A 72,089-nucleotide genomic window follows, 5' to 3' on the forward strand; every position below is an offset into this window, starting at 1 on the left:
TCGTAAAGGTAAATTAAGTCCGAGATTCATTGAGCCGTATGAGATTATCGAGCGTATTGGGCCGGTTGCTTACAGATTGTTGTTGCCACCTGAGCTAGAAAAGATTCATAATGTATTTCACGTATCGATGCTTCGACGATACCAATCTGATCCATCGCATTCTATTTCTCCGTCTGATATTAAAATCAAGCCTGATATGACATAGGAAGAAGTACCAATCAGGATTTTAGATTGCGAGGTTAAAGAATTGAAAAATAAAAAAAAAATTCATAAGTGAAAGTCTTATGGCATCGACAAGGGGTCGAAGAAGCTACATGGGAGCCTGAGGAAGCTATGAAAGAGCAATATCTAAATCTATTCACTGGTAAGATTTTCGGGGATGAAAATCCCTACGGGGAGAGAGTTGTAACAGCTCGATTTTAGCTAAATAGGAACAGTGGATTCATAACCACAAATTTGAGGTTAGAAAATTATTTTTAATATCATTTTTGGTGTTTACAACATGTGATTATATACGTGTGAAAGTTTCGTGATATAATTTTATCGTTTGGATCTTAATTTGAAAAAAGGACTAAATCGCGTAAAATGCAAAATTTGCATTCTATTTGATAAAAGTGTCTATTTGCTATGGTTTATTAAATGAGAAGTCCTTATGTTGTAAATAGACCATTGATAGTGGAGATGGACATAAATGGTCTTATATTAGGTGATTTATATTTTTATTATTAAGGTTAAAATTGGAATTTGATAATTAAGTTATTATTAGTTAAATATAAAACAAAAGGTTCATTAATTCATGCATTCTTCAACCCAATTATCTAAGAAAAAGAAAAACACTTAGGGCTTGAATTTTTGGCAACTTTAATCCTTGATTGAGGTATGTTTTGAGCTTGGTTTTTGATGATTTCTACGTTTTTATGATCGGTGCTTTGAGTACTAGCTAGCCCGTACCATTATGTATGAATTTGTTGGTGATTTTAAAAGTTTCCATTAATGAGTTCATGTGCTTTTGAATGTTTGATGATGAATTATTAAAGCTTGATGATAGATATCTATGTTTTGTAAAGTGATTTTTAGTGAAAATGCTTAAATAGGATTAAATTGTAAAAAGTGTAAATTGAGGGGTTAAATTGTGAAATAAATAAAAAATATGGGTTGCTAGAGACTTATAGAGGATTCGACTAAGCATGAGTTTTGTCAAATTTTGTGAATTTTGTGTATTTATGAAACAGGGGCTAAATTGAATAAATGTGTGATTTTAGGGGCTAAAGTGCAAAAATTCCAAAATATGTGTTTGAGGATGAAATTGAATGTGTTGATGAATAAAAGGGTTAATTTTGAATGTAAATAGATCAAGAACGAAAGAAATCGCATTTAGATCGAGGGAAAACAAAAGTTATCGAATAGTCGACCCGTCTATTTATTCCGACTACAAGGTAAGTTCATATACAAATGAATGCTTTTAAATTGAATTATATGTGTTTACTTTCCATTAAATTGTAAATGTTGAATGAACACTTACGAGCAAGAATCGACAGAGTTTCGACATCCGAAAGTCCCGTACGAACCTTAGGAATAGTATAAGATACAGACGTCATGACATTATGTTATCGAGATGTGATTACATGTAAGACCATGTCTGAGACATTGGCATTGTATTGAGATTACGTGTAAGACCATGTATAAGACATTGGCATCGTTAATCAATTTCGTGTAAGATCCTATATGGGATAGTGGCATCGATATGTGTTAACATATAAGACCATATCTGGGATATGGCATTGTATGAGCTTATGTGATTTCTGAGTATCCTTAAAGATTCTAAATGGTTCAACAGACAAAGTCAAGTTTAGAAAGAATATGTGAATGAGCTAAGTGATTCAGGTATGTACAAAATTCATATGAGCCTTGAGAAGAGAAGGTAATTGATGAATTGGTATATCTGAGAAGTATAAATTGATTAATAGAAAGGTTTGTGATCCTTAATGTGTATTTTGTTGTGCTTATTCAAATCTTGCTTAATTAATGGTAATGATATTGATTCATAAAATTATTTAATTATGTATGACTTACTAACCTTTTAAAGCTTACTTTGTGTGTTCTTTCCATGCTTTTATAGATCATCGAAGCTAGCTTGGACTTGGGGATCGTCGAGAAACATCATCGCACTATCGATCATCTTGTTAGTATTTTTAGAAGCTTTGAATATATGGTATTTGTCATGTATAGGCTGGTGTCATTTTGGTATATTTTGAGTTGTGATTTTAGCTATGTGATTTGGCTTGTAAATGTTAGTATATGGCCATTTAAGTTGGCTTGAATTATATGCTTGATAAATGATATATGAGATGTATAATCTGTTCTAAGTGTTGGCTTGTTTGGAATTGTTGTTCTTTTGATTGGTTATTAATTGTGGTAATAATAGTGGGAAGTTGGCATATTGTGGCTTGATTTTAAGATGACCATATAGTATATTAAGTGACTTGAAAAGGATAATAGGTTGATGAATTAATGTATTTGGAAATGAGATAGAGTGTGATGATTATGGTACATTGTTTTGGTATGTTTTGAATATAGAATTGAGAGGCTGAATGGTTATGAATATATGGCATGATATGAGTATGATTTGGCATGTTTTTGGTTGCTTAAAGATGTACTAAAATGGTATCATTTGGGTTGCTTTGTGTACTTGAGAGTAGGGTGGCAAATTGGTTTTTCAAATGGCCTATTTTTGTCCACACAGGCAAAGACACGGGCGCGTGTCTTAGCCGTGTGCGACACAAAGTCATGTTACAGAGCCGTGTGTCCCCTGGGTACACTTCAAATTAAAGCCAGTATACCCTACAGTTTTGACACGGGCTAGACACACAGGCTGGCACATGGGCTTGTGGTCGGCCGTCTGACCCAAGTCAGTAACCCCTCTTAGATTTCACAAGGCCTGGCACAAGGGCGTGTCCTCGACTGTATGGTGCAAGTCAGTATCTATGCCCTGTTTTCACATGGTCTGTGACACGAGTGTGTCTGGTAGCCGTGTGCCCATTCACACGGGCGTGTGACCCTTATATCTTTGAAAATTTTCTATGTTTCCCAAAGTTTGTGAATGTTATCAATTTAGTTTCGAACCCCTTCTAAGCATGTTTTAAGGTCTCGTAGAACCTTACAAGGGACAATGTGATTGATATGAATAGATTTTTGTTATAAATGTATGAATGTATGTGAATTGTATGTGATTTTCGATAATTGCTCGTAACCTTTTTCCAACGTTGGATATGGGTTAGGGATGTTACATGATGCAAAGATTAGAAAGTGTGATTTTTACTGGGACAGAAAGTACTACTCTTCAACTCAAGGTTAAAATTATTCCCTAGAAAGCTTAAATCAAGATGGACAAGTCCATATACAATACAATAGGTAACTCCTCATGGGGCAATAGAGTTAAGTGAAAAAGGGGCTAAACCCTTCCTTGTTAATGGCCAACGAGTAAAATATTATTTTGGAGGAACTATTAACACCGTAGTGGAAGAACAAACCTTGTAGTGCAGTGCTCTTTGGGATTTCCAAGAAATTAATAGAAAACCAACAAATATGAGGAATAATAAGGAAAAAGGTAACCCAGGTGTTAATTTCACAAAAAATAGAGGAATCTAGTCGTCATGTCACAAAACCACTCCAGAATACGAAAAAAAGCAAAATTTTGATTCTGAAATCAGCCCTCGACGTCGAGATATCACCTAGGGATGTCGCGACACCACTGAGCGTAACTCTATTTTTCGAACTAACCTAAGTATTGACCTTTTTTTTAGCTTAATTATATTAGGATTCTTGCTCTTTAACTACTTATTTAATAGAACTAGATTATAACTCTTGAATAATTTATTTTTTCTTTCTAATCTATAAATAGGTCACATGGCAAACTTATGTTATCATTAACAAGGATTAAATTGCAAACAACCTCTTTTATCAACAAAAAAGGTTAAATTGCAGGCATAACAAGAACATATTATCAAATGGACAGTTTCAGCGCAAGCGCTTCAAGCCCAGCTATTGAGTTCAAGAACGCGGCATGTATCCACAATAACTGAAGTTGTATACTTTTATTAAAGAACAGGGATTTGGCCCTTTAATGAGGAATTACAAAGGAATATGGGAAAACACAACTGAAAAGGAATGGACAAAATTCTATCTGCTAGCAGAAGAACCCTTAGTAATTCCTGTGGTGCAAGAATTTTATCTAACATGAAAACAAAGGGAAATAGCCAGACCGTTCTATAAGATACACTCCTTTGTGAAGGCCAGAGGGGTTAATGTTCCGGTAACTGAGATGAGTATTTGCCAAGTTTATGATGCACTATATTATTATTGCGATTATCGCTAAAAAAGATATTTGAAGGAATTCAAAAACATTGATATAGAGGAAATATTGAGATTCCTAATTGAAAGGAAAAATTTGTGGAAATATCGAACGAGGATAGCAATATCTAAAACATTTAATCTAAAGCTAATGACACCAAAAACCAATATGTGGATGAAATTTGTATGTTCAAGAATATTGCCTATAACAGAGATGTCCAAGATTAGTCCAATTCAAGCAATCATAACTTATGAGATTCTCTAAAAGAAGTAAATATGTATTAGAACATGGATATGCCTGTGCAAGGAATTTAGGAAAGGGAATATTTTTCGTTTATCTAATTACGAAATTATGTAAAAGGGTAGGAGTACCCATTGAACGGATGGCTAAAACCATGAATCCCCCAAGAAAATTGCTCAGTGATGATTTATTCAAACAATTTGTTCTTCTACAGATGAAACAAAAAGAGGAAAGAAGAAAAGAGGATTTCATGAGGATAATGACTAATATTCAAGAGTAATCTAATAGGATTAGGAGTAGAAGAATTTAGGAAAATTGAATGCTTATTTCTTTATTTTAGGTATCATATTAAATTTTAGGGTAATGTAAATTTGTTTTTAGGATTAGGGATACATACATACATAATTCTTTATTTTAAAGTTTGTTTAATATTTAAAAAAAACCCTAACACGAAGGAGACACAAACAATTCGAGCTTAACACGATCAAAGGAGGAAGCACCCACCATTAGCAGTTGGAGCAACCATGATTAATCGGGTAACTTCTTTCTTTATCTTTTTATGGGCCCCACATTGAGGACAATGTGTCAACTAAATTGTGTGTATGGGGGGTAACATAGAAAATTTGCTTCAAATTTTTACATTTTATTTGATTTTTCTTGTCTTTTGTGTGCTTGAGCTTGTAGAAATACAAGTGATTGGTTAAGAGCATGTACATAGGTTGCTTGTGGTTATGAATAAGTTTGGCATGATGATAGGAGATTTTCAATTTCTGATTAGTAGACTACTAAAGTTCTATATGTTACATTATAAATAGGTAATAAGTCATCATTTGTACCAAGTGATATAGAAAATACAAGGAAATAAGCATGCTAGTATTATTGATAAATGGTTGAATTTGTGTTTGTTTGGTTGATTAAATTTGTGCATGATGAGATATTCAGGTATGACCTAAGGCATTGTTTGAAACACATCCAAAGCCAAAAAGTTGTCCTATTTATATTTCACCTTTAGTACTAATTCTTGAGCCTGTTGGCACTTCTTGGTGAACCTCATTACAGGCCCTGAGCTTGAAAATGTTAATTTGTATCTGCCCTTTTTCTTTAGTCCTTTACTGCATGGCTATAGACGTCAAGCCATACGTATTGAGGGTTAAATAAATACATCATTGAAGAGTTTGTAAAAAATAGAGTGAAATAGGAAAGATTAATGTGATATGGGAATTATAGGTTAGCATGAAAGTGCAAAACAAAAAGAAAAATCCAAAAAGAAAATCAATACGAGTAAAAATAGTACCTGAAAAACCAAAAAGCATTCTTGAGTGAGAAAAATTGAAAAATAAAAGCGATAAAGTCACAAAATAGAAAAAAATCGTTTATTAGTGCACAAAAAACCCGTAGGCTAGCTGTAGTTACTATGTCATGCTATGATTTCCTATGTGGAGAGATAAGGAATGTGAGAGAAGGAGAAATAAGGTGGTGAGCGGGTAAGGGATACTAAGGGGGGAAGAATAGTGACCAATACAATGTGCCAAACTATTTTCGTGTTTGTAACCATTTTTTATGCTTACTATTTTTGAATTTCTTACCTGTCCTAAGTCTAAAAACGTTACAAGCCAAAAAGTCCTATGTGACCTAAAATGTCCTTATACATGAATGGACATCATACTGAACATATGCATAAAAGACTGTTTGTATTCTACTCGAATAATCAAAGTACTTGTATGATTTATTGATAGATTCCTACAAGTGAGACCCTTCATACTTATATATTTTGTAACATACTAAATTTAGACGTTTGTGGTCAAAAGTGGTAAGGCGATAGCTCATCATGATAAAATTATTCATAAGTATGAAATGCCTAAGTCATATGCTCCGAAGTCAATACTTGTATCATATTTGCTCAAGGTCATCATTTTATTGTCTTTGTTTATATTGTTTAAGCACAAGCAATGACTTAAGTGTTGGGGAGTTTGATATTTCATAATTCTGTGTAGTTGATTAAACTAGTTTTCGCACTTAAAGAGCCTAAATACAAGCATTTCCATTACATTTTAGTTAAGTTTCTTTAGTTTTAATTACATATAATAAAATGTGTGACTTGAGTCTTTTATTGACCTTAAGGGCCAAATGAGGCCTAAGGGAGAGCTAACGTGCTTCATGAGTGTGCAGGAGACCATTAAAAGGCATTTTAGGTCGATATCGGACGCTATGGAGCAACATGGGAGGTCTGATGTCGCAACATGTAGAGCAGAATGGAGAAAGTACAAAACTACCTCCGATGTTGTGACACTGACTAAGGATTCCGCGACATGCCTTTAAAGACATCCTAAGGAGGAGCATATTGAATTCTATGTCATGATACAACATGAAGAAGGGGCATTTTGGTTCACACAATCGAACTTAGATCTCAGGAACGTCAACTGACCTAGGGCTAAGGATGACGACGACCTGAAGGCTATAAATAGGCTTGTTTGGCATATGCTATAGGTAGTATTCCATTTTTTTACCTATATTCTCTCTTTAGATTTAGTTTGGTTTTCTTTCTTTCTTTGGTTTTTTAAAGTTTAGTTTATTTGTTCGTTGCTTTCTTTCAAGAGATCTGATTTGTAAAGATGATCAGCTTTTAGGGATTCGTGTTATTACTTATATAAATCAAGTTTTTCTTAAACTTTACACTTCAATTCATTCAACATGTTTTATTCTTCCATCTATTCCATGTTGTTTATGAAAGCCATGAGAAACTAATCCTTCTATATGGGATTAGTGAGTGGAGGCATGATCTATTAATTGTTTTGTAGGGTTACTCACCAGATCAATTGTTTGGGAAAAGAAGAGCGTGAAACAAACCCTAGGCCTAACAACCCTGGGAAGTCATCAAGGTGGGAATTAACCCAAAATTGGTATAGGCCATCCTTGAACACTTTCACCCCAAGCTAGTCTGGATTGTGAGGTCGGAAGATAAGTAGTCCTTGTTGACTCATTATGTTAGTGGAAGATCGGAAGATCATGCTAGGGCAATGACTAGTTGGTTAACAAGGAACCCGAAACGACAGTTGATTGGGATTATCAAAGCAAGCATCACTCATTATCAAATTTGATTCTTCTACTATTTCTATCTCTTGAAATTTAGTTTTCTTTTATGTAATTTTATTATTATTATTATTATTATTATAAAAATCTCAAAAATCTCTTATTGACATTTTTGTTTTATGACTTGATTAAAGTATTAATTAGATCTTTTAGTGTGTAGGTTAAAATTGATCTAGCCTTCACCTCTCTTGGGTACGATCCTTAGAATATTCACTTACTTCGTTGTAACACTATATTACAACTCGACATGTATACTTGCGGATACTGCCTTGTCATTCCAGATTTTATTGCAATATTCACACTCTGGGCTTTAATACGTTAGGAGGGCGGTCAGGTATTTTGCAGGAAAAACTAGTGATAAAAGGTGGTAAATACTTGGGAGTGGAGCTAGACATGCTTTATAAAAAAACTGGATTTTTCCAAGCTACTACAAACAAATTACCATTTAGTGACGACTAAAAAGTTGTCGCTAAAATAAAAAATACATCTATATAAATAAAAAAAACTCTATATCGATGGTCAAAAATGCTACTCCAACGAAAAATTAATTATTGGCACATATAGCATCGGTACACCCTTTTACCCTTAGAAAACGTGACCGTCGAAATAAGTATAAAGGTTTATATCGACGGTTTGAGCATCAATAAAGTAATACTTGTTGGTCTAGGTATTATTTATATTGAAGGATTTAACATTTGATATAGTTTTCAAGTGTCAAGATATGTATTAAACAAATAACAACATTAGTGATTGTTGCAAGATGATTACTCCTTAAACTTCTAGCAACAATATAGATCATTGCTAAAACGTTTAGTATCCAATTGCTAAAATTTTAGTTTGTTTATAACATTATTTTAACGATAATATTAATTCTATATACTTTATTTATAGTAAAAAAATTATAAATCGAACATAATCAATCATGATAAAATATCCAAACTAATATACATTACAACTATACAGAAGCAACGATTTTTTTTATTACAAAAACAAAGATCTAAATAGCAACATAAATTAAGAGAACATTGTCACACTTTTAGCCTTGTACTCGCACCCAATCTCAAAATCATACTCTTTCCCTTTCATTTTCCTTAGCTTTAGCTTCTTCGAAGTGGACAAATTCATGAAGCATATGATTATTTAGCCTCTCTTGAATGTGTGGGGTGTGCCTCACATTTATCGGACATTTTGCAAGCACTTAGGAAGACGTTTTGAGGGTTTTTTGTTTTCGGGTTTTTGGGGTTTAGTTTTTATCTCCATCTTTTATACTCTTCGTTCTTTTGTCATTGTAGTAAAATTATCTTTATCCGTGGTTTTTATCCTCTTTGGAGGAGTTTTTCCACGGTAAATTGTTTGTTCAATTTCTCAATTTATTATGTTATTTTTACTTGTCTGTTGCTTAAATCGGGTCGATTTTTAACAAGTGGTATCAGAGCTAGTTCAATTTTTTATAGATCAACCCGTTCAAAGATGGCAGTAACAAGGTTTCAAATTGAGAAGTTCGATGGTGAGACAAATTTCAATCTATGACAAGTTCGGATGATGGCAATTCTAGTTTAAACAGGCTTGAAAAAGGTTGTTACTGGGAAAAAGCCTGAAAATCTAAATTAAACAAAATGGGAAAAACTTGATGAAAAGGTATTGTCTGCAATCCAGTTGTGCCTCGCAATACGGTATTGCAGGAGGTATTGATGGAGAAGACCTCATCCGCATTGTGAAAAAGGTTAGAAACTCTTTATGTGACTAAGCCTCTAGCTAACCGTTTTGTGTTGAAACAACGTCTATTTACGTTTCGCATGAACGAAGGTGAGCTTCTTAGAGATCACATTAGTTAATTCATTACTCTTTTAAATGATTTAAAGAATGTTGAGGTTCATATTGACGATAAAGATCAGGCTATGCTATTATTGTGCACTTTACCACTTTCATACAAGTCTTTCAAGGAAACACTGATTTATGGTAGAGACAAACTCTCGTTCGAAGATGTGAAGGGTCACTTGTTGAGTAGAGACAAACTCGACAATGAGTTTGGTTTGGATAGCAAGGTAGGTAGGCAACCTTCCGTTTTGGTAGCATCAAAGAAACAAGACAAAAGGTATCGCTATTGTAAAAAGTTAGGTCACATCAAAGTAGATTGTTATAAACTGCGAAATAAAAGAGCTGCTAAGAGTAACGAGGAAGATGTAGCTGGTGCTAATTTGGCCGATAAAGGTGGTGATAATTTCTTGTTAGTGTCAACGAGTGATAACTCCAAGCTCACATCCGAGTAGATCCTAGATTCTGGATGCTCTTTCCATATGTGTTCCAATAGATAATGGTTCTCCACATATAGTTCAGTTGAAGGTGGAGTTGTGCGCATAGGAAACGATTCATCCAGTAAGGTAATTGGTATTGGTATTTTTAAAATTAGGATACACGATAGGACGATTAGGACACTCTCAGATGTCAGGTATGTGCCTGATTTACGAAAGAATCCCATCTCCTTGAGTATTTTAGACTTGAAAGGATGCAGAATCAACATCGATTCGAGCGGTATTAAAGTATCTCGTGGAGCTCTCGTTTTGTTAAAAGGTAAAAGAACCGATAGTCTTTATATTCTGGAAGGATCTACAGTTATCGGTGAAATTGGACGTCCCTCATTCGTTACGGAGTTAAAGTCAACTCATTTGGAGCGGAGGCAACTTCTTCATAGGGGGGAAAAGGGTATGACCGTTTCGTTGAAGAGAGGTTCTCTTTGGATGCAGGTTTTGAAAAGTTAGGGCATTGTGTTCGTCAAAATCAGACCCAAGTTAGTTTTGATTTGGCAGTGCACAAGTCGAAGGCTAGAAGCCTTCCAGCTTCTAAGCACAGATTTGACTCGGTTAATTCCTTGCATAGTTCAAGATAGGCCCGTGGCAGGCTTTGGCAAAGATGGCGTTGAAAGAATTCGTGTCAAGGTGGAGATTGTTAGAGTTGTGTGACCCAAATTCTAAGAGATTGCTTGTAAGTCAAGTTAAACAAAAATATATTTTCTTTCTAGAAGATTTAGTATTTAATAGTATAATATATTTAGCATTTATTAGCTTAGCTTATTTGACTTGCTAATTTAGCCTATAAATAGGCTCTTTTACAACATTAGAAAATACACCCATTAGATATTAGAACTCATAACACATTTAGAGAATTTTGTGTTTACGTTTTGAGGGTTCTTTTTTTTCGGGTTTTCGAGGTTTAGTTTTTATCTCTATCTTTTGTACTCTTCGTTCTTTTGCCATTATAGTAAAATTATCTTTGCCCGTGGATTTTATCCTCTTTGGAGGAGTTTTTCCACGTTAAATTTGTGTGTTCAATTTCTCAATTTATGCTGTTATTTTTACTTGTTCGTTGCTTAAATCGGGTCGATTTCTAACACTTTTCTTATTCATCGTTTATATGGGTCGATTCCCAATAGAAGGAAAAATTAGAGAGGTAAATAAACGCTTTCAGTTATCTATGAACAAAAATAGGAAACATACTCTAAGGTGTGCACACTATTTGGGAATAGAATAGTCATTAAAATGGCAACAGTTGGTACTTGTTGATTTACTTGATAATCATCAAACAATAGAATAATGCCATGTAGAACATAATATGAGATGAACGCTCTCTTTTGGCCATTGCCTCCTGGCTTCTTAACAATTTGGCTTCAATTTCTTGTTTAGAAAGCACACTATCATTCCAACTCTTTTGACTACTACAAGTATATTGGACATGACAAAATGTTGAGTGATTGAACAAAGGTTCCCAATTAAGACCACCAAAAACATTCATGTGAATTAACTATGCATATAATTTGTTAAAGACAATTTAATCCAGTTTCTATGCATATTTTCGATAACACTAAAGAGTTACGATTAGTTTTGATGTATTACAATCACACAAAAAATCTTGAAATTTTATGGATACCATTAAAATTTCAATTAGTTGGGTAAAACAGTACAATATGGCGCACAGTTTAGAATCGTCCAAAGGAAACCCTTTAGAGTCGAAGGATATTTTAGGAAAATGTGGAACAGTAAGGTAGTTGATTTTTTTATTTGAGTAGGTAGTGTAATTAGGTTTTTTTTTTCTTTAAATCACACAACAAATCTGCTCGTAACATGAGCAACATCGAACAAAATTATATGTAAAAAAAAATTGTGAGGAGCATCTAATGAAATACAAACAAATAAACACCAAGAAAGTTAAAGATAAATTCAACCATCTAAATTATATATGTAAAAAAAGATTATGGTGTTTGCTCTTTTGGATGCATGATTTTCCTCCGGGAAACATGGCTTATATGTTTGATAACATAATTCCTGAATTGATGATGTCTTTATTTATTTTTCATGTAAATAATTTTGGGTTGAAAATATTAGTAGGTTTTTTTTTAAAAAAAATTGTAATCATTGACAATTGCCATTGAATATAAAGGAATTAGTTCAATTTCAATGATATGAGACAGATAATATTCATAGCTAAGAATATATCAATTAGGCAAAAAAGTATAATTTTAATGTGTGATTTTAGTGACATGGGGTAAATTGAGCTGTTTAAATTTTCAAACAAAAAAAATTAGTGAGTTGAATAGGGGATTAAGATAAGGAATTAATTAAAAATTAAATGGATTAGATTATCATATAAATAATATAGGAATTAAATTGCAAAGTGATTAACTAATTTGATTTAATCAAGAATAAAACTAGTTCTTAATGAATAATTGGGCCATGGACTTATTGGCTAATTTACCATCATTATATATATAGCTTAGCGGATGAGTATGGTTTTAACAGTAGATTTCCACTAAATCATGATTAAAGTGATCATAACCATTGATTTAATTTTGATTTCATTAGATAATTAAGATTAAATGGAAAAAACATAGTTTCAACTTTATTCTTTTTTTCATCATTCTTCACCGTCCAAAACAAAAGAAAAGTTTGGTCTTTTATTCTTCCATTGCTGTAAGCTTCCAAGCCTAAATTGGTCAGATTTTTTCTCTTCTTTCTTTTAATTTAAATTGGATTATTAGCTAGTGGTCTCAGATATAAAAAACTAAGTGCTCGATTTTCAAATTAAAGTGAATTTGTCCTTTAGAGGTTTGATGAAAATTGAAGCTTGAAAATAATGGATTCATGAATGATATGTTTATTATATGTTAAGATCATATTAAAAAGTAGTACAAATAATTGGATTAAGTTAGAAATTAAGCTAACTCTTATAATTAATTTTATGAAATTAGGGACTAAATTGAATAGATTAAAATTTATTAAAAAAATTTACTATAAAATGGAAGTACGAGATCTCTAGTGATTAAATTCAAAGTTGGATTTCAATTCGATAATAAATATTGAAAGATATGAGCATTTCAGATAATAAGAGTTTATAGAGACTAAATTGAATATATGCATAACATGCTTAAATTGAATGTATGATTAGTTGAATGTGTAATTTTAACTTTGTATTTGTATTTTAAATTATTAAACGTAGCTAAAGACGAAACTGGACCGTCAAGAGATAAAGAGAAGGTGAAAACGGTCAAAGATTAGCGATTTTATTTTATACTAATATAATTAGCTTTTCTTTCTTGAATTCAATTAACTAATCTTGTTGAATTGCTAGTGATACATGATTAAAAACTATGTTAGATATATCATGTTAAATGTTGGCTTAATTGGTAAGTTGACAGGTATTGATACGAGTCTTAAGGCCCAATTTTAGGCCTATGGATGTGATGGGCTTACACTACCTCAAGGCCCAACAACAATCTCAAAGGTCAAGCAAATCAAACCAAAATTCGGTCAAAGCCAGTATGTGAGGATGAATCTTTTCGAGGAAATGAGGAAGATACATGCACAGAATGGGTGAAATGTATTAAAGTCAATTCAACCAAGTTATCAATTTTCAACTTGAAAAGATTAGTCAACTTGCAAAAAATATTTGGATGGGATCTAGGCATTTCTAGAATAAGATGTCTCATAGAAGTTGAAGATCTATCTCTTTTTTTCGAAACTCACTTTGAATCACTCAATTTCGAGTCCAGGAACTCAAGTTATGATTGTTTTAGTGAAGACTGCTTGAGTAGAATTTCTTGATGGGATTATGATGAAAATTACGAGTTTCGGGCTTTTGATTCGAGTTTAAATCATATTGGGTTCGAGTTTTAGGCTTAGTTTTTATTATATATGAGCTCAATATTGTATTTAACATCTCTTATTATTTTTTATTTTTTTATTCCAAGTTTTTTTTATAGTTATTAAGTATTTTAAGTTATTTAGGAGTTTTATATCAATAAGAAAGTTTAGTTTAAAACTACTTCTTGTTTAGGTTAATTAGAGTTCTAGTATACTTAAAAGCTTTATTTAGGTTTATTTAGATAGCCTATATAAAGGCCTTTTCATGGTACAAAAATCAATTCATTATTATTCAACAACTTCTCTTGTGAGTTAATAAATTCTCTTTGAGTTTTTCTTTTCAAGAATTTTTCTTGAGTTTTCTTTTAGAAGAGTTTTAACAAATTTTTCAGATTGTGGGGGATCATCTTCAAACTTTTTCTTGCCAAGTTTTCTTTCTTGGATGGGAAACTAGAGCCGCTTGAAGGGGATTGTGGATTCTTCTTGTTTTCAAGGCTCCTTAGAACTTCTACACATCACGTTCCATCTTTTCCATCTGTCTTCTTTATTGTTCTAATTTTTGATTTATTGTTCTGTTTTATTTATCTTAGTTAATTAATTTTGACTTGAATTCATTTGTGTTTCAGGTTGTGTCAAAATCCAAGTTTCTTTTCGAACATCTAGAGCCTTAAGTCAAATCTATGACTTGGACAAACTTACGATCCTCTTTCACACTCATCCCTATCAAGTATGTTTATGTTTACGAATTTCATTATGGTATTAAAATGATTAGTAACTTGGTTTTTATATTGAGAAGTACATGGTAATATATACATTTTGGTATTGCAAAGTATGAGATTGCCCTATTAAATGATGCTAGACATAGTCAAGGTATAGTTGACATACTATAGGATTCATATATGTATTGGTGGGAGCATTCTAGTACTACAGTGCAACTCATTCTGACACTATGATACAATTGATTTTGTCACTTTAGTACATTAAATTTTGTGGAGTGTTAGGGGGATCAATGCATTTATGTATGATTGGCCTTTCGGTGCTTATTGTTGTGAGTTAGGGGTTAAATATGTACCTATACTTATGTTTGCATTTAGTTAATAGAGGCTATAAATAAATGTTTATTATCTCATCTTAATTCTGAAAATGACATGTTAATTTTGATTTGTGAATTAATGTCATCCTGATTATGATAAATGATCATCATTCTGATTCTGATTATAGTAAGTTATTATGAAAATGATTTATTTAAATGTGATAATTATATTCTTGTTATTTTAATTGCTTTCATGTTTAACATTAAATTGTGTTAGTACCATTGAGTAATCAATACTTAGTGTATAGATTTGTTTGCTTCCGTGTAAAAGTCTCATAGGTTTTTGGAGTGATCGTGAGTCGCCATCATCCAAGCGATCAATACTCAGCTCATCTATTGTAATGTTTTTACTATGTTTAATACGTGTGGAACGTACCTAAGTTATTAGGAAGTATTCTAGAAGTCCTTATGGTATTTTGATTTTTGTAATTATGTTAAAGTTGCATACCTTATTAAATGGTTAAAGTATGAACCTAGGTTGTTGACTTGGTGTTGGTTTTGATATTTTGGTATAGTTTATGGTTGACCTATAATGTTCTTAAAGTTTAATTTTATCCTCTAAACTAGAAGTTAATTATGTTTGTTCTTATAGGTTAGGATATGAAAAAAATAATGAAATGTGATATGGTACATTGAATGCTATGCTTTAATATAGCTTGGTGGTGTTTACGAGTGTGAAATTGATGTAATGGGTGAAATGTTTGAGTATATTTTAGGTACAATTAGGGATGGTTTGTATGTTTGAAAATGGTGCATTTTTTGTTACTTACCATTTAGTTTTGAGACATGATGAACAAGTCTTGAGACTCTAAGAAAAAAAAATTGTCATTTGAGACATTGTTTTAAGCTTGGTCTTAAGACTAATTTGGTAGGTCTCGAGACAACTTCTTAAGTCTCAAGACAGAGTGGTCTTTGTATCAAGACATAGGAACATCGAAGCTAAAGACATTTAGCCTTGCTCCAGGACTCGAGACAGGAACCTCTTTTCTCGAGACATTCAAACATCAAAGTTAAAATAGTGAAACGTGTTGAGAAGTCATGTCTTGAGACATGGATTTCAATGTCTTGAGATGTGTCATCATAAAAGTAAAAATTCTAAAAATAAATTGTAACTTGTCTCGAGATATGGAAACCCCTGTTTTAAGACATAATGCTGAAATTTGATAAAAATAGTTTGGATTTGAATATTAACTTTGTTTTTTGATTGAACACAAACTTGAAACCAAATGTATAGAATCATATAATATTGAATCATCATGTTTATGCTAATAATTGTGATTGTTTGTGATTATTATGATTTAATTCAAATTGTTTGATCAAAATATTTGAAATATTCTGAGTTGTTTTGACAACATAATGTGATGTTACACATTTAGATCTAGTGATTGAATCGGGTGTGGGGCGTCACAAATAGGATCTGTTGGGATAGGTTCATCATATACTAATGAATAAGTAATCCATTGATATAAACCTACTTAACTTACAGAATTGGATCGTCAATAAAAGTAAGCATTGGTATATGATGAACTATTTGTAGTGAGAAATCCTAAATAGAATGGAGTAAAAAATTTCCTCATGAAAATCCAAGCTACTCAGAAGGAGGTAAGTTGACTCTAATAAAATCTTATCTGAAAAGTTTGTTGATTTACCAAATCTTTTGCTTTCAAGATCCAAAAACCATTTATAATAAGATGGATCATGTTGTGAGATGGCCATCCATGCAACAGCTTGCACTTTTGGTGAACAGGTTAAACTCCAAAATGGCAAACTATCATTTGGCGAACAAGATAAATGCCAGAAGAATGACAAAGTATTTGGTAAACAATCTAAACTACAAGCTAAAGTGGTGGGCAGTCCAAAGTGTAAGTCAAAGTGACAGGCATTCCAAAGTGTAAGCTAAAGTGATGGACAGTCCAAAGTACAAGCCAAAGTGGTGAACAATCCAAGTACAAGCCAAAGTGGTAGACAATCTAACTACAAACTATCCCAAAAATTTTGATACAAGCTAACAAGTTGTCAACTTGTTTAGAAAAACTGTCAAGTTATTTTATTTATCTTTAATTTGATAGGTTAATGTAATCAGTGCTAATTAGTTGAAAATCAGTCAATGAATGATCCCATGTACCTAGACATGCCAACTTGTCAAGTTGCAATTGGTAAAATTTTTCCTATTTAAGTGTGTACTTTCTATGTAAACCTAGGAATTTGAATGAAAAAAAACAGCAAGTCAATTAGATTGCTAAAATCTGATCTATCCATTTTTCTTTCTTAGACAAAAAACCAACAATTGGTATCAAAACCAGTTATCTTTAAGGGCTTTTCTTTTTCAGAAGAAAGAAAAACCTTTGTTTCCTTGTTGTTTTGTAAAAATTCCTTCAGCCAACTTTACACCACCTCCACTAACAGTTTTTAATGGTGAAAACTACCATATTTGGGTACTAAAAATGAGAGCTACCTACAAGATTATAACTTATGGAAGGTTGTGAATGCAGATGTAGAGCCACCACTGTTGAGAACCAATCTGACGATAGCACAAATCAAGCAACATAATGATGATCGTGCTAAAAATTCAAGATGATGTCATGTTTTCGGAATGGTGTTTCTGATGTAATTTTCACTAGAATTATGGCCTATGAGACTCTAAAGCAAGCTTGGGATAAGCTAAATGAAGAGTTTCACGGTATAGATAAGACAAGGTAGCAACAAATTATCAACTTGAGGAGGGATTTTGAGAACCTGAAGATGAAGGTGTCTGAAATTGTGAAACAATATTATGACAGAATCATGGTTATTGGAAACAACATAATATTACTTGGAGATAAGTTTCCTGATATCAGGGTAGTCGAGAAGGTGATCACTGCACTTCCTAAGAGGTACAAATAAAAAATATCCGCTCTTGAAGACTCAATAGGCCTGTCCACGATATCTCTATTAGAGTTGATAAATGCCCTATACGCTCAAGATCAGAGAAGAGCTGCAAGGCAGAAGGAACATGTTGAATGAGCTTTTCAAGCTAAAAATAAGGAATGCTTGAGCTCTTCAAATAACAGAGGAAAGAAAATATGGTCAAATAAGATAGAGAAGTTAAGGAGATAGGGTAGAAAAAAGAAATATCCACATCACTCTCACTGCAAAAAGACTACTCATTTGGAGAAGCATTGCTAGTTCAAACCAGACTACATGCAGGCTCTGTAAGCAGTTTGGACACATGGAGAGGGTTTGCAAAAATAAGGTGCGAATTCAGCAGCCATAGCCGCATTAGAATATCCAGGCTCATGCAGCTAAGGGAAATCATTCTCAGAAGGAGCAAGAGTTCATAGCCTCTTGTTTTGCATCTAGAAGTAGAGCCGAAAAAGGTTGATTGATCGAAAGTGAATGCACCAACCATATGACCTCAAATGAAAGCATTTTCAAAAGGATTAATAGAAGCTGCATTTCAAAAGTGAGGGTTGGAAATGGAGAACTCATACAAGCTAAAAGCAAAGGCGATGTGTTGATTAGTATGCCATCAGTTACTAAAGTAATTTTAGATGTTCTTTTAGTGCTTGAAATAGATCATAATATCCTTAGTATTGGTCAACAACTTGAGAAAAAGTATAGTGTTATTTTCAAAGATAGTAGTTGCACTATATTAGACTTGTTAGGAGAGTAAGATATTACAGTCTTGATGAAAGGCAGAAGCTTTGTATTGGACTGAAACATGGCGATCTCAAGAGCTTATACTAGTTCAGTTGATAAAACAAAACTTTGGCATAAATGATGGGCGTTAAAACCACCAAATATAATTCCTACAAAATAACTCTAATTAGTAGTAAAGTGGTAGTAGGGTCGAGTCCACAATGATTGGATGCTATAATCAACTTCTGTGTATAGCTTATGATCAGATTGTTTATCGTGTCGAAAATCGTGGAAATAGTCGTGCCCACGACTCCAATCGTACCTGCAAAAATTAGAAATAAAAGTAAATAGGGGATTTTTGAAATGATTAGAAATTAGGTAATTGAAACGGCATAAATTAAATAAATTAGAAAATAAATTCAGAATTTTGCAACAGATAAAATAAGCCTTAGCCTTAGACTTGGTAAATTTCGTATCAAGAATCGATCCTCGAAAATTAATCTTCTCTCCAAACGATAAGCTAGTTATAGCAGTTAAGAACATCCTAACCACCAGCTCCTCCTCTAGTAGCTAGTTTCGGTACGACCTCTAAACCAACCCTTATCGATTATCTAACCGAGATACACGTGTTCCCGATTTAAGATTCGGCAGCCTTGCGTTCTGAAGAACCCAACTCGAATTAATGACCTCAGCCGCATGGGTCGTTTAAATCCAATCACTTCTTCCTTGATTTGTTCTCGGAGATCCGAATACAGCACGGTCGACTCGTTTCTCCAACTGTCAGCTAACACGACTCCAACTCAACGTGCACTTTTTGACTTGTAACCGAGTTAACCTTAAGGGATGAGTTGTCAATCCTGATACTTAGGAAAAGAATGAATACCAATTAGACGGATTTTAGCATGGATAGGAATCTCACGATTCCCGACCGGAAAGAACACCGGCCTAAAGCTAGGATGAGATTTAGTTAAGCATGAAATTATTCATGCTTGTAAGTTGTGGAAGGTGATTGAATTTGTATGATAATGGAAGAAATTGAGGGATAAAAGGGCTTGGAAAGCAATTGGATGAATTTAGGAAAAAAAAGAAATTAAAATGAAATGGACAAACTTCTCATGTCAAATTGAAAGAGAAAAGAAACTAATTCAATTCCAAATGGAAATAAGAAAACAAAAGTGATGGATGATTTTCAAAGAACAAAATATCCCTATTTATATACATGGGGTTTATTAAAAATAGCCTAACTAATTGAATAAAATAAAATAAAATAATATCTTCCTATTTTTGGCTTTTTAAAAAGTCAACAAAATTTGATAACTCATTGGCTTAACAAAATTTGATAACTCATTGGCTTTCTCCATCTTTTTGATTTGGCCCCAATTTAATGATTGTCTTTCAATTTGGCCCTTTTTTCGACCGATTGCATCTCTAACAATATTAGATCATAAAAGCACTTAATTAGCAGGGTTCAATTCAACAATAAACCAAATTAAACAAAAAATAATATGCAAATTAATATGTTTATCAATAAAAGATTGGGACATGTGAACTATAAGTCCTTTAGTCAAATGAGCAGGACAAATTTGGTTGTGAATACGGCCAAAATCGAAGAACAAAATGGCATTTGCAAAGTTTGTCAACTTGGGAAGTAGGTGAGGCTTCCATGTCCAGCAAATACAGCTTGGCATGCTAATGAAAAGCTTCATTTGGTTTATATCGATATATGCGGACCCATGAAGTCACCTTCCTTGAATGGTAGTAGATACTTCATCTTGTTTATTGATGATTAAACAACGTATTGCTAGGTTTATTTTTTGAAACAAAAAACTGATGTAGCTGAAGTTTTTTGGAAGTTTAAAGCACAAGTCAAAAATCATATTGACAACAAGCTGAAGATGATCAAATCTAATAATGGAACCAAGTACACTTCAGACAAGTTCGCAAGCTACTATGAATAAGATCCATCACCAGCTTACCAACATTTACACTTCGCAACAAAATGAAATGTGCAAGAGGAAAAATAGGACTGTGATGGACATGGCGAGCTCCTGTTGTTCGAAAGTAAGTTGCCAAAAGAATTTTGGGCTAAAATAGTAAACAATTCAATCTATTTGTTGAACAGCATGCCAACCAATGTTGTGAAGGAAAAGACTCCATTTGAAGCTTGGTATGGATACAAACCTTCTGTTTCGCACCTAAAATTATTTGGCTATATTTTTTTTGTTCATGTATAATAGGTGAAAAGTAGCAAATTAGAGAATATATCGCAGGCTAAAACTTTCCTTGGTTATAGTAACAAAAAGGGATACCAAATTTATGATCCAATCTCCAAGAAGATCAATGTAAGCAGGGATGTTGTGTTTGATGAAGAAAGAACATGAAAATGGGATGCTACTGAAGCTGAGACGCTTGAGCAAGGAGAGCTTGAGCTGGGGTCACAACCTGGTCATAATGAAGTTGAAGAAGAAGACTTCGATGATATACCACTAAAGGGCACACGACCAATTGTTGAAATTTATCAGAGAGCGTAGGTAGCAATTCTTGAACCTATGAACTTCGAAGAAGCTGAAGCAACAAAAGGCTAGAAAGAAGCTATGAAAGTTGAATTGAATATGATTCGCAAGAACCAAAAGTGGGAACTTGTTGATAGACCATCACACAAAAAGGTTATTGGCATCAAGTGTTGTTCAGAACCAAATTCAACCTCGATGATTCACTTAACAGACTAAAGGCAAAGTTGGTTGTAAAGGGTTTCAGTCAACAATATGGGATTGATTACATGAAGACATTTGCACCAGTAGCAAGACTGGATATGATTAGACTGCTGATAGCTTTGGTGGCACACATGGGATGGAGAATCCATCAACTTGATGTTAAGTAAGCTTTTTTGAATGACTACTTGCAAAAACAAAATTATGTGGATCAGCCTCCTAACTTCACCGTTAAAGGAAAATAAGATAAGGTATACAAGAATTGATGATTACTTGCAAATTTTAAAATTTGAGAAAAGCCTCAGCGAGCTAACTCTCTATGTAAAGAAGCTTGAGAAAGTCACAACATTGATAGTCTATTTGTATGTTGATGACCTACTAGTAGTTGGGAATTGTGATGATTTGGTAAAAGAATTCAAGCTACAGGTGGAGAAAATGTTTATGATGTCAAACCTCAGAGAAATGAGATACTTTCTAGGCATGGAAGTGGAACAATTTTAGGAAGGGATATACATTAGTTAGTGAAGCTTTACCTCAAAGATCTTGAAAAGGTTTTGTATGGAAAGGTGAAAATCAGCAAGCACACCCGTGGCACTTGGTGACAAGATTAACATCAATGAAGATTTTTGAGAGGGACGATGATAGGAATTACAAAAGTCTCATTAGTTTCTTGTTGCATTTGACAACAACACGACCTGATATTATGTATGTAATTGGTTTACTAATTTGCCACAAGTCGACATGGAGAATTACTCTTTTCCAACATACTTAAGGAGCTTTATCTCGAGAAAAATAAAGTTTTTAGCATATTTTTTCATTAATTTCATTATTTCATATTTTTGGATAATCAGTGAAAATGTCTCAATTTTGTCTAATTTTTTACCCAAATTGGCCGCTAGTGCCATTTTGAGGCCTAACATGTGCTTGAGTGTTGTAGGGACGTGTCAGAGGCCAAAAATGAGTGAGAGCGACACCTAGCGTAAGGTATCATGATATCCAACCCTTGGGATAGCGACACCCTTGACAGTATAAAAGACCAAGGACTACGTTTAGTGGTATCATGATATCCCCTTGGGTATAGCGATATCCACCTCCCAAGGAAGGCCTCAGGTTTCAGCGCTACTTAAGATGTCACGATATCCTCTTCTGGGTATCACAGTATCACTTTTGTTAGGGGATAAACTTGGACAAAAAGGTCAACCTTTGTTTACTCAGCCCACCAATCACACAAGGCCTGTGTAAGGGCATTTCTGGCATAAAAAATTCATCAGAATACACTTCAAAATAGCCAAACATTAGCTTAGATTAGGTTTAGTTTTCTCTAGGTTTTCTTTAGTTTTTCTTTGCACTTTTTTTAGGGTTTTTGTTTTTCTCTTCTTCTACCTTAGATTAGATTTTATTTTTTCTGCATTTACTTCTTATTTTTGTTGTTCTCTATGTTAGTTAAGTTGGTTAACACTATAGCTAAGGTTTATTTACATTTCTAGTCCTTGTACTTTACTTTCAAGACTCTCTAAGCTTTAGTTTAATGTATTTCAGTTTATTTTACTTTAAATCTATTAAAGCTTGTTACTTGATAAGTCGTAATTTATACATATTTTTATCCTATGCTTAGCATATTTTTGGATGAATTATCATCAGATTTGTGGAATTCGATACTCCTAATCCTTTAATTTCATGTTTTATACTTAGGTGAGTGTAGGAGAGTAAAAAAAGCGAGAAACGGGCCAAAAACGGAGAAAATGGGCCAATGTGGGAAATCAACACGGCCTGTTACATGGGTAGATCACACGCCCGTGTCTATTCAATAGACTCGAACACGGGTTAAAGCACTTGCACACGGGCATGTCCCTGTCGAGCCCAAGTCTAGTCCTATTCGGAAAAGGCTACTCTTGAGGGTTTAGAAGCATTCTAAAGCTTATATAAACACCCTAGGAGGTACCAAAAGGGGGACACAAGGAGTAAGAGGCAAGGAATTACTCAAAGGAAGCCGATTGATCCATCTCAGAAGCCGGATTCTCTTTCAAGACTGAAGATCTCCCTTCAATTCCCTTCTAGAGTTCTTGGGTTTTCTTTATGTTTTGTTTTCATTATTCTTTTGAGATGTTTTCTTTCATAAATATGAACTAAACCCCCTAAATACCTAAGGGGGATGAAACCTAAGACGGATCTTGTTATTATTATCTGAATTATATGATAAATATTTGATTTGTTCTTAACTATGTGTTCTTAATTCTTGTTTTGATATTCCAGGATATTAATTTAAGTTTTGATGTGCTTATTCAGAGGAGCAAAAGTCCCTCCTGTCTAAGAGTAGATCTAATATAATTAAGCGGAGTTGATTGCACGCCTAGAGATAGGGTGACATAATTTTGCCGGATTAGGGTGAAATCTAATAAGGGAATCCACAAATCGAGTTAATGCAACACTAGGGGTTTTAATTAGAAAGAGATTTCAATTAATCAACCTAGGGTTAGACGTTGTTAGTCTCGAGAGAGATAATAATATAAATTAGGGATTTCTACGGATCAAGTCAAATGAATAAATCGTCTAATTCAGAGTCAATAACAAGTGAAGTCTAGGTGGTTTTCCTTAGGTATTGTCCAAACCATTCAGGTTTCCCAAAAGTTATTTCCCTAATTCACTTTCTGGCATTCTTAGTTTAGTAATTAGTTTAGATAAAACAAACCCATTTATTTTTAGGCTAGATAATAAAAAGAAAGTTAATACTACTACTTTTAGTTCCTTTGGGTTCGACATCCCTGTCTTGCCATAAGCTATACTACTGTTCAATAAGGTGCGCTTGCCTTTGTCGTGATAATAGTTAGTTTTCAAGAACGGACATTCATAAATTATAAAACTTATCACGATTTATTCACATCAAGTTTTTGGTGCCGTTGCCGGGGAACTAAGATATTAGAAACACTTAATTTGTATTACTTTAGCCATTTATTTTATTGTAATTTAAATTTTATTTTGATTTTTGTTACTAAATTTTCTTTTCCCTTCTCGCAGGTTTTTATAGTTTATGACTAGAAGAAACCCGTCAGGACCATTGCTTTTTGATAGTGAGATCGATCGCACAACTCGTAGAAACCGAAGAGAAATAAGACAAAGCCTAAGATACACAGAGAAAGAGTAAGAGGATGATATTTCCACCACAACTGAGGAGATGGCTGAAAATCAAGAAATCTGCTACCTCCTGCGATTGCTGTTGATCCAGTAAATTAGAATCTTGCTCCACGCACTATGTATGATTATTCTAAACCTACTTTAATAGGAACTGAGTCAAGTATAGTTAGGCCTGCTGTTGCTGCAAATAATTTTGAACTAAAACCTAACACGATTCAAATGATACAACAGTTTGTTCAGTTTGATGGTTTGCAGGACGAGGACCCAAACACTCATTTGGCAAATTTTCTGGAATTTTGCGACACTTTTAAAATAAATGGCGTTTCTGATGATGCCATTCGTCTTTAGTTATTTCTCTTTTCATTAAGGAATAAGGCTAAACAGTGGTTGAACTCGTTACCACAAGGGTCAATCACTACTTGGGAACAAATGACCGAAAAATTCTTACTTAAATATTTTTCGTCGGCTAAAACGGGTAAATTGAGGAATGATATCTCTTGTTTTGTGTAGATGGATTTAGAAACACTCTATGATGCATGGGAGAGATACAAGGATCTTTTGAGAAGATGCCCTCACCATAGGTTACCACTCTGGCTACAGGTTCAAACATTTTACAACGGTGTGAACCTCTCAACAAGGCAACTTATCGACGCAACCGCTGGTGGGACTATCAATAACAAAACACCTGAAGTGGCTTACGAATTTATTGAAGAGATGTCATTGAATAACTATCAGTGGCAAGTCATGAGAACAAAGCCAACAAAAGTAGCCGGTGTTTTCAACCTCGATGCGGTTACTATGCTATTTAACCAGGTAGAACTTTTAAATAAAAATATTGATGGTTTATGTAGTTCTACTCAGGTACATCCAGTGATGAGATGCGATTCAAATAGAGGAGGAGTACAGACAAAATATCAATCCTTCAACCCCAACATCGAGGAGGAACAAGTCCAATATATGGGTAAGAATAATTCTAGACCTCAAAATAACTCATACAGTAATACTTATAATGCAGGTTGGAGAAACCATCCCAACTTCTCGTGGGGTAGTCAAGGGAATCAAAGGCCACAACATCCTCCGGGTTTTCAACAACCACCTTACCAATAGGAAAAGAAGACGAACCTCAAGGAGATGCTAACAATGTTTATCTCGGTATTAGAAACTCACTTTCAGAATACCGAAACAACATTTAAGAATCAACAAGCATCGATCCAAGGGCTTGAAACTCAAACACCTCGCTAAACTAATTTCTGAACGACCACAAGGTTGCCTGCCGAGTAACACTGAATCTAACCCAACGAAACAACTCAACGCGATTATCATTCAAGATAAGGAAGGGTTAGTTGAACCTAAACCAGAACTGAGGCACAGAATTGCGGTAAGTAAAGGTAAAGGTGAGGTAGTCCACAATGAGCAAAAACCGGTAAGTAAAGAGTACAAACCACGGGTGTCATACCCCAATGCGACAAGGAAAGACCGCACAGATGAACAATTTGGTAAATTTCTTAAACTATTAAAGAAATTGCATATTAACTTATCGTTTATCGAAGCTCTTTCGTAGATGCCAAACGCAGTTAAATTTTTAAAGGAGCTTTTAGCAAATAAGCGGAAGTTGGATGAGGCATCACATGTGGAGATGAATGCAGTTTGCTCAGCTATTCTACAGAATAAGCTGGCCAAAAAATTGAAAGATCCAAGGAGTTTTACAATTCCTTGTTTAATTGGTAGCTTAGATGTTAGTAATGCTCTGGTTGAAGGAGCTAGTATTAATGTCATGCCCTATAAAATGTTTAAACAACTAGGTCTTGGGAAACCCAAACAAACTAGGATGAGCATTCAGTTAGCAGAGAAAACAATTAGATTTCCTAGGGGCATTATTGAAGATGTACTCGTTAAAATTGACAAATTTATTTTCCCAATCGATTTTGTTGTTCTAGACATAGAAGAGGATAGTGACGTGCCTTTAATTTTAGGAAGACCCTTTTTAGCAACTGCTAGAACTATAATTGATGTTGTTACAGGTGAACTCACACTTCGTGTGGGTGATGAAACAATCACTCTTCAAGCTCGAAATTCTACTAATATTGATCATGTGGTGCAACCTTCTTTGCAGGAAACACATTCGAAAAGCATACATAAGCCATGTTCAAGTAACAACAAAGAACCCATCTATGAAGAACGAAGGCTACAAATCGAGGAACTAGATGAATAGCGGACACAGAAAACAAGATCACACGATAAATCAAAACTACGCCATGACGAGCTCAATGTTTCACCAAATCAACTTAAGGTTGGAGACAAAGTACTAATAGATGCAGCAGACCCTCGTATTGCCACTTCTGAACCTAATGGAGCAATCCCTCTTACGGTACTCAACATTTTTCCATATGGGACAGTCGAGGTAATTCATCCTAAATTTAGCACCTTTAAGGTAAATAGTACTCGCCTAAAACCTTATTTTGATGAGATTGATAGTAGGAAGGAGAAGTGTAAACTCCTCGCACCACCATGACCACGTAACAAGAGAGGTAAGTCGAGCTTAGACTATAAATAAGCGCTTCCCGGGAGGCAACCTGAGCACTAACAGTGTTAACCTCTTTGAATTTTAGTTTTTAACATCTAAATCACTAACTGAGTCCTTGAACATAGGTTTTCCAAATCCACACGGCCAGGCACACGGGTGTGCCTTAGGCCGTGCTCATACCATGGGCGTCGACACGGCCGTACGATATGGCTGTGTGAAAATAGAGCAAAAGTTTTCCCAACACGGGATTCGATACGTTGCCACGATCGTGCGACATGGTCGTGGACGAAACTTTCAAAACAACAAGGGCGTGCGACACGCCCATGTCACCACCCGTGGTCGAGACTATCAAAAGAACATGGGTGTGCACATTTATACACAGGCGTGGGAAAAGCAAACCACATCGCGCACGGTCGTATGATACGACCATGTGACCACACGACCTATACACACAGGCGTGTTTTCAGGCCGTGTGGCTATTCCTTATTTCGCAATAAACACGGGCTAGACGCTAGCCACACGGGCGTGTAACACGGCCGTGTGAGACCAGTATTGGGTGACACGATCGTGCCTCTTTTAAACTCGTTTTATTTTTATTTTCTTTACTTTTATTTCTATTTATTTTTGAAGACTCATGTTTTATATTTTTAAACTCTACCTATCTTTATGGTAATCATCGAATTATTCCCTTAATTCTCCTTCACAGTAGTGTCTTCACATTTATCCCTCAGAATCATGCCTTTCCTTCAACTTTACCTTCAGTTCTTGCTCTAGCTAATCCAAGGATTTCATCCACAATCTCAAGGCAGTTTCACTTCTCTTCCTCTCTTTCGATATTATATTTATATCGCTATTATATATCTTTGTACATTGAGGACAATGTACATCTTAAGTGTGGGGGGTTATTTATATCATTATCAGAAAAATCCCTAAATTTTGTCTTGTTCTCAAATAATCTTCTCATATCATTATTAGAATGAATTTTGATTAATTTATGATTTTTATTGATATATCTTGAATTGAAACATAGGCATTTATGCATTGATTGTTAGACTTTAAGGAATTAGAGAACCAAGCATGATAAAGTTGATTTTTGAAAATTAAAAATTTTAGGTTGTTTCCCCAAGTTTAGGTATTATCTTGAGTTGAAATTCATAGGTTAAACATCAAAAAGCGATAATTTTTGTGAGATCTTGAGCGTTTAAAGCATATATTATTTCTTTCATGCTCACTTCTATTGTTGCTTTGAGTGCGTCAATATCGAATTGTTATTTATAGAACTCGCTTGATTATGCATGCCAAGACCACGCCATTGATTTGATATGTCGAGATGATAAAGGCACTTAGGTTTAACCCACTCACTTCATAAAAAGCCTACCTCTATAATTAACCCTTAGTGAACCACCTTGAGCCTAACAAGTCATTTATTGATTTTCCTTCAATATTAACTCATAACCCATTATTGTTGAAATCCCCTAATTTGAACCCTATTTTTGTCTAGATCTAATTTGAATTAATCGCTTAGCTATGTTTTATTTTTCGTTGTAATAGTTAGCAAAGTTCTATGTTATTTGACTTGTTCTTAAAAAAATATATTATGAAATTATGTAATTCTTAGATTAAAACAATGTTATCCATGAAGAAAAGCTCAATTAGGAATGTAAATTGTCAATTTTAGTATTTTCCTAGTCAGGTAATTTTTCAATTCAATCTCGATTCTAACCTTTTCTTTCAGCCTATGACCACACCCCCTAACCAAAGCCACGTTACAACCCTCTAAAGACCTTTTGATTGATGTATCATCTCAATATATAGTGGTGGAGATTTGATTTTCACGCAAGCCTATGGTAATAAATTTTCATATTGACTGTTGAGTGCTAAATTTCTTGTCCTTAAACACCTCGAGTGATTTGAGTGAATCTTTAGTGAGGATGTGAAACTTTGTGATATTTTGAATCAAAGGTGATTACTTAAATGAAGGGAGACACCTAGGTTTTCGTGATAAAATGCTCAACTTGGAATGTTTGAAACTTTGATGTTCTTCGAGTTGAATTTTCAATGTATGATTACTTATGGATTATTTTGAGATACTATTGATGAGAATTATAAGTTGAGAAGAATTTATTTTGATTGTGAGTTGAGGATTTTGCTTAAGGACAAGCAAACGCTTAAGTGTAGGGGTATTTGATAAGTTGTAATTTATACATATTTTTATCCCATGCTTAGCATATTTTTGGATGAATTATCATTAGATTTGAGGAATTCGATGCTCCTAATCCTTTAATTTCATGTTTTATACTTAGGTGAGCATAGGAGAGTAAAAAGAGCAAGAAATGGGCCAAAAACGGAGAAAATGGGTCAACGTAGGAAATCAACACGACCTGTTACACGGGTAAACCACACGACCGTGTCTATTCAACAGACTCGAACACGGGTTGAAGCACTTGCACACGGGCGTGTCCCTGTCGAGCCCAATTCTAGTCCTATTCAAAAAAGGCCACTCTTGAAGATTTAAAAGCATTCTAAAGCCTATATAAACACCCTAGGAGGTACCAAAAGGGGGACACAGGGAGTAGGAGGCAAGGAATTACTCAAAGGAAGCCGATTAATCCATCTCAGAAGCCGGATTCACCTTCAAGACTGAAGATCTCCCTTCAATTCCCTTCAAGAGTTCTTGGGTTTTCTTTATGTTTTGTTTTCATTATTCTTTTGAAATGTTTTCTTTCATAAATATGAACTAAACCCCCTAAATACCTAAAGGGGATGAGACCTAAGACGGATCTTGTTATTATTATCTGAATTATATGATAAATATTTGATTTATTCTTAATTATGTGTTCTTAATTCTTGCTTTGATATTCCAAGATATTAATTCAAGTTTTGATGTGCTTATTCAGAGGAGCAAAAGTCCCTGTCTAAGAGTAGATCTAACATAATTAAGCGAATTTGATTGCACGTCTAGAGACAAGGTGACATAATTTTGCCGGATTAGAGTGAAACCTAATAAGGGAATCCATAAATCGAGTTAATACAACACTAGAGGTTTTAATTAGAAAGAGATTTCAATTAATCAACCTAGGGTTAGACGTTATTAGTCTCGAGAGAAATAATAATATAAATTAGGGATTTCTACGGATCAAGTCAAATGAATAAATCGTCTAATTCAGAGTCAATAACAAGTGAAGTCTAGGTGGATTTTTCCTTATGTATTGTCCAAATCATTCAGTTTTCCCAAAAGTTATTTCCCTAATTCACTTTCTGTGCATTCTTATTTTAGTAATTAGTTTAGATAAAACAAAATCCTTTATTTTTAGGCTAGATAATAAAAAGAAAGTTAATACTAGTACTTTTAGTTCCTTTGGGTTCGACATCCCAGTCTTGCCATAAGCTATACTACTGTTTGATAAGGTGCGCTTGCCTTTGTCGTGATAATAGTTAGTTTTCAAGAACGGACATTCATAAATTATAAAACTTATCACAATTTATTCACATCATTACATTTATGTTTCTTCCTTTAGATTGATATATTAAATGCTTTTGGTTTCATGCCATTCAAGTTTTCTAGCATAAAAGTCTCAACTTTTATATTTTTCTCAAGCTTTACTTTTATGGCTGCCTTGTTTTCCATTGCTATATTTATTTTCTTTACCTTGAGCATGTATAGCTAAACCTTTAAGGATGTTAGTTGCATAAAATCATTCAAGTTTAACAAAAACAGTTGAAAATTTTTTAAAGTGTAGAGGTCTTAGCATAAACCTCATTAAGACAATGACAAACAATCAAATTAGTAGTACACCAAGTAAAACATTTTTAGTTAAAATATTTGGTTGAAGCCTTATATAAGTTGATAAATTATATAAATCACAAGATGAATTATATTCCTTACAATAGTTTCAAGTGCATCATTGGCAGTTAAAATAGAGCTGATCATGGGCTGGCGGCCCGGCTCGGCCCGGCCCGAAGGCCCGCCCGAAAAATGGGAGGGTTTGGGTAAAAATATAGGCCCGAAAAATGGGCTTGGGCAAAAAAACGAGGCCCGTTTAAAAAATGGGCCGGGCCTCAGGTAAGAGTTTTTTTGCCCGGGCCCGGTCTGGCCCGAATTATATATTAATATATTTTTTTATTTTATTTTTAATTATTTTAAATTTTTAATATAACTATTTTTTATTATATTATTAATTTGTGTATTGTTTTAAGAATTGTTTTAGTATTATTTTTATTTGTTTTAATATTTATTTTTATGTTTTTAAATATATTTGATTTATTATATTTTTAAATTTTTTTATTTAATGAAATAAGAAAAAAATTAATATGGGCCGGGCCGGGCCGGGCTCGGGCTTAGTAATTTTATTTCGGGTCGGGCTTGGGCAAAATTTTAGGCCCATATTTCGGGTCAGGCCGGGCCCGGGCCTAGTAGACGGGCCTAAAATTTTATTTGGGCCTGGCCTGGCCCGGCCCATGATCACCTCTAAGTTAAAACAACAATCAAACAATTTGGCATATATGTCAAAAAGACACTTTCACAAAGCACAATTTCTTATATTAAAATAGATACTTCAAGAGTTCACAAAAGTTCTTAAATAATAATGTCTTAACAAAAGTTGCAAATCATTATACAATCTAATTATAAAACAAATCTAGACGCCACCCCCAAAAAGGTCATGCATGATACAGAATTAAACAGATGGCTCACTATCAACAGTTCTCTAGTGTACTCCCTTCAACAAAATCTCTTCCTTCAGTCACACGCCTAAAAAGGAAAAGATAATAGAGTAAGTTCAAACGAACTTAGTGAGTTCCATAAAGAGAACACAACTAATATATAGTGATACTACTGATGAACAAGCTTTAATACCGTAAGAATACCCAACATTTTAGAGAGGTTCATACACTATAATCATGGTACACCCAATGGCATTCACGAAATACTAACACACATGATACACTAACTTAACACAAAACATGGGTGGTTACTATTTGCCAACTTAACTATAACATTTACACAACCCATCCTTATGCCAGCCTCGTACCTAGAATTTAGAGTAAGATTCATCTTGGTTAGTCGTATCCATATGCGCACACCCTCTTAACTCCTCATATCATTTCTATTCAGTCGAGTATGTTTTCTCATGATCTGCCAGTCCAGTTTGCAATATAACTGCCATACCGGAGGCATTACAAACATATCTCCTTTATTCATCATCACATCTCATAAATCACATATCACATATTGATGGTACAGACTCGTGCAGTAAATAGGGTGTTTAACATCGAAACATAAACAGACCATACCTAGACTAATAACACTAGTTGAACACCACAAGATCAAACACTACACATGCATTGTTGAGAAGGAATACTTACCTTACACAGTTCTTACAACAATAGAATTTACAACACATAGAAGTAAAAAGGAACTCACAAAAAAATTTAGTTCAGTAATCTACTCAGCAGGTTATTTCTCCTTGTTGTTGAGACCTTCGTTAGCTTCTTAAGCTAAAAGAGAGACAAATATATCTATCAAATCATCAAACATAGAAATTTGACATGCATGCATGAATCAATAACATGCAACTTATTCGGTAGCATGCAACCCAGAATCAGAAAGTTTCCTTCCTCAAGAACAATTCTAAAACCTATGCATGCATTACTGTAAACATGTAATTTCCTTTGATAACGACCTAAAGGTTTACTATAAATTACTAGTAATCTGGTGATAATAATGGTGTTAGCTAAAAGCTGGAACTCCTCGCTACTGACTCTAACTTAGAATTTCTAAAGCTTCAGTAAAATTACAAGGAAGAAGAAGAAGTAGAAGCAAAACGTACAAACATCCTAGCCTGATGTCCTTATATAGAAGAGACACTCAGGAACAAAGCCTAATGGGAGTTAGAGGATCCCACAGTCACTCTATAAATTTGAGAAGTACTAATTAAGTGCCAAATCATCTACAGTATCCTAGTTCAGTTCTAACTAGGTCTCAACTAAACTCTGGCATCACTTATTACATCATCACAACATATACTAACTACGAAGACAAACCTATTGAACTGCGAACTAACGAGTTTGCCCAAACATCTGGTGTTAGCGGATAACTTAATAGAAGAGTCCGCCAAAACATAGAGTTCGCCAAATGGTGAATCCTAAAGAATACACCATACACATAGCCAAAAACAAATATTCTATTAACTTACTCATTAACTACCCTTGGCGTATATAACTACGAGCCAAACAGTAACTTGATAATACATCTGTCGGGCGGGCTGTTACACAATTCTTGCTCAACCCATAGCTGAGGCAAAGTATATAGCTGCGATAATAGAAATCAACCAAGCAATTTGGTTGAGAAAACATTTAAGTGACTTAAAACTTATGCAAGTTGAAGCAACACAAATTTTCTACGATAATCAATTCGTTATTGCAAATGCGAAGAACCTTGTCTTCCATGAGAAGAAAAAACATTTCAAGATTAAGTACCATTAAAAAACATTTCAAGATTAAGTACCATTTTGTAAGGGCAGTCAAATAGGGCAAAGAAGTGACTCTAGTTCATTGCTGCACAGGGAGTCAACTGGCGATCATTCTGACCAAGCCTCTTGGAAAAGAAAGGTTTGAGAAACTGAGAAATGAAATTGGTGTTCGTTACATGAATGCCAAGAAGGAGTGTTGTGAGATGGCCATTCATGCAACAGCTCGCACATTTGGCAAACAAGTTAAACACCAGAATGGAAAGCTGTCATTTGGCGGAAAAGATAATCGCCAAAAGAATGACAAGCTATTTAGCCAACAGTCTAACTACAAACTGTCCTAAAACTTTTGATACAAGCCAACAAGTTGTCAACTTGTTTAAAAAAGCTGTTAGATTATTTTATTTATCTTTAATTTGATAGGTTAATGTAATTGATGCTGATTAGACAGAAATCAGCCAATGAGTGATCCCATATACCTAGACATGCTAACTTGTCAAGTTGTAGTTGGTAAAATTTTCCTACTTAAGTGTAAACTTTGTATGTAAACATATGAATTTGAATGAAAAAAAAAACACCAATTCAGTTTTGATTGCTAATATTTGATCTATCTATTTTCTCTTTCTTAGACAAAAAAACCAATAGATCAATTAATAAGAAAATTTTGGTGGAGAGAAGAAGAGAACAAGAGAAAAAATTCATATCCCAAACTGGGATCATCTATGTTTGAGCATAAACTTAGGAAGCTTTAGAATAAGAAGAATGCAAAATTTTAACAAAGTGTTGCTAGCCAAAATAGCTTGGAGAATTGTGAATAATCAAAGTTGGCTTCTAAATGAGATCCAGGTCAAGAAGTAGTGCACAATTGAATGCTTCCTTTAGAGATAGGAGAAAGAAATCATTAAGAACAATGTTACATGGCATTACATCAATAAATGGAGAAGCTTGGAGTTGTCCGAGCCACACGAATATGCAAATACGGTGGGATACAAAAAGAATTTTTGATGGACCCATAAAAATAAGATGGAAACACACTCATGATGGTGAGTTTTCTATTAAATCTATCTATTTTCAAGAACTCGCCAACATTTAGTTAAGGAATATAAACACACTTATTTTTTCTATCCTGAAGAAAATATGTCTAACTTCTATAGAAACTTGAATTAGATACCAAGGTAATCATATTTCTCTAGAAGATTCTAAATGAAGTTCTACCATGCAAAACTGTGATCTAAAAGAGGATCAGATTTTTGAATACGTAATGTTTTCTTTGTCAGGCAGAGGAAGAAAGCATGGAGCACTCGTTGGAATGTTCCTTTATTAATTAGAGGTGTTTGGTTTAGTTCAAAATGGATTGTACACAGTAATTGTACAACAATTTCCATAAAGAATTGGTTGGTACAAGTCATGGAGATGTATCAGAAGAGGATATTTACTCGAAGGAGGATATGGTGTTACATTGTGGAAATTTTGGATATATAGGAATAAAGTAATATAATGAGGAATCAAGTCAAATCCAATTGTAGTTATCAAGGAAATAGAGAAATACACAACTCAAGTCTTAAAAGTGAATTTGGAATGGATTGAATCATGTTCGGAATACTAAAAAAATAATGGGAAACTTATGAAAGAATTCCACTTGATTCATTAACTAAAACTTCTATTTATAAAGATAGAGATAAAAAATTAAATTTAAAATAAAAATAAGATAAAGCAATAATTTAAAACAATTCAAAATCAGGATAACAAGTCCCAATCTTATTAGGATAACAACTTTATGGACATAAAAAAAATAATTATGTATCAAATTTTGATTTTTATTCAAGTTATGAACATACAATTTAGATTTTAATACAATTGTATAGAAGTTAAATATAACTGTATTAATTTATTTTTATGCTGGACAAGTAAAATGGTTCTTGTATGCTTATTTGTGTATGATATTTGATACTAAGTCAATAATACTGATTATGGTTTGTAAAAATATAATTAAATCAAAATTTTATGCATATAATTACATAAAATCAAAATTCACATGTCAAATTACACATTGGACTAAAATCAAGAGATATTTATTGCTAATTCATTTGGTATCCAGTCTAGCTGTTATCCTATGCTATGCTATTTGATGACCAGTTCCTCTGTGGCTCTACCAATGCACGATTCCGTTCAAAAGCGTCGTATGCATGCTTGGTTCTAATAAACAATAGCAGACTACAAACTAAGCCCACAACGGATAAGCAACCCCACCACACAAACGTTAAGAAATAGCAGTCCCTCCCCATGCATACTACTGAATCTGAAAACATTAATTTCAGGCCCCTCCCCACGTTGCCATCATAAATTACTGCAGCAAGCACGCCGTAAATCAGTGACCCTATGGGGATATTGGTTATCAGAATGTTGTGATTCACGCCTACACTATTTGGTCCAAACAGCTCTGATGTAACAGAAACTGCGGCAGCAAATATGAACCCTGAACTCAACCCGATTAATGCAGTTCCTACACGCAATGCTTCTGTTGAATTGCTTAATGCAGCCAGCAAGAAGAATGCAACAGGGGTCGGCAACAAGGCAATGGTTAGCCAACCAGTTCTTGCAAAGTAAAATTTCCTGCATAGATAGCGTTAATCAGTTCAATGGGCATCATACATGTACCCGTTAATAATAATGTTAATGTAAAACCACTACTGCTACTACTTACGCGCGAACGTAGTCGGGTGCAGCTGAAAGCAAGCGGCCAAAGAAGGAGAAGGATGAATAAAGAGTGAGAAGTAAGGTAGTATTGGAACTGTGTCCCAGTGATTGTGCAATTTGTCCTAGATTGTTGCTATATACAAGTCCAATTGTTCCCCCGCAGAAATATGCTATGTAGTAGAGCCAAAAATCCAATCTCCCCACAAGTACATGAGCTGGGTGCTCTTCACCTAGCATTACCAGTTGATCTTTTTCCATCATTTTCTCACAACATCTTGCACCGTCTTCTTCTTTGTTGCACAGTTTTTGACTGCTCGATCTGTATTCGCATACCTCATCATTACTCAACGATGATCCATTCAGATTATTGTAACTAGTCTCACGGCTAACCAGCCGTTTATGAAGCTCAAGATCATCGTCGTCCACCAGAATGAAGCCCGATCCTCTAAGTTGGAAGCTAGAATGAACGGTATGATGGAACCAACGTCGGGCATAGACAACTCCGGGAACACATAACGGGAAAACCAGAAGAAAAATAGCTCCCCCAAGGAGGAGACGAGATGTACTTGTATCCGATGTGTTTGAACCAAAAAGGAGGAGATAAACACCGGTTAAAACGGCCAGCACGTTCAATAGTAGAAACATAATGGAGTCGCTGCGGACTGCCTCGGGGGAAAGAGGATCCACCGAGGGTTGGCGAAGGATAGGAACTAGTGCTGCAATCGAAACGATAAGGGGAACAAGGGAATTCAGAAGAAGATATAGCGAACTGGATGATGCACTAATGGCATCACCAGCAAGGGCGTACAAGGCTGCACTTACACCATTGTAGCTCACTGTGAGGGATAAAGCAAGTGCTCGGTTAGCCGGGAAGTTTTTAATGCAAAGAACAAAGCAAACTGTGTTGAACCAGCATATGCTACATCCTGCTAACAAGCATAGAAAGAAAACCTGCCACATATATAAAAACAAAACAATCAAGTTAATAATTTATACAAATACATGTACATACATATATGTACCTCTTAGCTAGCCTAGCTATCATTGACATCAAAATTGTATGAAATATTTCGAGTAAACCAAAGATGTCATCTTCTTTCATTGTTTTGCCAAATGCCTAGAAGGTGCAATACAATGCCCTTTGGTTCAAGGTACTATTTCCTACTAGTACTCGGTGCTTGAACCAAGATCAAACATGAAAGAGAAAGAGCTATGGTTCATGACGTTGGTTGGTAATGCATTGTTTAGATGTTGTTGAAGCAAGCATGCCAGCTAAATATTTGTGGAAAAGTTTCATAGAAGAATCCCCAGTGGATAATGACCAGAACCGGGCAGTAATGATTAAAAATGGGGGGCCCAGGCATAATGTCTTGGGAGTATGCAGTTAGTGCACAAGCCTTAGGATCGTTCTGGATTGTGCCGGATGGATGGAGCGCAGTTGCAGATTCAAACAATTATTGCAGTTTCCTTGTCTTTCATCCAGCATAGCAGGTGTTCCAAACACTCCCCACCCTAGAGAAAAACAGCACTAACCGACAGAAAATAGAACTGAGCTGGCTTAAATTATTCGAATACATATATAAATAGACACCATTTGACAATGGAGAGTTTGGTTGTCCAGTAGGCAGCAAAAAGTCATTACATGTAGACACCTGGAAGTTTCCTCCAATAAAAAACAAAAGTGAATCGATCTCATTCAATGACGAAAACGTGGGCCAGGGTATCCTGCATATGGGATCAGAGGAGAGCGGTTGTGTATTTTGGATGTTTTAAGTTTAGCCTTAGGAGTGGAGAGGAGATATCGTCATATTGCTTTATATGGAAATGACAATAAGTGGGATATCATTTCATCAATGACCCCAAAAAATGACAAACAAAAGAGAGAAAACAATTGTCAGTTGCGACTAAAAGGCAAGGGCCATTAATTAATTACCAACTACCAATTGTCTTCCACTCTAGAGCATTATGTAACCAATTATTGCTAGATTCATGACCAGGAAAATGTATTTTCCAGAAACAAAGTAAAAAGTCAGCCACATTGTTTAAAGTGCAGCCTAAAAGTTTACTTTTTTCAGGTTGATCGATAAATTTTAAGTAAACAAAATAAAAACAAATAACAAAGAGTAATATATCTATCAAAGGTCGTTTAAAAAAAATAATTAGAAAAATCAAACAAATTATTGAGGAAAAATAAAGGAATTATGTTCAAATCTAATCTTGAATTTGATCTCTCAACAATTTACCTCTGCCCCTTACAAAAAATACATATATATTGAAAAAAATGGATATATTGCTAACATTCAGATACGAGAAAGAAAATTATTCAATGTGAAAGTGATGGGGGGCGAAAAAAGGCTAATGTGGTGCCAATGGAAAGTGTATTTAATTAAAGGAATGGAGGTAGGGAAGGGGATGGAATGAAAGGCATGGGAGGGAGGCCTTGGGGTGCTAAAAGTGTTTATTAATTTTGAAGAGGAGGGAAAGGGGACCTATTGTATTCAATATTCATCACATATATTTATATATTTATATAATATCATTACTTGCTAATCCATACGGAAACCTTCTCAACCACATGTATATGTATAGAAATACTTTGAACCTTTGAAGGAAAACATTTTCCCTCAAACCAAAAATAACAGAAGACAGAAGTACTACGAGTAATAATAAAGCAAGCATTGTGCCCGCAATGCAATGCATACAAGAGTATACCAACCGTGGATCAGTGATCAGTCACGTCAGGCTTACATAAGAGGGCAGATTTTTAATTAATTAAGAAAAATCCCAGAAAGTGAAAGAGGTGGGTGGAATGGTATGGAAATAGAATCAAAAATCAAAATCACACAATTTAACTTGTGGGCTTTTGGGTTGTTCGCATTGTATGTATTGTAATATCAAACCATCAAAAACCAAAGTTGAAAGTGAAATAAAATATAAAAATAGTAATAATATTCGTCATCATTAGTTTTGATGGCTGCTAGTAGCTTACTTATTTCTGAAGATGGTAGAAAGCAGATAACATAGGTGGTCTTTGTATCTACCAGGAACTACAACAAAGAACACCATGAATCTGAAATTGAGATACGAGTGAGGGAGAGAGAGAGAGAGAGAGAGAAAGGAGAAAGATAAACCCAGAAATCAAATCTTCTGAAATTGCGGGCAAAGGCCAATATATATTCATCTGGAGTAGTAGTATATAATTAAATTCAAATGGAGTGGAAAATGGAAAGAATAAGAGCAGTTTATAGTGAGAGCAGGCGTATACCAGTATGTAAGGCAAAGAGATGACGTTACAAATGACGAGCCATTGGATTCCGTAACCAAAAAGGCCCATGAAAGCAGCCATGAAGAGCACCATCCACAAAGGGAAATACATGAGAGCCAACCCAGAAGACCAGCCGAATACCTTCCCCATGTCTGACGCCACCGCAAGATAATTCAACTGCACCTGTGATATGCCCAATACTTTCTTCATCTCCGAAGAATAAGCGGAGAAATCGAAATTCGTACCCGTGAATGCTTGAATCCAAATAACCGCCACTAAGACCATCCATTTCCTGGACTGTCCAGCCATAATTTTAAAAAATACAAAACTGTGTATATTATGATGAAAATTTGGTTGGGGATTGAAAACGTGGTGTTGGTGATGGAACGAACTTTTTATTTATAAGACAAGCAAAAGAAAGCAAGGAAAAAGAGAGAAAATAAAAAAAGAAGAAGAAAATATCCAGTTTGATAGTATTGCCTTGGCCCGCAACAGAAACTCGGGTAGGTAGTCCCTTCGCCTCCCATGGCATTGGAAGTTTTTACCGCGTATACACTGTGTGGTGTGGCATTAACGGAGTGACTGTTGATAGGGGGTAATGTGTATGTGGCGGACAACTTAGCGAGGTAGCATGTGATGCCATCGCAAGCCCAGCCCACCCCTTCTTCATTTCTTGTTCTTTTATATCTAATCAAATCATTCATCACTAAATTATTACGGTAAATAAGATTGGCTAAATAAGATTTATGAAAGAGGAAAAAGCTTGGCCAAATAAAAAATTGATATGACTAAGTTTATTATGAAAATTTTCTATCTTTTTATAAAAGATCCTTATCATAAAGGTAAATTTTTCAAAAATGCCATTTTTTTAAAAGAATTATTGGATTAGGCTATTTTTTTTAAAAAAATACGGGATTAAACTAAAATAACGAAAACGTGTCTGGTGGGAAGCGCTTTTTGCTCCCGATATCCTTTTTTTTTGTCACCTCTTGTAAAAGTAAAACTTATAAAACATGTCTTTATATAGACCCTAAATCTCATTTTCTTTTTTCTTTAAGCGGTGTGAAATATGAGTATACACTTAATTATTAAAAATTAAACACAAAACTTTGTACAAACTCTAACAAAATGAAATAATCTTAAACAAAAGGATAACAATATCTAGCAATTTAAAGATAATAATTAGTTGTCTAATGACCAACCTCCTCAAATTATAATATGAACAATCTCAAATAAAAATATAGCATTTAAAGATAATAAAATATATTTTGTTAGAGTTTCATGCTGTACAAAAAAAAATATTGGGGATGACAAGAGTTTTCAATTAGAAGCGTTTTTCTATTAATACACTGAAAACGCTTGAAAGTGCTTTCCTGCAAATCAGCTAAAAATGCTTTCAGCTTGTTCATGTAATTTTTAGAAAATTTAGCCTAATTTAATGATTTTTTTAAAATGGCATTTTGGGGAAAAGACTAAGTTTATTACATTAAAAATTGCATATATAATTAAAAAATAAAATTCTTTTTAAGCAAAATTTTTTCATAGAGTTTTTTAAACTCTACAAAGAGTTTAGAATATAACAAATGTAAGTTAAAAAATAAAAATTATTAACTTTTGTGTAAAAAGGTTTTTGATACTGAAACACGCTTTACAAGTTGTTATTTGTAACAAAGCCATTATCTATAACAACATTCGTACAAAAATTAGAAGTAAACATTACCCATCTTAATATTTCCTTTTTAACCTATGTTGTCATTTCCATCCCTTCCTTTATGTAGCATACATTTCCTAACATTTTGATATCAGCCACTAGTGATCGATATTGTTGGAATTTCTGTAGCAAGAAAGAAAGAATTACAGAGAAGAAACGAGAAATTTAGTAAAAAATATTGTCTGCTAAAATTTTATATATTTTTCATTTTATTTTTGAACAATGAAATAGAGGTATTTATAACAAGAAAAACTCCTAAATATGGAAAGAAATAAAAAAGATTTTATGCTAATAAATGTGAAATATATTATGCTAATAAATACTAAATATTAAAAAAAACTATAGAACATAACTTGCACACAAGTTTTTTAAATTTAGTTTCTTCGCAGCTTCAAAGTTTAACTTCAGACAGCTCGCATCTTTTCCCGCGACCCTAATTCCCATACCAGTTTGTGAAAGTAATGAGCTCGTCACTTACTATTCATTTGAAATAGCTCGTCAATCTAAGAGGGTTTGCCAATCTTGGCGGGTTCGCCAGTTTCTAAGAGTTTGCCAAACATGAAGGGTTCGTCATGTTCAGTCCTCCATATGTGTTCGCCTTGTGTTGTGAGTTTGGCACTCTCGAGGAGTTTGCCATTCTTGGAGAGTTCGCCAAGTGTGTTTGTTGCATGAATAGTCATCTCGCAAAACTCTATTGGAAAATATGCCCATATTATAGTAAACATGTAACTGTTTTCTATTTATTTGAACGATGAATAAATAAATAAAGTTAATTTCACATTTCACTATTATGTCTTTTGTATTTCTGTCTTTCATATTTTGCATGAATAGAGAAATTGTGACAAACAAATATTAGCTCATTGATTGTCTAAGTTCAAATTGATGATAAGTGGCACTGTAAGAACATTTACATTACGAGAAAGACAACTTACTTTAGTAGATAATCTAAATGAGTTTGTAATCTCCTAAAAGAATCAAAGTCAGCATTTGATTCAAATACTTAGAATGGTTATTATGTCGTCTATAATTCCAACTGCGTAGATAAATAGTCTTGGTTATCGGAGTAGTTGACTCCAATGGTAGAGGCGTAGATGTATTCATTGGCAGAATGATACATTTGACTGGACCCAAAATGAAATAATTTTAAATCCATTTGTGAATTAATTCACTTGTGTCGTTTATTGTGTGATTTACCTAAATCCTGAGTTAGCCACTGACCATGCGTATGTAACTCATGTGCTTTGATATAAGTAAAGGCTTATGCTCAAAAGATGATTGAGTCGATATCCGATATGTTGGGCAAATAACTTTTGTATGGCATGACTTTACTAGCAACAGTAGAATTCATAGCTCAATTAAAGAGTTAACGATATCCTCTCATTGGCATTATGTAAATTGATAAATATGAAACGTGGCCATGGGTTACTTATTCTCAAATGAGCAATTTATCACAGTCATTTGTTGACAGTGATCATATTAATCGTTAAGAAGACATAATGGTGACTGTAACGCCCCCACGCCCGAGACCGTCGTCGGAGTCGAGTATGAGGTGTTACTAAGCTTAATTTAACATATTTAGAACTTTGGATTATTGTTTCTACATTCACAGCTTTTAAGCTACTTGCGTCACAGTCACAAGAAAAATCATATCTCGAGTTACAAAACTCGAAATCAAGATCCGTGAATTTTTCCTGAATCTAGACTCATATACCTATCTACTAAATTTTTTCTAGAATTTTTGGTTGGGCCAATTAGTACAGTTTATTAGTTAAAGTTACCCCTGTTTCAGGACTCGACTGGTTTGACCTCTGTTTACTACGAACCACATTTCTCTCTGTACAAGATTCATATGACTATGAGATTTGTTTCTACTAAAACTAGACTCAATAAGGATTCTGAGTATATAAAATATACCACCTAATTATATCTTTATAATTTATAATGAATTTCTAAAGTTGGAACAGGGGATTCAAAAACTGGTATGACCCTGTTTCACTAAAATTCAAATATCTTCTAACATATAATTCCTTTACCTGTTTCATTTGTTTCATGTGAAACTAGACATAATAAGCTTCAATTTGATATGTATTCCATCACCAAATTCAATTGCTATGATTTTTAATAAATTTTCAAACTCGTGTCAGTGTTGCTGCAGTATTCTGTTTATGGCAAATTTCATCCTTTTTATGAGTTTTTATGCACTAAGTATCTTAATAGTTTTCCTTAACATCAAACATAATCTACACTAACCATTTTCATAATTTATCATTATCAAGCATTTCCTCAACCATTGCACAACCATACCATAAGATCATTTACACAAAATAGGTATATTGCTATACATGCCATACTTAAATTTACAAGTCATTTACCAAAAGTCTTCCGGATAGTGTGACTGAGCCTTCGACCTATCCCGACTCCTGAGCTGGCTTGTCCAAAACTACAATGAGTAAGAAGGAGGGAGTAAGCATAAATGCTTAGTAAGTTCATATGCAAATAATAAGTAACATAACAAACAGTCATACCAATCAACATTAGCATGTATCACTAAAACACATATCACATTTTTAATCATTTTTCATCATCTTATTACCTTATCGTGGTTGTATCAATACTCAACCCGAGTGTTAAATACATACCTGTCCAAAATAACCATTTCACATCACTCACCAATACTTCTCTTTACATCTCGAATATTCCTCCATTGAGTAGAACTTTACCCGTTGAACACATCGGAATATAATTCGGATACATGGATAATTTGCATATAAGTGCCACATATTCAATCAAGCAATCATGTAACCCGCCCATAAGCGAACTCGGACTCAACTCAACGAGCTCGGGCGTTCGCATCCATAAGTGAACTCGGACTGAACTCAACGAGCTCGGGCGTTCGCATCCATAGTTACATCTCACGAACTCGGACTCAACTCAACGAGTTCGGACATTCGCATCCATAAGTGAACTCGGACTCAACTCAACGAGTTCGGATGCTCAACCATCCTAGTGACATGTCACTTGTATCCTAATCTATTCCTAAGGTTCAAACGGGCTTTTTCCTCGAACACTTATCCTTGCTGTCTTCCGTAGAATGCCGAAATCAATACTCGGTAACAATTATATTTAACAAGTAGTTCACATAATTTACATATTATTTGAAATTAACCACAAAGCATACATTTCATAATAAAATTTAGCATAACATATAATTAACATCAATAACTTAAAAATAACCATTATGCTACATTATTTACACATGAACTTACCTTGGTACCAAAATACAAAGATTTTGCAATTTAGTCCACAATCTTTTCTTTTCCTCAATTGAGGTCGATTCCACGTCTTTCTTGATCTAAAATAACACATTTAGCTTATTTAATACTCACATTATCAAATTAATCCTTAACTCAAATTTTGGCAAAATTACAATTTTACTCCTAAACTTTTGCATATTTACATTTTTGCCCCTAGGCTCGGGATTAAACTTTATTCCTTATTCTTATGTTTTACAACATGCTGATCACTTTTCTCTTTTATGGAAACATCAAATTCTCACTCTAACATGTACTTATGACTATTAGGTATTTTTACCGATTAAGCCCTTTTACTCGTTTTCACTCAAAACCGAGTAGCACAAGTTGTCTAACATAATTTAAAACCCCATATTCTATCATAAAACATCAAAATACACAAATTTCACCTATGGGTATTTTCCAAATATGAACCCTAAGTTGAATTATTGTTAGCATAAGCTTAATCGAGCTACTGGGATCTCAAAAACGTAAAAATCATTAAAAACGGGGCTTGGAATCACTTACTATGGAGCTTGGAAGCTTGAAACAAACCCTAGCTATGGAGAACCCTTGAAATTTCGGCCTAATGAAGAAGATGGACAAAAATTGGCTTTTAATTTTGTTTTTAATTCATTTTAATAACTAAATGACCAAAATACCCTTACTACTAAACTTTCCAAAAATTCCTTCCATGTCCTAATTTTGTCCATGAACTTAAAATTGGTCAAATTGCTATTTAAGACCTCATTAATATTCCAAAACAATTTCATACTAAAAACTTCTAGAATGCAAGTTTTGCAACTTATTCGATTTAGTCCCTACTTTCAATTTGAGCACTTTAGGCATAGAATTTCATCACGAAATTTTCACACAATCATGCAATCATATCATAAACCTCAAAATAATTATAAAATAATTATTTCTATCTCGGATTTGTGGTCACGAAACCACTATTCCGATTAGGCCCTAATTCGGGATATTACAGTGACAATGAGTTAAAATATAATTGTATTGAGTGAACGGATTTAACTCAAAGGAATCAATGATATCATATGAGGGTAACACGCACATGACGAGATTAGGCAAAGTAGTTGACAATAATGAGCTTTTCAATCATGGTACTTTTTGAGGACTGACTCCATGATTAAGTAATTGCGAATTATTGGGAGATGCTTATGGACATAATTGCAATTACTAAAGCTTAATTGTATATGTCCGATTGGTCTCTCCGCTAGCTTAACAAAATTTCAATTGGACTGTATTTGAATCAAAAGGAAATTTTATGACTTTGAAAATTATTTAATTGAGTCGATTTATTCGATGTGGAATTAAATTGGGCGGTCGTAAGAATTGTTCAACTAGAGAATTTGATTAAAGAATTTTCTTGAAAAGTTAATTTGGAAAATCTAAGTTATTTTTGGGAAAATTATTTTTGATCAAGTAAAATTAAATTAATTAAAATTAATATGATATTTTTGGAAATTAATTTTCAAGACAGTTGGTCCAATGGGTAATTGAACTTGAAAATTAGACCTGAAATCGTAAATTGAGCCTGGGAGCCCAAAACTAAGACCAAGAGCCAAAAATTGGTTGAACCTAGCCTGGTATGTGAAATCGGGCAGACGGTCCAACCGATAGCTGGATTGGACAAATCAGACTGTCATTGGCTCAGACCGAACCGGCAGCAACCAAACCAGCTTAGGGTGCCGGCAGCTATGACGGCGGCATTTTAGTGGCTGGCAAATGATCAGCGACTATGGGTTTTCAATAGTTGAGCAGTGGAAGAATTACACTCCTATTGGGACTCTACCAAAGAATTTGATTTCAAATTAACTATTCCAAAAATAATATTATTTTAATAAATTTAATTTAAATTTAATACTTATTTTAATAGTATTTTATTAATTTAATATTAAAACAATTATCCTAATATTAAATTAAATTTAATGTTTATTTTATAGATAAGTATTCTATTAATTTAATATTAAAATGATTAAGTTTAATAATAGTTGAACTCTCTAAACTCTCCCTGTCTAAAAAGAGCTTTGGGTCATTATTTTTCACAAACTTGAATTCAGGAGAAAGTTGTAGAGAAAAAATCCTCTGAAGAAATTATTTCAGAAATTTTCTAGAGATATTTTTCTTATTTACAACTTGGTTTAAAACTTTAGAGAAATTACAAAATTACCCCACTGGTAATTTTTGTGAAAAATTTTCTAATTCGAAGCGAGCCCACACTCAATAGACGTGAGCTTGAGGATAGCGAAGAAGACTACTTGGTCGAAGCGTTCATCCTTGACGAATCGAAAATGTACAATTTTGATTAAGTGTTTATTATTTTAGATATCAAAACCAAGTTCTTGTTTTAAATTTCTTTTTTGAAACTTTTATTTTTCCCTAAATTTATTTTTCGTTCGTGTTCCAAACCTGATTTTCCAACACACTCCTTCTTAGCCTTCATGTTGTGAACACCAATTTCCTTTCTCAGCTTCTTAAACCTGGACTTTCTAAGTGGTTTGGTCAGAATATCTACAAGTTGATTTTCAGTGTTACAGTGAACCAAGATTATTTCTTTGTTCTGTTCGACTTCTTTTGCAAAATAGTACTTGATCTTGAAATGCTTCATCTTTCTTGGGAAAACTGGGTTCTTCGCGATTTCTATGGCAAATTGATTGTCACATAGAATTTGGGTTGCTTCAGCCTACACAAGATTCAAGTCAGACAATAGTTTTTTCAACCAAATTGCTTTAGCTGTGGATTGAGCAACTGTCAGATGCTTCTTTGAACTCCAAGAGAGTACCCAATATCCAAGTGAAAAGAAATATTCATAGGTACTTCACATATCATCCACCAATCCATTCTAGTCACTATTAATGTATCCAACAAGCTTCAAAGGGTTCGTCTTTGCGAACCAGACATCAAAAATGATTTTTTCTTTTAATATATCGTAGTACCCTTTTCACAGCTTTAAAATGAGAGGTATCGCAAAAATGTATAAATCTTGACAACAAGCCAACTGCGAACATAATATCAGGTCGTGTCGCTGTTAAGTACAACAAACACCCCCGCTAGACTGTGATAGCTCTTCTCATCAACCTTTTGAAAATCTTCACTGCTATGAAATTTTTCTCCAAGTGCAACTAGCATGCTGATTGGTTTACATTTCTCCATGCAGAACCTCTTTGAAATTTTTAATCTGAAGCTCTATTGACTAATGAAAATTCCGTTCTAACTTTGTCGTATTTCCATCCCAAGAAAGTATCTCATTTCTTCGAGGTATGACATTTCGAACATGTTCTCTATTTGTTGTTTAAACTCACTTCATTGCTGCCAATCACAAACAGGTTATCAACATATAATGAAACAATGAAGTGACTTCGCCAATCTTCTTCACATATAGGGTAGGCTCGCTAGGGCTCTTTTCAAATCCTAAGCTCACGAAGTGTTCATCTATCCTAACATACAAAACTCGCGAAGCCTTCTCTTCTTTTCCTCTAACTGCGAACCCAAGAGTTTGCTCCACATATATTTTTTCCTGAAAGTAGCCATTCTAAAACATTGATTTAACATCTAGTATTTAACATCCAATTGATGAATTTTCCAACCTCTCTGTGCTGCCAAGGCCAATAATAATCTAATTGTGTCAAGCATTGCTACTGGTGCAAAGGTCTCCTAATAATCAATTCCATATTGTCAACTGAAACCTTTACAACCAACCTCACCTTTAGCTTGTTAAGTGAACCATCAAGATTTAATTTGGTTTTGAATACTCACTTAACACCAATGACCTTTTTGTGTGATGTTTTATCAACAAAATCCCAAGTTTGGTTTTTGTGAATCATACTCATCTCCTCTCGCATGGCTTCTTTCTAGTCTTCTATAGTTTTAGCTTCTTCAAAGATCACAGGTTCAAGTAGTGCTATGTCAACTCACTGATAGATCTCATTAATGGATCGCATGCCCTTTATTAGAGTGTCATTAAAGTTTGCTTCAGTTAGCTCATCACTAGACTACAACCCTAACTCACTAAACTACAATCCCAGCTCGCCAATATCATCATGATTTTGCGAACTCGGCTCACATATCCCTTACTTAGCTTCAGTATCATCCCCGTTTCATGTTTTTCCTTCATCAAACACAACATCCCTGCTCGCCAAAACTCTCTTAAAGGAAAGATCATAAATTCTATAACCATCCCTATTGCAGCTATACCCAAGGAATATATTTGGCTGAGACCTCTTCTTTAACTTACTCCGTTTCATTTGTGGCATATGAGCAAAACAAACACAACAAAAAACTTTTATGTGTAAAACTAATGGTTTATTTCTAAACCATGCTTCGAATGGAGTCTTTTCTTCTACATCTTGGTTGGTAGTCTGTTAAGCAAATAGATTGATGTGTTCACTACCTTAGCCCGAAACTTCTTTAGTAACTTGCTCTCAAACATCAGATACCTTGCCATGTCTATTATTGTTCTATTCCTCCTCTCACATACTCCATTTTATTGTGGAGTGTAAATGTTAGTGAGTTGGTGAAGGATCTCAGCTGCTTCACAATAGTTTTGGAACTTATTTGAGGTGTACTCGATTCTATTATCAAAACTGACCTTCTTTAGCTAGGAATCAGTTTGGTTCTCAACCTGTACTTTAAACTTCCAAAATCCTTCAGCTACATTAGATTTCTGTTTCAAAAAAAACCAGTAATACTTGGTACAATCATCAATGAACAAGAAAAAATATCTACACCTATTTAATAAAAGTGTTTTCATCGGCCTGCACACATCTGAGTGAACCAATTGTAACCTTTTATGAGCTCGCCAAGCCTTGTTCGCGAGGAATGGTAACCTCGCTTATTTCTTAAATTGACATATCTTGCAAAGCTTCTATGCCCCTTAATGCTAATTGTTCCTTCAACCAAACTTTCCTCGCACATTCGATTGAGGGACTTATAGTTCGTATGTCCCAATCTTTTGTACCAAAGGTTCGCATTATCAATAGAATTGAAATAGGCTTTAGGGTTCGTCAGATTTCAGTCTAACATAAAACTTCTATTTTCATCGAGATTATGATAACTTCCTATCCCAATAAGTCAAATACAATGCAACCATAATTCTTAAAGACAATATTATATTTTTTCTCAAGAAGTTGACCAAGGCTAAGGAGATTTTGATTTATCACAGGTACTAAAAGAACATCTGAGATTATTTTAGTACCTAAAGGCGAATTGATTACCACTTCGCCCTTACCTTTAAATTTTAAGAGTTTGCCATTACTAATCCTCACCTTAAGATGCTTTCATCTGAGGTCATATGGTTGGTGCATCCATTATCGTTCAACCAACCTCTCACAACTCTATTTTTTGGTGTAGGACATGTAGCTGCAAATCCCTGTTCCTCTTGAACGCGATCTCCCTCAATGACTTGAGCCTGCATATCTTTTTAAGGGGTTCGCCTTTTGCTCTTGCGTACATTTTCCATGTGATCCAACTGCTTGTATGATCTATATTTTATATCTGGTCTAAACCATTAGTTTTTTTCAGAGTAAGTGTTTTTCTTACAATACGAACATGGTGAATATTTCTTCTTTCTACCATCTTGTTTCACTCTCTCATTCTTCTTTATCTTACCTTTCTTACCCTTATGTTTCTAGGGGTTCGCACCGTCAATACTTAAGGCTCGCAATGCTTTTTCTGCATGTTCCTCTCGCATTGATGCTCTTCTTTCCTCTTAAGCATACAGGGGATTTATCAATTTGGAAAAAAAGATCGTCGAGAGGTCCATTAAGTCTTCAAGTGAGGAAATCTTAGATTCATACATCTCAGGAAGTGTTGTTATAACTTTCTTAATGACCCTGCTATCTACGAACTCTTCCCCAAGTCACCTGATGTTATTTACGACCGTCATAATCTTGTCTGCGTATTGTTTCACTATTTCAGCCTCTTTCATATTCAAATTCTCAAAATCTCTTATGAGATTAATGAGTTGTTGTTGTCCAGTCTTATCCGAACCTTGAAACTCCTCTTTTAGCTTATCCCAAGCTTTTTTTGGGGTTTCATAGGCCATAATACGTGTGAATATGACATCTGAGATGCCATTTTGTATACAGGACATCACGTTATATCTTTTAGCTCGCTCGTCATTGTGGTGTTTGATTTGAGTGATTGTAGTGTTGTCCCTCAATGGTGCGATCTCGACATCAATATTCACAACCTTCCATAAGTCGTAAGCTTGTAGGTAGGTCTTCATCTTAACAACCTATATATGATAGTTTTCTTCATTAAAAACGAAAGGTGAAGGTAGTGAAAAGCTCATGGATGCCATGTATAACACAAAAAGAACAACAAAATCCCTTAAAAAGGTTGCTCTGATACTAATTATTGGAATTTCGACACTAAGGAAGAAAGGATTACTGAGAAGAAATGTGAAATTTAGCAACAAAATTGTTTGCTAAAGTTATATATTTTTCACTCTATTTTTGAACAATGAAACACGGGTATTTATAACCAAAAAAAACTCCTAAATATGGAAATAAATAACAAAGATTTTATGCTAATAAATGTCAAATATACTATGCTAATACATACTAAATCTTAAAAAAAACTATAGAACATAACTTCCACGCAAGTTCTTTAAATTTAGTTTCTTTGCAAATTCAAGGTTTAGCTTCAAATAGCTCGCATCTTTTCCCACGACCCCAGTTCGCATATCAATTTATCAAAGTAATGAGCTCACCACTTACTGTTCATTTGAGGTAGCTCACCAATCTCAGAGGGTTCGCCAATCTTGGCGGGTTTGCCAGTTTCTAAGAGTTCGCCAAACATGAAGGGTTTACCATGTTCAGTCCTCCATATGTGTTCGCCTTGTGTTGTGAGTTCGCCAGTCTCGAGGAGTTTGTCATTATTGGAGAGTTCGCCAAGTGTGTTTGTTGCATGAATGATCATCTCGCAACAGACATCTCTTATGTAAATATTTGTTTTACTCTTAGTTAACTCATACTAATTATATAATAAAAAATTATTATCCTTTAGGAATGAAAATGTAGGTATTCAATTCAAGGTATTTAATTATTGAGAATATTCCAGCTGCCAAAGTATTTATTTATTGAATAATTATTCAATGACAATTTTGCAATTATTAGCCAACTTTTATTGGCGGTGAGAAATAAAAATAGGAAAAATATTTGGTATAGTGAAATTTTTAGATTTTATAAGTGAAGTTAGGAGAATCACAATTATCCTATATAATATAATAAAATATAATAAAATATTTTAAAAAATATATATGACAATTTTTTAAGATTATTTATGAAATAAAAAATACATTCTCAATATATCGAATACTAATTCATATAAATATTAGGGATTGAATTCAAGCTATTGAATCACATATACAAATATTTATCTGACGCTTTACTTGTAAAACTTGAAATAAGAAAATGAGATTCAAATAGTGAAAATTAAAAAAATGTAAAGGCGGCTAGATGGAAAAAAAAAATTTCCTGTGGAGATGAAAATTCATAATATAAATTGTAACGGGTTTGATGAGATATGAAAGAATACAAGGGATGGGGCAGTCCAATTTGGGTGCTAACTATATTTCGTTAAAGACGGCTAGTCATCCGATATGGCCCTTAGCCGAGGTCAAACATCTTGTATCTCGATTAAGTTAGGATTTGTTTTTCTCTTTAAAACAAACAAAAGCCATTTTCATCTCTTCTCTTCAATAGTACAAACACGACCATATTAAAAAATTGTCAAGCTGATCTGTCGTTTGACGTATGAAATTATTAAAAAAATCATTGTTATTATTAGTTATCATGTGAGAAAACAAATATAATGTGGAAAAATCCCAAAATTAAATTCATATCAATTAATATGAAATTTTGTTTGTTTGCAATAAATAGTGCATAACACTAATGGCCAGGGTTGAAAATCCATGTGCTAAACAATGCACATATGGACGCGAGTATAACGCTGACAGTGGCTTTCTGCAACTGCGTATTACGATGCACGTGGTTTCGGCATCCATAGGGAGATTGCTGGAGGTGTGTGTAACTGTAAATGTGATGTATGTATCTTTAAACTAAAACAACTGGGATTATATTTATAATTTATGAGAAATGAGAATCATCGCATTGTCAATGTCGTGTGATCCTGTAGGGCCTTTAATCTTTTAAAATTAATATAAACAGCGAGGTGAAATATAAGAGAACTTTTTTGCCTTTATAATCATCTGATTCAGGGTGGCCGGAATGGTCGCTATTCGCTGCTTCTCTACTTACAAGTCTTTTAAACTGATATACCCACAGAGATGATGAGATAAAGTTCCAATAATATACAAGACAGACAAAGCTAAACGTTGGGCATTGCAGACAGCAGCCGAAATGTCGGTGATGGGTAGGCCAGCCTTTGTCCTCCACTGAGGAGGGCCAACTGGTGTTAATAAAAGGGATATCATTTTTGCTTGGATAACTATGCCACCGCGCTCACAATTTATGATCGGAATTTTTACGTACGGGAATGAGATAATAATGTTTCTCATTTAATTCCTAGTTTTCACATAATCCAACCATTTTGAATTCTTTTTCTAATTATAGTCTCACTTTTAGCGGTAATTTTAAACATGAGATATTCTGTTTAACTAAAGTTTTCACATTCATAAAACAACATAAAAAGTTTTCTTTGGGTACAAATATTTCTTAGACGATTATGAATCTATGTTATGATTTATTGGTCGGATATTTATCTTTTCCGATAATAATTTGCATTCAAATCATCATTGTAAAGAAAAACATATAAATATTATTTCTATTTTTTTTAACTTAATTAGGTTGACTTTCGTTTGAAATAAAAAACATTTTTAATATTAATTATTAATTTACTTAAAAATTAAACTTTCAAATGTTATATTTAAAATATCTTAAAAGAAAGCAAATTGTTGTAAATTAGTGAATAGAAAACAATTATGCATACGAAATAATAATAATAATAATAGAAACGCGATAATAATAAAAGAAAAAAAAAAGGAGGAAAACGAAATAAAATTATAATATCTATTTTTGATAGCTTATAAAATTAATATATATATTTGCATAGCTTTTTTTAACATGAAAAGTTAATTGCCAAATATCAATTCTAATCCCTCTATTTTTTACATAACACCTATTCAATGTCAAATTTTTTTTTACATGAGAAGCTAATGGCCAAATATCAATTCTAATCCCTCTACTTTATTTGACATTCTATAAGAATGGTTAAATTTCAGATTTAATTCCTATATTTCACTTAAATTTGAAATTTAATCTTTATACTTTAATTTTGACAAAATTTGGTACCTCAACTTTTATAACATCATTAGTTAGTCTAAATACTTTATTATAATTAATTGGTGATGTGAATTTTTAAAAATTGTTCACATCGTAAAAAATTTCGATTAAATTTAAGTCCATTACAATGTCATTTTTTGTTATATGTATACCAAGTGAGTTTTTTTTCTTAATTTCAAAATATTAGGCCAACAAATTTAATAGAATAATTTTAACAATGTTAATAAATGGACTATTTTTAATTTTAAAAAGTAAAAAGACGTAAAAAAATTTTAAATATATTACAACCTTTACAATTTTTACTCTATAATTTAATAAAAAAATTACCCCAATGCGAAGCATGATGTAACCATGATAGGAAGCAATTAGCATATCTCTTTAATTGAATTATATGACTGATTTAAAATTTATGATCTATATTTTATTTGAATTATATGATTAATTTAATATTAAGATAAATTCAAGATGTACTTCAATTTATAACCATTCTTATGATATAAATATTATTATGTATTTTATTAAAAAATACTATTATGTATTTATTCATAATTTTTTAATGTAATGCTTCCATTCATAATTATATGCTTTAGTTTTGGAATCCTATGCTTTTTACCCATGTTTTTGGAATTAAATTGATAGTGGAATTAGTCAGAACAATTAAATAAATTATTAAAAATTTATAAAAGATATTAAAATTTTAGTTTAATTTGTTCATCCGTTTGATTTATATCAAATTTTTTGTTCGATTCAATCGATTCAATGCCCTTCTCCGAATCAATATCTGAATCGATTCCTAATCTAATTGTCTTGACAAACTGATCTAATCCTTAATTTTTATCTAATAATAATTAAAATGTTATAAAAAAATCTTAAAATCAGGGATAATTCAAATCAAATTTGGTTTTTCTATATTGTAATTTAGACATAAAAGTTATAATTTATTTTCCTATGGTAGTTGGTAGGTGATTAATTTAAAATATTCTTTTGAAATGAATTACTTTAAATTGATTAGTAAACTTGTCAAAGTATATAATAAATGCTATATTAGATTTATAAGAAATTACATAAAAAATTTAATTTATTAATAATAGTTTTGGGAGCTATCCACTTATATTGGTGTAAAATTAAAATAGTTTTATATCCATTTGTATATCTTTGTACGATTAATATTTAAACGACTCAACTGTTATATTTCATATTTCATTCATATAGATCATGTATGTTAAAGTTGATGTAAATTGAAAAATTCTAACCATTTGTTTTAGGTTAAAAAAATCTTTCAACTGCTAAATAGATATTAATATATATAGTATTTTAGATCAATATAATAAAAATATCGAATCAATTCGAAAATTATATGCATAACAAATATAATTATATAATAAATTCAATGATTGAATTGTCAAAATATTAATTGTTGAAAAACATATGAAAGAGTGTAAAATCACTTTAGTTGAATACTGATAGAAGAAGATTTTCTCAATAATTTAATGATCTATATGTCAAAAGAATAGACTATCTACCTATATATTCCTCTTTTTAGCCTAAGTTTAACTAATTTATGACCAATATTATTTTTTGATATTATTGTAGGAAATTCATTGAAATCAATTTAGTATATAAGATATAGAAAAAAAATTAAAATGTAAATTAATTAAAAGAAATGAATCAAATATACAAAGATGTGAAAGTAAATATATATGGATTTAGATTTTATAAGTAAAATTAGAGGGTTGACAAGTATTCTATAAGAATATGATAAAATATTAAAAAGAAACACTTGATATTTTTTTATGATTGTTTGTAGAATAAAAAAAATACACAAAATATATAATTTTTTTATTCTACGGTTAGTCTCATAGGAAATTATAGTGTAACAAATATTTTCTCAAAAGTAAATCAATTAAAAAGTAAAAAAATGAATAGTTTTATCATATAAAATATTTTTAAATGATAAAAAGATAATTGCATGATAAATGGTAAATTAGATTAAAAAATGGAAGGTATTCTTGGATATATGGTGAATGAATTAAAAAGTAAAAATTTTTTATAAAAAATATTTTAAATAATAAAAATAGTTGCATGGTACTTAGTATATTAAATTTTAAAAAAGGAAGGTGTTGTTATATAATGAATGAATTCTTTTTCATTTTTTAAAACAAAAAAATGAACTATGTCTATTATGAATTATTATTATTTTTAAAATTAAACCTATATTGAGTATTGAGTTTTTTTTTTACTTTAAAAAGTTAATATTTTAATGGAGGATTCGATACATTTTGCGTCTATATACCTATGTATAAAATGAAGGTTCTTTTAAAATATAGTAAATTTCACTATGCTGACACTCGCTCTCTCATCATGCTTCTTTCTTCTTCTTCCTTTTTTTTCATTTTATAAAAGAAAGTTATTTTCAGTTTTACTTCCTTCATGTTTAAATTTGATATTTAATATATATACTTTAATTTTTAATATAATTTTATCCGTATAACTTTTTTTTAAATATTTATCGATGTGGAAAAATGTGTAACACCATCGCTCGACCTAAACAATAGATTTAAATGCAGGACACCACATTAATTACTAGAGCAACTCAAACAAATAGAAGCACACAACCAAAACCGAAATTAAGTGTGCACGGCAAACTAATGTTTGGAAAGTGAAATACCAAAAGTGTAACTCAAATGCCAAAGAGCCCAATTGATTCAAATGTGTTTCCGAACTGCTCGGGACTTAAATCAAACCCCAAAAAGTCAAATAAACATGAAATGAAAAGTTGTGGAGTGGTCATGATAACTCTAATATCTTAGAGTTATTTGTCTTTTATTCTAGTAGGATTTTAAGTTATTTTGTAGGTTATTTTAGTAGATTTTAGGAATTTTATTTTATTTCATTTATGTTTGTAATGAATTATATATCATTAGTGTTAAATCAGACTCATTTTTAGTGTTTCTTACCTAATGTAGGTCTGACAAAGTATGGAGAAAAGATAGTTGGACATAGGCTATTAAGGTAGATTTTCGCTCCAATGAAATATTTTTCCACCCCAACGAATGCAGGCAAGCAACTCTCCACTTCAGCGAAGAGTTTGTTCGTTGGAACAGTGCAAGTACCTGAACAATTTTCAAGAGTTGCGACTTATAGGAAATATGAAAAGGAAAAAGAGACCTAAACTCAAAGGAGGAGTGCATAAAAAGAGGAGAAGCCACCAAAGCCTTCACGCATCAAAGAATTAATGGATTTATTAAGAAGACTAAGTTTCTCCATCCATTTTCTTCTTGTTTCCTTTTTCTATGGCCAACTATTGTTTTTATTTCAAGATGTTTTTAATTCCTCCATGAACTAAGTTTTCTTTCTAGAATTGCAATATATTCCATGTTAAGTTAATTGAATATTTATTTTCTATTTCCATCTCTTTGTGTTCATGATAGAGATTTGATTGTTTATTCATTATCGTTCTTTATTGATAATAGTCTGACCAACTATTAATCTAACAAAACCTAAAGAAATCTGAAGAGGACTTTTTGTTTTAGGTCTAGAATGAATAATTCTTGATCTAAATTAGATAGGTGACTGTGCCCCGACATGCGTGCATCGGGGCTATGAATTAACACAATTAAATCTAAATATCTAGTAGTATGTTGCAAGTGTGATATGTCGAGTTGTAATATTTGTAGTGTTACAATGGAACACTCGAGTATTCCAAGGATTGAACCCAAGAGAGTTTGGGAAAAAAGTGATCAATATGCAACAAGCGTACAAAGAGGAAGTCTAACTAACTAATCACTAAGCATTATATTACGACAAATCATAATTAAGGAGGGTAATTACACTAAATTAACTAACACTAAGAAGGATCAAAATGTAAAATAGTTAGAATTATGCAACCAACAATTCAAGACACACAAGCGGTTGGTTGACTTCTATGTTGCTGATTAGTCTTTGGATTAGGTGTCTAAATGTTGGATCTAGTGCCTAAAGCATAGTATTTTTATCTATGTATGCTTGTAATTTTTTCGAACAGATTGGTTAATAAAATTATTTATGAATTACATTAATACCCTTTGTATATTGTCCTCACGTGGTTTTTGCATGCAAAGTAAAATAGAAGCAAATATTGGCTCATCGATTGTCTAGTGTTTAAACTATACTAAACGGTATTACATGGTTGAATCAGAATACAAAAAGATATCTTATATTAATAGACAATCTAAACATGTCTTTAGTCTAATCGAAAATGAGCAAACTGATTGAAAGACTAATATTTCGTCTATCAAGTCCAATTGGGGAAATGCCTTGTCTTGGGCATCGGAGCGGATGACTCCTAGAAGATAAAGACATAGATGTGACTGACTGGACTGACAGTACATCGGACTAGACCCAAGAAGAATAGATCTTGAATCTGTTTATGGATTTATTCATTTGTGACGTTCATAGTGTGACATACCTTAATCTTGAGTGGATGACGAACTATGTATACCTGACTCGTATACTTTGATATAAGTAAAAGTGTGAGTTCAAATATATAAAGAATCAAAAGCTGGTGCGTTAGGTATACAACTTCTGCAGTATGTAACATCATTCACAATAATGGAATTCATAGCACGAGACATGGGTAAATATATCCTCTCATTGGCATTATATGGTTGATGAAAAGTAAACGTAGCCACGAGTCGTTCGTCTTTATGATGAATGACCTTATTACTATTTGATAGTAACTGACTTTTCATAAAGAAAGATGTAATTATTACCATAAGAGAAAATAGGATCATATTAGGAGAACATATACTATCCCAAAGATATTATGGATATCCTATGAGGGAAACACACTTATGACAAGGTCATTGGACGAGCATTGATCGAGTTGCTTTCGTAATGGTATGCCGTTGGGGAGAGCTCAATCACAATACTATAGTGGAATGACTTTGTAACTAAAAGAGTTTATAATTAATAGGTGAAAAGCTAGAACTTAATTATAAATCATTTGAGCTCCAATCGCATATGTTCAATCGGTCCCTCCGCTAACTCATTGAAACAAAAAATGAATTGCATGTTGAATCAAATGAATAAAAATGAATAGAAATGGTGAAAAACGGAGAAATGAGAAACATTTGGAAATGAAATGTAGTTTTCTCCAAAATGAAAATGAAAATTGAGAAATGAGAAACATTTAGAAATGAAATATGGTTTTCTCTAAATTGAAAATGAAAATGAAAATGGATAAATAGAAAAACAAATATTGGGTTAGATCGAATTATAAAGTATTGGGTTAAAAGTCTAGGAAATACTTGTAATTGGGTCCGATTGGAAGAGGTCCAAAAGCCCCTCATGTTAATGAGAGGGACAACAAACCTTAGTTTTATTAACTAGGGTTGCCGCCCTTTATACTCCTAGTTAGACTAAAAGTTTGTTTTTCTAGTTGAATAAATTTCTACAATTCAACAAGGGTTCTACTTCTTCTCCCTATAAATAGATGACATCGGTAGAGCTAAAAATACAACTAAAATATATTGTTACTGTAACATCCCTAACCCGTATCCGTCACCAGAACAGGGTTACGGAGCGTTACCAAAGTTTTTAGAACATTTACAAATAATTCATGTCATATTCTATTTATTTACCGAAATTATTCATAATGTCCTTTAAATGGACCATCGAGGCCCGATATGAGCTTTAGAATCGAATCGGGACTTAATCGAGAACTCTAAAATTTTTTTGTGACATTTCAAAATTTTTCCAAGTTACAAGGTTCACACGCCCTTGTGACCCTAGAACACACCCATGCTACAGGCCGTGTTCGACCCCGTGTAACTCTCTGATTTGTGCTACATGGCTGGGCACACGCCGATGTGCTAGGCCATGTAACACACACGGCTGAGACACACGCCCGTGTCTCTGCCCTTGTGCTGGATTCTGAGTATTCTGTTTTTCAAATTTAAGGTGCAAGGGACACATGGCCAGACCACACACCCATGTGCTAAGCCATGTGTCACACACGGTCAAGACACACACCCGAGTGTCTACTCGTGTAGACAAAATAAAGTCATTTCTAGCTTCATTTTTCACCCAAAACCTTGCCACAAACCTACACCAAAACTTACATTCATAAAAAAACCAATCCAATTATTTTAATCAAGCTAATTCTACCATTTAACATGGTATATCGTCACATGCTTTCATACTTTTAATCTTACCTTATTAAGCATACTTGTTTAACCTTTCTCGATCAATCAATGATAAACAGTTATGTTATCACCATGAAATAATCTTAATATGTATATATATATCAATACATAATCATCACTAGCCATTCTAATGGCTAGATTACAATAACCATTTACATTTACATGCCAATATGGCCAATTAACCTATACATGCCATTATAACCACAATTGTTTTACCATATGCACCAAAATGAGCTAATGGATAGTGTGAAGCTTCTGATTTGCTATAAAATAGGGAAATAAAACTAAGCATATAATGCTTAGTAAGTTCGTATAACATGGTATTTAACTTACCATACATTGTATTACAAGATAAACATGTAAGGCACATTCAATCAATTTGATCTCAAGCCCTACACATATCCTCATTGCCCTTGTTAGTCATACATTCCATAATAACATCAAAAACATAAATGGGCTCAACACAATCAGATTTTTGAATATATATACTTTCCATATCACGTATCCATATAACACATATAAATCATATCTTTATATTATAAGTATATTTTCATAACAATTCATATCGAGTTCAGATTATTCCATGTCTGAACTTTACTCATATAATTTGAAATATCAATGTCACACGAGTAGTACAGTCAATGTGTACAAATCTATAATCAAGGATGAACATACTCATCAAATAAATTCCATGTACAAATATCATCATCCCATGTTTCCATATATCAATTATCATGTATTATCATTTCATGTATTTCAGGAAGATACGTGTAATAACTCGTTTCTTATTCATATCTTCTTATGTCTGGATTGTTACCCTTGAATTTATTCGGAATATCGATGGATACACAAGTAGTACACTCGAGGTATACGAATTAGGATCTGTCAATTCATGTCCAATAGTACCAATAAGGTACTATCTCAGAGAGTACACTCTCGAGCCACACATGTCTACAATAGGATTATCAATTCACGCTAAATCCTTTTTATGACATATGCTCTAAAGAGCTTGATCTAGATTACCCGTCCGGACTAAATCCAATCCATAACATATACTCGAGAGGACTTATATCAGGATTACCAGTTTAGGCTGAATCCTTTTTGTAATGAGGTCAATAGGATTACTCGTCTGAGCTAAATCCCGTCAACAACAAATGAAGGACCTCATTCAATAAGGGAAATCACACTTATCCATCGATTTTCATTTATTTAAATTGGGTTTAACATTTTTCAGGCATTAGCAAGCATGTAATTATTTTATACATCTATAACATTCATAAAATTCAAATAAACACATCTCACATTCATTTCAAGCATAAAAGTAACATTTTTATCATTTATCATTTATCGGACATTATCATTGATCGGGCTTTGTCAGATATATTTTCAATGTCTTATTTATATGATATTTGTACAATTCGAAAACACAACATTAAATTCAATTATATAAATATGCACAATTTAGTTACACGAACTTACCTCGACAAATGTTTGTATATGTAAAATCTACTATTTCGACATTTTTCTCTTTTCCTCGTTCTAACTCCAAATTTGGTCTATCCGGATCTATACGAGTAAATTTAACATAAATTTAATATAATTTAAACTCAATTCATTCCAACTCACATCTTAGGAAAAATTACCATTTTACCCCTAAACTTTTAATAAATGACGATCTCGTCTTTAGGCTCAGAAAATGAAATTTATGCAGATTACTCCTTATTCCAAGCCTAACCAAAAATTCAATATAAAATTTACAGCACATGTATTCTATAAAATTCAAAATTTTTCTTCAATTTTCACAACTTTACATTTTAGTTCCTAAATAATTTTTCATCAAAAATCACTTTGTAAAAGTTATTTATCTATCAACAACCTTTCTTATTCTACCATAAATTTCAAATTTTCAGCATATTCATCCATGACATAATTTCTATACTTTGATAAAATTTCAAATTGATCCCCCAAATAGATAGATTAAGCTATCCCAGTTTCAAAAATATACAAATTACTAAAAACGAGTCTTGAATACTTACCTAATTTGGCCAAGAAAGCTTGCTTTCTCTTTCCCAAGGTTTCTATGGAATATTTGGGGAAGAAGATGATATAAAATGATTTTCATTTCTATTTAATTATTTATCATCTTTTAGTTTTATCACTTTCCAATTTAGTCCTTAGCCTTTTTCTAATTTTCCATGGATAAATCATCCAAAAATATCTACTAACTTTTCATTAATGGTCTAATTCCATATAAGGACCTCAAATTTTGAATTCCATAGCTATTTGATTCTTATAGCTACTAGAATTCAACTTTTGCATTTGATGCGATTTGGTCCTTTTCACAATTAAGCACATAATCGATAAAAAAATTTTACGAAATTTTCACACAACATTATTATCATATTATAGACCATAAGATAATATTAAAATAAATTTTCTTTTCGGAATCAGATTTGTGGTCCCAAAACCACTGTTTCGATTTCTCTAAAAATGGGCTATTACGATTACTCTGCCCAAAAATAGAGAGTTTTCTTATCAAAGTATTAAATTTATTTTCTGGAATAACAATTTTGTTGTTTCTATTTGAGAAGAGAATTTTTGTTTTCACACTAAAAGTTAATAGAACTATTTTTGGTTTTGGGTTTGATTCAAATCATTCGAGGCCACACTCGAAGCTGTTCGTACTACAATAATAGTGAAGAAAGTTGTTTAGTTGAAAGCTTGGAACGATAAGGATCCATCTAGCTGAAAACATAGGTGCAAATTCAGTAATTGGTTTATTACTATAAATATCACAAATTGGCTTGGTTTTCAAAATTTTTCTCCATTTCTATTGTTAAAAATAGGAATGACTAACAGAATAACTAGACAACTACAAATGGCATGCCATGTGTACCTCATGTCGATGTACAGGGACTAGTTTTTAACGGTAAAAATGGATGAAATTTAGCTAGAAGGACCAATTTTGTATTTGTTCTAATGTATAGGGATTAATTTACTAATTTTATTAGAGAGGGCAAATGCAATCCAACTCTTAGTACAAGGGCCTCCACGGTGCTTTTACCAATAAAATCTAAAGTTTTGTTAAAATTCAAGGATCAGAAGCATATTTTGACCAACTTTTTAGCTTTTCGCTCACTACTGGAAAAGAAATCATGCCTATTATCTTCCTTGAGTTGATGATCATACATTTTCTCTTTTCTAATTATAATAACTAGTTTATTTGAACATTTTTACTTATAATATCTTCATAATATTTATTGTTTTGTTAATTTATTTCAAATAATATGCAATATTTTTATTTAATCTATGTAAATAAATATAATAATAACATATATAATCAATTACATATATTAAAAATTATACTTTTAGTCATTTTTCGTTTTCATTATAATTTACCTTACTGTAATTGTTATATTTAAATTTAACATATATATTACACTATTAATTTTAATTTCAGTACCACATTATCGAATCTTATTATTCTAATCTCAACGAAACTGACGTGGAAATAGACCTTAAAGCAATAAAGCAACCCTTTGTGATCCTGCTGCTCATCACCTTCCTTCTGTCTATACTTCCTTGAAAACAAATTTGTTATAAAAGCCAGCCCACTTCAGCCAATGGCTTCTGTTTCCCGGTTTGATACTATGATTTGGTTCCGGTAATAAGAGCAAGGTTCCTTGCCATTGCAATATAAATCAGCCATAGGCCCAATCCCCAACACTAGCTTCGGGCCACTTTTATCCAATGGAACGGGATAACCTCCAACTCCACCTTTAATATACTGTATTTTTGTTTAGATTTAATAGGATAATATGTCTCAGGCTTAGCTAAAAATTGTATCATCAATCTTAAACCAACGCCCCTCCTGTTGCAAAACCCAACTACAAGTATGAAATGTATTCACAATGATTCTTCTAATAGAAGGAAAGAGTCAAGTAAAAAATAAGGTAAAAGTTGATAGGTTTAGCTCCCAATCCGTTACATCAATTATAAAATTAATCTCTTCAGTCAGAGCTCTAAGTTATAGTTTTTTTTTTTTAATAAAAATTTCTTTGATGCACTTTTTATCACTTATCATTAATGAATTAATATTTTTTAAAAAATCATCATTAGATTCTTGAGTTATAAAGAAATCATTACTAGAATCGACTTTAATAGATGAAATGTGAGTCACGAGTTAGATATTGAGTTTGTTGAATTAGAAGACTATGATTATATCATGATTATTTTCTTTTTTTGAAATGAAGGCTTCAAATGATAATTCCGTTCAGCAAGTCAAATAGTATTCGCAAGTGTAAGATCATGAAGCTCGTGGAAATAACCCACTCCAAATTAGACCCCATTTTTAGAATTTAAGCCCAAACAACTAAGCATATTGTTGATATTATTTAATTGGCCTACACGTAAAAAAATAATCTGAAACATCAAAATCTACCTCTGAAATAAATTAGTAAAACAAAGATAAATCCAATATTACATGAGAAAATTTTATAAAAAAAATCCATTCAAAAACAACTTTCGTCGTGAATCAAAACGAGACTCAAAGTTGTCATGCGAGCCTCCGCCCATGTCGAGTCGAAGCTATCAAAAGCTTTCATCGCCATTTTGCCCAAGACCATATTGTCCTCGTCTCATGCTATACACCCAAGTCCGGTCGTACGCGTGCTAGCATTCCATGCAGCATTAACATTAATTTTCACATGGCTCGGGCCTAGGGCTCGCCACCATTCAACCTGCGGCTGCCTTGGCAGATGAATCAAATTATGGACACGAAACTTCTCATGTAGTGATTGCGCAAAGTTTATTGGAGGAGGAGAGGAGTGAGGGTTTGAAAATAGAAAGATGAGATGGGAGAAAAAAACGAGAGATTAGGAAAAATAAAAGTAAAGTTAGCTATATATACCATTTGAATAATGAATACTATACTTTTTTTTCCTTAATTAAAAAATCCTATACGGATGAATGTGTAAATTTTATCAAGGTAAATTAGATTTTTACTGACGAATTTGAAGTAATCTTCAATACATCACATTCTATGATAGTTTAATTGACCGTTAAGATGGTTTTAACTTATATTGATACCTAATAAATTGTGTTAGTATACTCTCTTTTCATTGATAAATTTGATCCATGTGTTTCAATTAATAAAAAATTTTAGCTGTATCACATCAAACAAGTTTGAGGATCACTAATACTCAAATCAACAGGTTTTTTTCAATACACCTTTTCCTATGACTCTTTGAGATTTATCACAAGAACTAATATAAGCATCGGAAATTAATATGGAAGAAATAGCAAAGGAAATAACATCCTAAGAATGCCTGTCTAGATAGAACAAAGCTACCCTAAAAAAGAAATGAGCCGCCCTTTTAATATCCCGCCACGTCCAAAGGAAAGATGTTGAAAGGAGTCCTTCAATAGCAAACAATCACTAACCATAATACCAAACTCAGAATTATTAACAACAGAAGAGGTTAATGCATTGACAAGCTCAAGGCAATCTAATCCGATAATTATCCTATCAAAATGTTGAACCTTTAAATCAAGAGAGTGTTAGACAAAACACGTTAGCGAACAAATATAAATATAAATATTTATATTAAATATAAGATCATAATAAATAATATAAACAAATATTTATATTTATATAAAAACACTAGATCTAAGCAAATTAAATTAAATAAATATTTATATTTATTTAAAACATCATATCTGAAAACAATTAAATAAATAAGATATTGAAAAATCAGAAATCGAATGAGGGAATCGAGTTTTACTAGCTTGTTTTCACAGTTTCCTTAAGACAGATTCGATTGTTCCTATATTGTACTGGGAAAAGTTGGTTGTCTATCTCGCAAGATACTACAACAAAATGATCGCGGCAGTAGTACCTCTGTAGTGATCAACGAACAAACCTTATCTTCTTCTATTACCAAAATATTTGAAAATTTAGAGAGAAAAGAAAAGAATTTTTTAGAGTAAAATAAATTCGTTGTATGTCTCTTAAAAAATTTTGCAGTATTCTTTAGGCTTTTATAGATATTCAATATGAAGAAGTTTTAGAAAATTTCATGAATAAAAATACAAATCTGCATTAAAGGAGCCTTTAAATCAATTTGAATAAAATCAAATCAATTTGAGAATCAATTTGATTGAATCAAATCAAATTAAGATATTTGTCATTTTAAAACAGATGTTTAATAATATTTGTTGAAAAAAAAATTTGTTCATGCCGGTGCACCCCCAAACTCGTGGATTTGGATTCACACCCCCTCCTACGCAAAATGGAAAATATTAATTTAGTCCTTCAATAATTCTTAAGTGAGTTCTGATATATGTATATCTCACACTTGGTATTTAACCAATGTAGGATCTAAGTTTTTCTTTTCTCCAACAAATATTCAAAAATGGCTTACTTAATTTGAGCATCAATTTCTCTTTCATCACTCATTCATTTTGAGTATATGATATACCGTTGTAAATACCTTATGGAGAAGAATATAAAACCATAATTTTATGTTTCAACTCTCTACCTTTATCAATCGAAAATATGCCTCAAAGTTTTCAAAAATTATATTTTTTCCAACAGAGTACTTCCATTATAGAGAAAATCTCAGCCAAACGAGGATCATAAACAGCCGAAACAAAGCCCGAAAAGCTTGTACAAACTCACCTACTTCACTAAGAATAAATGCCGCAAAACTAGTAGTGTTCGAATCTTGACAGACAGAGGCGTCAACATTACACTTCAACCACGGACCCAGTGCAAAATAGCAGCAGCCAATCTCGAAGGACCGTGACTGCGAATTCTACAATCTTCGAAGGAGGGTGGTCATTATTCTTCCAAACTAACAGGTTCCTATGGAACCAAAGACTCCACAAGACCACCAAAATAACGTCCCGCTGCCGAATATCAGAAATAGATAACATAGAAGCAATAAAATTCTTCACCGAATCAGTTTGCACTACAACACCCATCATATTCCAGATTATTGTAGCATTTGACACCAAAGCAGAACATGTTCAAGAGATTCACTTCCTCACCTTATCCAACTATCATCAACGATACACCCTTTGTCTTTCAAACGACCTTTGCAAGGAACAAAATTACGAATACACCGTCACAGAAAATCTAACACCTTCGGTGGCAAGTTAGCAGTCCAAAGCTTAAGCCAAGAAAAATCATGGTTTCTTAACTTATGTTGTAGTGTTAAAAAACTCTAGTGTACCATATGATAATTCATTTTAAAATATGATAACATTTGATACACCATGAAGTTTAAATGCTGCCCCTTTATCATTTTCTAAACTCTATTTATGAAATTTAATTTTTTATTAATAATGTATTAAATATTTTTTTTAAATCCATTCAAAAATATATAATATATTCATTTTCAATTATCACAGACCATAATTTTTAACGGTGAATGAAAATTTTTATCTTAAAGATGTGAATAGGCAAAAATCGATCATTAAAATTCAAAAGCAAAGTGTTAAAGAGTCGTGCATGCATATTTCTTTAAAAATAGTTATCAATAATTTAAATACGGAGATGAAATTAGTTTTAATTTTGCAGTCATAATGATTTATTTGTCCCTGTAATTTTATAAAAAAAAGTTATTTTATTTCTTTATTTAATTTTTTTAGTCTTTAAATTTATATTATTTATCAAATCAATCTAAAGTAAGTGAAAATTTGATTTACATGTCAATAATTAATTAATTTTTAAAAATTTTAAAAATTCAAAAATTATATATAAATTAATTTTAAAAATTAAAAAATATATTTTTAATTTAAAAAAACCTAATTGCTAATACCTCAGAAAAGTTATTATATAAATTTAAAGATTAAAAAACGAAAAATTAAATTAATGAGTAAAATATATATATATTTAAGTTGGAGGAAAAATAAAACCATTATGCCTATACTAAATTCAGATGATAATAATAATAATAATAATAATAATAATAATAATAATAATAATAAAGGCAAACTAGCACATCAACAAATTAATGTAGTGTCATCAGCATGATCACATGGCATGCATCGAGTAGAACAACTAACGTCCCACGTGAAATCAGTAGGCCAGTCCAGGCCCAAGCTTTTCTTTGAATTTTTAACCTAAAAATCACTGTGGAGTGGACCATGTTAAAATGATCATTCATTAGTTAGACCCAACTTAGAATTTGTTTTGTTGGGACCATTTAGCTCCTAATTTTTGTACCTAAAATGATGTTCATGTCTCAACTAATTACTCCATTGTCTTCTAGATTACGGAATCCAACTAGTTTTACATATTCATCCTTCTCTCGTTACTCATATGATTCAACATTGATTTCATCTAATCAAACTTTAATTTTTTCCCTAATAGTTATACATATAAAACATTGATTTCAATTTAATTTTTATAAAAGATTAATATCGTTATCAATAAGAATTTATATATACACAAATAAATCAAAATTAAAATTTTATGTGCATAGTTAAACTAAAATTAAAATTTTCTATATGTAAATCGTATTAAATTTTTTAAATTAAATAAATTTTAACGTACAAAATAATAAATTTTTTAATAAAATTACTAAAATAATTTTTTTGCTACTAGATCCTGTATACTTTAATGGAGAGGAATCTCATAAAAATCGAACTATGTTGTACATACTTCTTCAAGAGAGATCTCACTCACCATGCTTGAGGTCACCTTGTTTAGTGTAATACCTTGCCAACCATGGCGTTAGCTGGTGTGTTTAATGTACAAAATTTAATGTTGTATAGAGTTTTATCTTTAATTTTTAAAAATTAAGTGTAGTATTTAATTTTATATTGTTAGTTAAAAGAGTAAACAATTTCACATTGTCTAGGTACAAACTGCAAATAAAATATGAAACTATATAGACTCCTATCTCACAATATTGCTTAATAAAACAACGGAAATGAGACTTGGGATCTATATAAAGACTTATTTGTAAATTTTATTTTCACAATAAATGACACACACAAATATATATATATATATATATGTATATTGAGGGTAGAAAGCGCTTCCAACTAAAAACGTTTTTCTGTCAATATGTTAAAAGCGTTTTTCATGCAAATCCGTTAAAAACACAACACACTCAACTGAAAGCATTTTTGTTATTTCGACTTAATCTTATAATTTTCTAATCCATTAACTTTTCTTTTTAAAATGATATTTTTAAAAAATTTACTCCTAAAAGTTAAATGAATTTATTTTTTATTATAAACTTGATAATAAATAAAAGAAAAGTATAGGAGTCAAGTATAAATCATATATATAGCCCTTTCTTAGGACTGTACCTATGAAGCTGACATTTGAGGCATCAGCCATCCATAATAATAACATAATAATTGAAGCCATAACTCCACGCAAATTGAAACGGAAACGAATGAAGAAAGGAACATTAATTCAATACTTGTCTATTATATCCATCTTATCCAATACTTATACAATTTTTAAAGCCGAAAAAAGGTTTTTGGTTTGCTAGATGTCCCTAATAAAAGTTGAAATAAGACCATTTAAAAGTAAAAATTGAAATCAACATATTAAATAAAGTTTGGATTCATAATCCTATTATGTAGAATTTCGTCTAATCAAATTCAACACTAAATCTGAAATTCTATTCACTAAAAAATAATTTATTCTTACACAATGGATAATTATAGCTCCAACAAAGTACCCAGATGCTACAATCACTCATACCAAATAATCTCATAACAAGAATTACCCTCTAATAAAATTTTTAACATAAGAGTGAAAAAACACAAAACAAAATATCAATAAACACTCAACAAAAGCGCTTAAGAGGCACACAAGTAGGTGTGACAATGCAAGTTATTTGTAGGTTGAGATCGACACCATCTTCAAGCAACTAAAGAGCTCAATCAACATTTAAAATAAAAGAATTATCCATACAAAATCTCCTTTCTTAAATTCGACGATAAAGCCTTCATATTCAAGCAAATTCAAATTAGCTTAGCCTCCAAGTAAGATAAGGATAATGCTTGTTTTGAATCAACCACTCCTCCTTCTATTTGAAATAAAGTCCACCAGACAAGTAAAAATAATTTTCAACTCTATTCTAAGGATCATTTACTGATCGAGAATCTAACCATGATGAACCAAGTCAAAAATGCCAACAAACATACTGCACTTTAACTATCCTAGCTCACAATCTCAAGTGTTGTACTAACATGTTGTCCTAAGTGATGTTCAAACAATGACTGAAACAAGAACTTCATAGAAAATTGAAGTCTCAACAATCTCCCCCTTTGGCATTTTGACAAAACACATCAACAAATATTAGCTTATTGATTATGTAACATTTAACTAAGATTAAATTGTTGAATATTGGCAATATCCCACATTAGGAAAAGATAGAAAGGGAGGGGGTTTGGTTTGTTATATATAGAACCCCTCCCCCTTTGGTTGTATCATCCCAAAATCTTCTCCTTTGTAATATTTCTAGAGGAAATATTAATTTGGTAGTGTCCGAGGACGTAAGCTAAATTGGCCGAACCTCGTTAAAACTCTGGTATTTTATTTCTTATTTGTTTGCTTTTATTTAATAGCTTTATGTTGGTTATATTTATTTAGTTATTATTGCTATAAATATCTAAGTGAGTTCTGTCTAGTTGTTGGGTTTTAAGCGGGACCATTGTGACCCCTCCAATTTAACTGGGAATTTTCTTAGTATAATTGTTGGCATAATAATTATCTAAATATTTCTGATAATATTGTTATTAATATTATCGTCGCTTCCGCAACAATTGGTATCCGAGCCAAGGTTTTGTAGTATGCTCTGTGTTTGCAGCTTAGTCTGATCTTACACATCAGAAACATTTCCTAAAGCTTGTGGGTATTCTGCATTTGGTGGCTATTAAGTAGAAGCTATGGCAAAAATGACAGAAGAAAAACCATCCATATCAACAACTTCCACTTCGTACATTTTGCCGAGGATTGGAACTGCAAATACGAGATTTGTAGTGAAAATTTTTGATGGAACAGGTCATTTCGGCATGTGGCAAAGTGAGCTTCTAGATGCCCTCTTTCAACAGGGTCTAGATATTGCCATTGAGGAAGAAAAACCAGAAGGGGTTGATGATAAAGAATGGAAGACCATCAACCGATTGGCATGTGGTACAATTCGATCATGTCTTTCCAGAGAGCAAAAGTATACATTCAGTAAAGAGACTTCTGCAAGTAAATTGTGGAAAGCATTGGAGGAGAAATTCTTGAAGAAGAACAGTCAAAATAAGTTGCATATGAAGAAAAGACTGTTTCATTTCAATTATGTTCCTGGTACCACGATGAACGAGCACATTACCAATTTTAATCAGCTGGTGGCTGATTTGTTGAATTTGGATGTGACTTTTGAAGACGAAGACTTGGCGTTAATGTTGTTGGGATCACTTCCTGAGGAGTTTGAGTACCTTGAAACTACTCTACTTCATGGAAAATCGGAAGTAACTTTCAATGAAGTAACTGCTGCATTGTATAGCTATGAACTACGCCGAAAGGATAAGTTGAAAGGTTCAGGTGAAGCAGCAGTGGAAGCATTGGTAACAAGAGGTCGTCAGCAAAGTCAGTCTAAGGGGAAGAGAAGAAAGTCCAAAGGTCGAGCTGTTGCCAAAGATGAATGTTCTTTTTGCAAAGAAAAAGGACATTGGAAGAAAGATTGTCCAAAATTGAAGAAAAAAGGGAAGACTCCGCAAGATGCAAATGTTGCAGAATGCAATAGTGAAGCAGAGTCAGACTTTTCTCTTAGTATGACATCTTCAACATTATATGCAGATGAGTGGATCATGGATTCTGGTTGTTCCTATCATATGTGTCCCATTCGGGAATGGTTCTTTGAATTTCAAAACTAGATGAAGGGGTTGTTTACATGGGTAATGATAACACATGTAAAATAGCCGGGATAGGTTCAATTAAACTGAGGAGTCATGATGGATCTACTAGAATTTTGCGGGATGTACGATATGTCCCAAAGTTGAAGAAGAATCTCATCTCTTTGGGGTCGTTAGAATCTAAAGGCCTAGTTGTGACAATACGAGATGGAGTTCTTAAAGCAACTTCAGGAGCATTGGTGATGTTGAAAGGCATAAGAAAGAACAATCTGTATTACTACCAAGGTAGTACAGTGGTCGGGACAACAGCAGCAGCAATTACGAGTACCAAGAAGGACGCTGAGGCAACACAGCTGTGGCATATGCGTTTGGGCCATGCTG

At 32.9% G+C, this 72,089-nt stretch overlaps 1 protein-coding gene and 1 non-coding gene across 2 annotated transcripts; both read right to left on the minus strand.

Moving 5' to 3' along the window:
* Positions 1-24,846: 24,846 nt before the first annotated feature.
* Positions 24,847-24,953, minus strand: LOC121205896 (small nucleolar RNA R71). Its single transcript, XR_005900969.1, has one exon. It is a non-coding gene; the product is annotated as a small nucleolar RNA R71 (small nucleolar RNA).
* A 10,396-nt stretch (positions 24,954-35,349) lies between these two features.
* Positions 35,350-39,950, minus strand: LOC107930082 (protein NUCLEAR FUSION DEFECTIVE 4). Its single transcript, XM_016861647.2, has 3 exons — positions 39,323-39,950; positions 36,065-37,008; positions 35,350-35,973 (listed from the first exon to the last, which is right to left on the minus strand). The coding sequence occupies exons 1-3, from the start codon at positions 39,629-39,631 to the stop codon at positions 35,472-35,474; spliced, it is 1,755 nt and encodes a 584-aa protein (XP_016717136.2). The 5' UTR covers positions 39,632-39,950; the 3' UTR covers positions 35,350-35,471.
* Between the last annotated feature and the right edge of the window lie 32,139 nt (positions 39,951-72,089).

This window comes from Gossypium hirsutum, chromosome A08, assembly GCF_007990345.1.
Source record: "Gossypium hirsutum isolate 1008001.06 chromosome A08, Gossypium_hirsutum_v2.1, whole genome shotgun sequence".
Classification (NCBI taxonomy): domain Eukaryota; kingdom Viridiplantae; phylum Streptophyta; class Magnoliopsida; order Malvales; family Malvaceae; genus Gossypium; species Gossypium hirsutum.

Bases quoted from the DNA above. Each gene is read 5' to 3' on its own strand.
- LOC107930082 (XM_016861647.2), bottom strand. From the start codon at position 39,631: ATGGCTGGACAGTCCAGGAAATGGATGGTCTTAGTGGCGGTTATTTGG. The intron at 37,009-39,322 runs GTATACGCCTGC...TATATGTGGCAG, and splicing joins TCTCTTTGCCTTACATACTG to GTTTTCTTTCTATGCTTGTT. The intron at 35,974-36,064 runs GTAAGTAGTAGC...CTATCTATGCAG, and splicing joins GCACCCGACTACGTTCGCGC to GAAATTTTACTTTGCAAGAA.